Source organism: Ziziphus jujuba, chromosome 6 (assembly GCF_031755915.1).
Source record: "Ziziphus jujuba cultivar Dongzao chromosome 6, ASM3175591v1".
Classification (NCBI taxonomy): Eukaryota; Viridiplantae; Streptophyta; class Magnoliopsida; order Rosales; family Rhamnaceae; genus Ziziphus; species Ziziphus jujuba.
Window position 1 is genome coordinate 5,066,755 of NC_083384.1, and position 72,089 is coordinate 5,138,843.

Genomic DNA, 72,089 nt, shown 5'->3' on the forward strand with positions numbered 1-72,089 from the left:
ATGCTAGAAGAAGCAAGCCGAATCTTCAAAGGAAAGATTATTGAGAATCTTCAAATTAATATTTGGACATTTCAAAAACTGGGTGTGGGCTGCTTCTAATATTGCTAACCATGTTATATTACATTGTGACAATGGCAAAGCAGTCTCTTAGCAGTCTCTGCTCTACATTAACATATATGGTCAGTGTTTGTTGCACTTGATATTTTAAAGTTGACTGATTTTTTATTTGTTTTTGCGGCAGAAGAAACGTAATAATCTAAAGGACTTTTCAAATGTTGCAAGGTCTATGGGTGTTACACACTTCCTCATATTGTCAAAAACTGAATCTGCAGCACACTTGAGGGTTGCAAGAACACCAACAAGGCCCAACATACATGACTACTCTTAGGAAGTCGATGTTGCTAATTCCAAATTGCGACCAAGATGTCCTCAAACGTCTTTTCAAAAATCCACCCTTGGTAACTTTATTCCCATCTCAAGCACACTCTGCAAACATACACAGTTCATATAGTTTGTTAAAACAAAAAGAGTCTAAAACTCTATTTTACAACAGTTATTTTGTAGTTCTTTTTTCCCCTCGCTCTGTTGTGAACATGTTTTGTCCTTCTTCTTCCTTTTTGGTGACCTTTCTCAAGAACGTTTTGATGTTCTTTTGGAAACACCAGGCATGATAATTTGGAAATGAGTTTTCAACCGGATGTGGGTTCTACGCTTTCATGACTGAAGCGTTGGATAACTAAACTGAGGTCCATTATTCTTAGGGCATTTTAATTTTATAGATCATATGGATGCCCCTGTACTTTTAATGGTTGAAAATACCTTATATGTTATGGCTTCCTACATAGTCTACATGTGGTGTTGATTAATATGAGAACTGAAGCCATACTTCTAAAAATGTATTTAGTAAGCTTTAAATATTGTTTATTTTATTAATTCCCATAATTGCAGTTACATCCTTGCGTCATTTTTCATGGTTCAAAATTAGCTTCTTTTTTGTTTTTTTGTTTTTTGATTTTAATTTTCCCATCGGTATCAACTGACATGGGATCATGTATTCAACATTTGAAGGAAACGTATGTCAGAGCTTCCAAGAAATTCATGTTTTTCAAAATAGTTAAAGGGAATGACTTCAGTATGAGACTATAAGTCTTAACATTTAAGACATGCTGGCGTGGATGCAAATGACATCAGGAAAAAAATTGTTTCTGGAGGAAACAATTTTGCAGCTGATCTTGGAAGGTGAAGATGATACAAATTGAACTTCTTAAAATTTCTAAAGTTTTACTAGTAAATATTAATTTTTCAAATATCATATATTTGTGAACCAGCAGCTAGAAAGTCCACCACCGGTGTTGTTGACTCTGTCTGTATCTGTATTTGAGTGATTGGACAAACTTCCAAACAGTTGGACCAAGTGGTGGTGCCGACAATTCAATATGAACCTTCAAGTAGGTTGCTGAGGCAGACACGTTCATGGAAACCACTGAAAGGTGCTTAATAGTGTAATCATATTATAATCTTGACAGCTGTTTGGTCCTGCTCTGGGATCTTTTAACCTTAAAAGATAGCCATTTTTTTTTTTTTTTTTTGGTCTTTTCCTGGCAACCAAAAGACAATCGAGGAAAATGGTTTTGGGGGGTCCACATGGGATTTTAGAGAGGAGGTTTCCTAATTCTTACTTTGCCATACCATCCAACTTTCAAATCCACTTCTAATTACAAAACTTTTGTAATAAATATTTGAGCTAAAAAAAAAAAAAAAAAAAAAAAAAACTTTTGTAATAAATAATGATAATTAGAGTGATGTGACTATACCATATCCTTTGTCTATTACTAATATCCTCACTGTCCATCCCTAATAACGACAAACATATAATCCTTTTCTAATTGTCACGATAATCCTGTTCACATACCACATTACCAAATAATAATAAAAAAAGAGTCAAAAACTCGTTCTTCATTTGCTTTTTCCCACGTATATCTGCTGGCTGATCGAAAGCTTTCAAAAATCTATGAGAAGTTGAAAACAACTAAAAAGGTCACTAAAAACAAAAGTCGCTCTCCTGCATTATAGACTATATGACAACTCAACATGGACCCTACTTACATGTTAAATTCCATGGTGATAAGAAATTAATGGTACAACATAAAACTTTATGGGTTTCTCTGTCATCCTACTCTTTATTTGTCAATCCTGAATATCAAAATAAAGGACCTCTAATCAATTCTACCCCCTACGTTCTAAGAAAGCCATCATGGGATATGAATATGGAAGCCAAATTAACATTTCTCTGCCAAAGCAATAGTAATAAAAAATATTATTTTACACTCTTCCGCGCAATTTTAGATACAAATTACAACTAAGTTTGATTAAAACATATCAGATGCTCAAATAAAAAAGAACAGTAAGTAATTGAATAGTGATGATGAGAAAACCAAATTTGATTTCTTTTTGTTTGACAAAAGAGGAAATTGCAAATCGCCTTACAGGTTGGCAATGGCAAACGCAAATGACTTGTTATCTTAACGACCTTTTGGATTCATGATCTGTGAAAACACAGCACTCGGCGTCAAACCATCGGAGTCTTCGCTTGCTAGGCTCCGACCGCCTATGCTCATGCTCATACCACTGCTTCTCGAGTCTGTCACAGTACCATCAAAACCCGGAGATATGTCAGGGTCCTTCTTCCCTTTACAGGGCATGAATGGTTCCTCCTCAATGTCCATTCCCCCAATGCCCTTGCCACTCTCCTCTGCACTCTCTTGTAGCTGCAAAGCAAACTCAAGGTTCCACAGAACATCTCCCATGGATGGTCTTTCAATGCCCTGATCATTGACACATTTCATTGCTGTCTCAGCAAACTTCTTGAAACATTCTGGTGCAATCTTCCCCTTCAAATAAGGGTCCATGATCTGATCAAGGATGCCTTTCTTGTGGCAATGTGCAGCCCACTCTGCCAAGCTCACCTGCTCCTTTGGAAGTGTTGGGTTCAGGGCAGGGCGAGCACACAATACCTCGAAAAGCACAACCCCAAATGAGTAAACATCGGATTTATCAGTGAGTTGTTGCCGCCTGAAATACTCAGGATCCAGATAACCAAAACTACCTTTCACAACAGTGCTGACATGCGTGTGATCCAATGCAGGACCTGTTTTCGACAAGCCGAAATCTGAAACCTTTGCCACAAATTTCTCATCCAAAAGAATGTTAGTTGTCTTAACATCTCGGTGGATAATAGTGTGCTTGGCACCCGTGTGGAGATAGTGTAAACCACGGGCAGCTCCAATGCATATCTCAAGCCTTTGCTTCCATGGCAATGGGGGCTTTTGAGTCTTGTAAAGATGCTCACGCAATGTCCCATAAGCCATGTAATCATAAACAAGGATCATTTCACAGTTTTCTTCACAATACCCAATTAGAGAAACAAGATGGCGATGACGAAGCTTTGAGAGCATTTCAATCTCAGTCTGGAACTCGTGCACACCTTGCTCAGACAGTGGATTCCCACGCTTAATTGCAACTTTGGTTGTTCCATTATCAATTTCACCCTTGTAAACCTTGCCAAAACCTCCGACCCCAAGGAGCAGGGCTTCATCAAAGTTGTTGGTGGCAGCCTTGATCTCAGCAAAGGAGAAATGGCGACAAAGGTTTGAAGGAAGGGATGATGCGTAACTTCCTGTTGTGTTTGTCTTGGCAGAACCTGCAGAGTGTGAATTTCCATATAGAGAAAGTGGGAGCCATCCGGATGGCCCTTCACTTCCACTAGAGTCCTTCCTTAACCTGCGGCGTCGTGACACAAATATAGCAAGGAAACCAAGAACAAGGGCTAAAACAATTCCACCACTTACACCACCAGCGATAATCGCTTTCTGACTCTTTGGTTTATTATTACCAGATGAAGGTGTTGATGGTTCAATTTCGTCCTGTACAGGAAGAGGGGTAGGATTTAGCCCTCCAAGATTACCAGTTGTATCATTAAGCTTGAATACCTCCACTCCATTTAAAATGGCATCATAGAACTGCGACTTTGAAGCAGTGTTTGGATGCAATGCAAGCCACATATCCTGTTGTGGATCCCCAGTTGGAGCAAAAACCACGTAATCCTTATATACTGGAACCCCGTTATGCCTATTTGCCCATCCTGCGACATCGGCCCCCTCCTGTGCAGTTTGATTATTGAGGAAGATATCAAACACTCTTTGATTGATATCGGTTATGTTAGAAGCAACCTCACAAAAATGGAGCCTAACCAAGTATGAAAAGCCCGAGTCTATCGAAAGAATCCAAGTCAAATTGTAATTCAAATTGATCCGCGCATTCGGCCCCATTGATCTGGCAGTGGAATAAACATCAAGCGGTGCAACATAAGAAGGCATACCATCAGGATAGGTGATTGTCAAGTTTGGATCAGCTGTCTCAGGAACACCAAAAGCTGCTCCATATATATAATTTGTGTCATCATACCACGACCGGAACATCCCCGTATCTTTGTCCGGCGATATATCATTTCCTCCGACATTTAAACGATACACATTCTCAAGAGCAGTAGTGTTATCAATAATAAAAGGTGAATCTTGACCCACAATCTTGGTGGTTCCATCAGTGGTACTATAAATATCAGGCATTGACACAACTTCAATCCCATTAACAAAAGCATAAGAATTGGAAATTTTAGATTCTGGCTTGAAAGAAATATCCAATTTATCACCTTCTACGTAGACTGAATACTCCTTCACAAGGGAAACGTAGTTCAAAGCTTGTGTAGTTTGAAAAGCACTGAAATTCTTGAGAAGTGTGTAGGACTGAGCCGTGACGGTGAAGACTGCGTTGGAGGCGTTCCGGTTGTCGTAGGAAACCGGGTAAAAGTAGAGGCGAACGAATTTCCGGCCCGGGCCCACCGGAATACTGTAAGTGAAGACGGAGCTGAAAACCCTAGCGGTCATATAAGGGACTTCGGAGACTGAAGGGTCTTGCGTGGAAGCTTTCGCCGCCGTGGAGCTCCCAGATTTCTGTAGAAAGCTCGAAGCGATATCGGAGGTCCATTTCTGGCCGGGTGTTTCGCCGTTGGGTCCACCGCAGTTGAGGAAGTACTCGTCGGCCGGAACGTAATTGGCGGCGAAAACTACATGGATTGAGAAGCTCAAGAACGCTAAAATTACAGCACTTATAGTAGCTTTGCACTTGTAAGTGTTCTTCATGGACTTATAAAAAATAAAAAAATGAACAAAAGGAGCTTTTTTCGAGATTTCAGCTGAGAAATTCAGCTCCGGAAATTTTTTCTGATTCTAAGGTGGATCGAGATCTGAATCTCTTTCTCTCTCACACACACTAAAAATCAAGATCGGATAGATTACAAAGAAAGTAAGGATTTTTCCAGGTTCCCAAACAGTAAACTGAATAAATAAACAAATAAATAATGTCAGGGGAAATGGATTATCCAAGAAGGGAATTCAAATCAAAGAAAGCAGCTTGAAGATTGAGAATTGGGGGAAAAAAAAATATTAAGGAAAGCTGGAAACTTGGAAGAAAAACACCGCTGAGAGATTGCTTGCAAAAACACCGGGGAAAATGGAAGAGTAGACTTCAAGCCATGGCAGAAGATGAAGATGAGGTGTACAGAAGTAATCAGTAAACCATGCGTGAAGATCGGAACGGCACCGTATCTGAAACAAAGTTTGAGAATGGGAGAGATCGGCCGGAGAGTGAGAGAGAGAAAAAGTTGAACCGAAAAGCAGAGAGAGAGAGAGAGAGAGAGAGAAACGGAGAAGAAAAAGTGTTTGTGGTTTGTTTGGAGTATTTTCTTCTTACACAAAATGATGTTTTCTGAATAATATTTCTTTCTTTTTTTGGCTAAGACCTTAACCTGTTTTCTTTTTTTTATTAAAAGTGAAACGACGACGATTATTGTCAGTGATGGAGTTAATGTTTTATTTTTGTAGTGGTAGGAAAAACCATGTGCAATGAGTGGCGGTTTCTTACGATAACGATTATGGGCTTGGCGGTTGCAGGGTATTTACATTAGTGCCATTTTGCAGTAGAAGCGAAGGTGATGAAAGATTGGATGACAGATAAGAGAAACGCGTTAAATAAATAAAATTAAAATATAAAAAAATTTAAAAAAATTGAATGAACGCGTAGAGCACCGCCACCATCTTCTGTTTTGGGCAGCACAGCTTAACTGTCGTGGGGTGCCCCACACATTAGTTGTTTAGTTGCTGGACTCACTCACTTTTTCTTTCTTCTCTCTCTCTCTCTCTCTATCTGTCTTGAGGTTGTCTTTTTAATGTAAGAGATTTGAACTTAATATTGACATTTTATTAGTGTAGTTTACTGTTTTTACAGTTGCATGATATAAATTTAAGGACTGTGTTTTTTGGGTGAATAATTTAAGGACTTTAGTTTTTTGCATTTAATGTGAGTAAACTCTTTAGGCTTTATTTATTTATTTATTATTATTATTATTATTGTTATGTTTTCCCTTTTACCTTTTGTTGAATTTGAAATTGGATTTTCGAAAAGTTAAATGGTGGAACCCAAAAAAGAATGAACAAATGGTGTAACACACAAAAGAATGAACAAGAAATTCAATGATTGAAAAAAATAAGGCATGGACTCCACCACGTAGCTTTCTTCCCCTGAGCCAGTAAATTACTAATGAGGCCATTTGTCTATGTTCAAATCACCACTCAGCCATGTAGCTTTAAATTCTTCTACTTTGAAAAAAGTAAATAATTAGGTAACTAACGGATAAGTTATAGCATAATAGCATTCACTAAAAAAACACTAATAAGGTACACCCTGCTTTTAGGCTGGCTGATTGATATTTCACTTTGATTGAAAATTAATTAATATTTTTATAAGCCCCTCCACTGCAATAATATAGAAAAGTAGGAAGCATTATTCCCTATTTGACCACGAACTAAAATATCATTTTATGATTCTAAAACCAAAATTTGTTCTTAAAATAAAAACAATCTCAAAATGTTTTATTGGATCAGCACTAAAAAAACTGTCTATTTTAAGATTATTCATTTACTAAAGAATACAATTTGCTTTTAATTTTTTTTTTTTTAAAGGATAGTTAAACAATACATGAAAGTCAAACCTTATGGTATTTCTTGTTGTTTTATTTTTAGCTAGTGTTTAAATTTATTATTTGATGTCAAATTAACATTTTTTTGGTTTTGATATTTTTTTTTTCTTTGGTAGTGACGAAGGATTCCAGACCAAAAAAATGAGCAAGGATTCATTTGGGCCTTCATTAACCGGTAGGCCCTATATTGTCTCTAACTTCCAAGTCCCCAGCCCAAAATTATTCGTTCTTGTGTAGAAACAAAGATGAAAAAAAACAGCTGAAGAAACAACTTACAATAGAGATTTCTTATGAATCTAAACTTATAAATCAATTACAAAGGAATGGACTTTTGCACACTGCGTTGTTCTTGGCTTTTGGGATAATTAGGTTTTCTTAAAATATTAAATTGGGGTTCAAATTAAATTCAAACCTTACATACAAGACACAAATTTTACCATCAACATGACCTTGAACGAGAATTTTGCTGTATATATTGTGCCTACGCACAAAACCAGCAACATTCTAGAATTTAAAAGAAGTTGCATCAAATTGATTTTATCTGAAAAATCTGACAGGACAAAAAAGACCAATTTCTTTTTTTTCTTTTTGGGACAAGAAATTTTAGTATAATCAGTAAATAAAATCATAAATATATACACTATAGATATATACAGTGCCCTCACAATGAAAACACATGAAGAAAAGTATCACATTATATACACGTGGCATGCTATGAGGAGAAGGATTGTGCTTTCATCACCTCCTCCTCTTCTTCTTCTTCTTCTTCTTCTTCCTGTCTATGCATCTCTCTCTCTCTCTCTCTCTCTCTCTATGTATTCATGCCATTCTCGGTGCCATTGCGCTTGAAAGCCACCACTATTGAACATTATGCAAGTACCATTTACCAGAAACAGGTAGATAAACCATTTCTTTCTTTCTTTCTTTCTATGTTTATATATTGAATTGAACTTGGGGATCTTCATGAACAAGTTCCTTCCGAAAGTTAAAACTGACCAAGACATCTCAACTAACCAAAACCCACATCATATTACCTAATAAAACTCGAGAGATATCGTTTTTTATGCATATATGACAAGTAAATCTATATTTGGTTCTGCTATACTCCTTATCTTGCATTTGAAAACTTTTCCAGAGTAGCAATTATCCTGTTCATTTCCATGTCGCTCTATAACTTATGTAATGTCCCACTTTCCTCATTATAATGTAGGACTATTTGTAGGACCACTTTGACGTACCTTAGGATTTATAGAAGCTGCAACTTTACTCTTACCCTTTCATATTTGTTATCTTCCACAAAATGATCAGATCTCAAGGGAAAAAGAACAAATAATATAATTGGTAGAGCAAATTCAGCGAGCCAGATTCATTGTCTTCCCTTCAAAGCTTGAAACATGATCCCCACTTCAACACTTTTCTTGTCTGCCATTGTTTCCTTGCTACTATTACACTAGCTATAGAAATGTAAAAGATATAAATACCTAAGAAGTGCAATCAATATGCAGATGTATCTGGAAAAATTCAATACCATGGATTCCCACAACGAAAAACTTGGGTTTTGCGATTTTTTTATGATAGCCATTTTCGTGGTTTTTGCTATTCATTCGTGTCCTACTGTATATGGTGAAAGTGGAGCCGAGAAATTTTTAAACGTGGTGGAGCAAGTGGAAGATCATCTACCATATTCTAGCAGTAGTGAAGGGTATATAGACACACACACACACACACACACACACACATATATATATATATATATATATATGTATATTTGAGAATATCATGTATTAACTTGTTTCTAGCAGCTAGATACATGCACACCTAGAATTCGCCCGAATGTGTATTTATTTTAAGTACAGAAAAGTATTTCTACTTGACTATTTTTGGGTATTTTTGTGTGATTAGGACTGATGAGGTGGATTTGGAAGATGATACATGGCAAATGGTGCAGAAGAAAGGGAACCAATTTGTCATTGATGATCAACCTTTCTATATAAATGGTTTCAACACATACTGGTTGATGGTATTTGCTGCTGACCAATCAACAAAAGGGAAGGTCAGTGAGTTGTTTCAACAGGCATCTTCTGCAGGTCTCACAGTTTGTAGGACTTGGGCTTTCAATGATGGTCAATATCGTGCTCTTCAAAAGTCCCCTTCAGTTTATGATGAAGAAGTTTTCAAGGTACTTAAGATTGTTTCAAGCTCGTTAATCATTGAGTTACTTTTCTTGCGGTTTATTGATATTCAACTTTCATCCAACAACGGTGCCTAATGCCATTGTCTCTGTGGTTTTTATGAACCATAATGGAATTGGTTTTCTTGCAGATTTCATCTGCTTTCTCAACTAGATTTGGAAGCTGAAAATTTAATCACTTTGTACTTTAAAATAGCTTCTTCTTAATTACGTATATGTTGAACCAAACATGATACATAAACCTGCGAGTTACGTTGTTGTGCTAAACAAAGTTTGAGACATTTCTACATCGTTGAATGACTAGTATCAAATTGGCTGTAAGAGGAATTCATAGAATGTTAATTAATTCCATAATGAGTACAGGCAATTCATAGAATGCTAATCAGTTTCATAATGAGTTATACAGGCTTTGGATTTCGTAGTAAGTGAAGCACGAAAATACAAGATCAGGCTTATACTTTCATTAATCAACAACTGGGATGCATATGGTGGAAAATCACAATATGTCAAATGGGGAAAAGCAGCCGGCTTGAATTTGACATCCGATGATGACTTCTTTTCTCATCCAACTCTCAAAAGTTACTACAAAGCTCATGTTAAGGCAAGTTCCTATTTTGTTAAGAATCATAGTTAACCTTCTTTTGTTCGTTTAGTATAATATCTTTATGATCCTTGGATATTTTTGAGTTACAGACAGTGCTTAATAGAGTGAATACACTCAATAACATTACGTACAAGAATGACCCTACGATTTTTGCTTGGGAATTGATGAATGAGCCTAGATGCACCTCTGATCCCACTGGTGATATTCTTCAGGTTTGTTTAAGAACGTGTTTATGTGATTGTAATATATTGGATACAAGTTTATAAAATTATGTCATATTCTTAAAAACTCGAGGAATAAATTCTGTTCATATTATGTGATCTAGAACTGGATACAAGAAATGGCAGTCTATGTGAAGAGCATTGATCCAAAACACTTACTGGAGATTGGATTAGAAGGATTCTATGGTCCCTCAACACCTAACAAAGTTCAATTCAATCCAAACACATATGCTCAACAAGTTGGAACAGATTTTATAAGAAACCACCAGGCTCTTGGTGTTGATTTTGCTTCTGTTCACATCTACGCAGACTCTTGGTAGGTTTTTTTGTCAATTGATTATGTAAATTAGTCATATACTCAGTAGTTAGTGCAAGTATTGAGTGCTTCATAATCCGCATTAATATATATTAGATCATATTCATTTAGACAGTAGTAACATAACATAATCTGTAATTGCAAAGGTTCATGTTGCGTACCTTCAGGCTTCAACGTTCATTGTTATATGAATTCTCTGCATACTTGTAGTAAACATGTGTTGGATGACTTCTGACTGAATCATGAACTCATGGATGAAGGATTTCTCAATCAATCTCTGATGTTCATCTCCAATTTACCAAATCATGGGTTGAAGCTCACATAGATGATGCTGAGAAATATCTAGGAATGCCCGTTGTGTTTGCTGAGTTTGGAGTATCAACAAAAGATCCCGGCTACAATTCATCATTCCGGGACACCCTTATCAGCACAGTGTACAAGAGCCTCTTGGAGTCAACAAAGAAGGGAGGGAGTGGGGGTGGGAGCCTTTTGTGGCAGCTATTCCCTGAAGGGACAGATTACATGGATGATGGGTATGCCATTGTGCTCTCTAAATCTCCTTCAACGACTAAGATTGTATCGCTTCAGTCAACAAGACTTGCGCTTTTCAACTCCAGGTGTTCCTGGAAATGCCACTGGGGTTGCAAGAAGAAGAACTCATTGGAGAAAATCAGTAACCATGATGAGTTATAAGGTTTTATATATAAGAGAAGTCAGAAACCAACTTGGTTGAAAAGGAAAGTGAGTGTGGATTCCTATTATCTATCTGGATCCGCAAGCTCATGTTATATTGCCTACAGAACTTTGAAAATAAAGTTGGTGTTTTGAACTTGGAGACAGTTAATGTGAATAATAATAGTATATTTTGCATGCATCTAATGTTATTGATGGATAGAGTTCCTGAGCTCTGATTCGAAGATTGAATGCTTAACAAACATTGAGTCAGATTCATAGAGACGCCAAGAGGACTACAATTAGAAAAAAATAAAAAAATAAAAAACAGCAAAAATTAAACAATAAAAGAGGAAAATAATAAGTGCAAGATGTTGCAACCAGAGGGTGAGAAAGAAGAAGAAACTATCAAATGCGGAAACTCATTAATTTTCAATGAGGCATAATGCTAATCAAAGCAAATTTAAGTTAAAAAAAAAAAAAAATCTATATAAACGAACTTATACAAAAATAGTTCTTTTTTCTTTGATGGAATGCAAACTTCATTTTTCAATAGTATTTCTATTCTATATATATATATCTGAAAACAGAAAAAACATAATGAAATATGGGGAAGTATATTATAGTAACTTGGAAGCTTATACTATGTTTTTTTCAAAAGTAAATTTAAAAGATAATCATTCACAATACCCCCCAAAAAAAAAAAAAAAAAGTTCTCAGCTTTGTAGTTTAATCATTCACTTAGCTCATCTTCAATGTCAGAAACATTCATTCTGGCAGAAGCTTGTTTAGCCCACTTGACAATTTTCTCGGCCTCACGGCTGATCTTCTCTTCTTCCTTCAGTGCTTTTCTAAGAATCTTTTCCTGCTCTTTTCTCGAGAAAGTACCCAAATCCGAGAAAGTCTCATCGCCAATGCTGCAATCAAAGTCGAGGACTGAACCACGATTTTCCTTACTCTTTCTGCTAGAATTCTTCTTCGGAGAACACCAGAAGCAGCCTGCTTTCTTCGGCGGAGATGGCGAAGAACGCATCAAGGAATTAGAAGACCCCAGTGGAGAAGAAAATGACCCTGTTTTCGATTTCCGATTAGAACACTTCTTCTTGTCTGGATTCCGTTTAGAATCCGAAAGAATTGCATTTTCCAGCGACGAGATGGAAGAATCCGTAGAAGAAGAAACTGACTCATGTATTGCTTCCGATTTTGAACCCCTTTTTCCATCCGAATTTTCTTTCAAAACCTCCTTTTGAACCGAGAAATCCTTCGAGTCCGGTGGTAATGAGGAAATCCCAGATTGCGATTTCTTCTTGAAATCACTTTTCTTATCTGGGTTCTGTTTGGTAGGCGAGAAAATCTCAGAATCTTCATCGGAAGCGCCATCAGAGTCTCCTTCTTTACCTTTTACAGAGCTATCCAACGGGGTCTTTCCTCTGAGCTTGGAGTTGGTTTGTGGGAATGTTTTGAGCTTGCGAAAGCGGGATTCTAGGTCACTGGGGAGCAGAGAATCGACGAAGGAAGAGCAGTTGATGGTGGAGACTTGTTCGAGAATGCATAGGTCTTGCGCTTGGGAAATGAGCTCGTCCACTGCCGATTCGTCTGTGTCGGAGAGGAATGAGAAATCCGCCATTTCTGGAATCGGGAGCAGAGCAAATGGTGTTTGGATGGTGGAGACTTCTTCTTCTTCTTCTTGTTTTGTAGGGTTAGAAAGCAGAGGTGCTGTGAAGTGTGGGGCTGTGGACTGGGTATCCCCAACGGCTAACTCATGCCTTTTTCATGTGAAGGGTCAAATTTTTCAGCGCCCGGGACCCACTTTCATACGCAAGTAGGCCAGGCTTGTGATTTTGCTTTTGACGACATGATTGAGTTAATATCCCTAACAACCCCTAAGTTCGCACTCATTTCACTCTAATCCTACTCGGTTTTTTTTTTTTCTTTTTTTTCCCTCTTTTTTAATATGAATTTACACCTTCATAAGAGGAATTAATGTGGACAACATTTAACTCTAATAAATGACCGTGAAGAGTTAAAAATGCAATCAATCTATAATATTAACACTTATTATTATAAAAAAAATAAAAATAAAAAAATAAAATCTATAATAATGAACACTGTTATGGTTTTACCAAATAAATTTACTAGGTATAATGGTTTACAAATTAATATAATCTAAATACATAAATTAGTGAAGTGAATAAAACAATTGACACATTGCTTCTCATGTTATTTAATTTTATTTGATAAACTGTTTGATTACTCTAGCATTATTGCTATAACTAAGCTTAAAACAATTAGATAAACCAAGGAAGACAAGCTTTTAAATGTCGTTCTCTTTAATTGAACCTCTAGTAGGATCCTTAAAAATAAAATAAAAAAATAAAAAATAAAAAAAAGGAGAAGAAGAAGAAGAAGAAGAAGAAAGGGAAATCCGGATTATACCCATTACATTGCATTACGCATCAATAATTCTCGAAGCAACCTAGTAATATTCCTTAAGAGAAGGAGGTTAAAGATTATGGCTTATGAATTATATTACTTCATTTCACATATTAATTATATACAGGTTGGATTTTTTAAGAAATATGAATGCCTTCTTTCACATGAACTATAAATTACAGGAACAAAAAAAGCTCAAATGCAATACTAAATATTACTTCAAGATCATGACAATATTACATATATAGCGATAACAGGGGAAGAGTATTACTTCAAGATCATGACAGTATTAAATATACAATGATAACAGGGGAAGAGACAGATATTTCTGTTCCATGGATAAACACAAACATGTATATATAGAGGAAGGAAAGTAAAGGAGAACAGCAAAGATTGCATTGCTTACCTTGTCACACCATCCACACAAGGGCTAAATCCATCCAAAGTGCACTTTCGGCGACATTCTCTGTTTCCTCTGCCTATTATTTGCGTATTCGCATCTTCCATGACAACCATTTCTTTAGAAGTAGCTGAGGTAAAATCTTAAATGCAATGTCCTCAACATGATCATAATACCATTTCCTCCATCTCCTGGAAAACACAAGAGGCCCATTCACAATTCCAAACCCAACAACGAATCCAACTTCAGCACCTATCAGATCCCATCTTATCTCAGTGCCAGAGTTTGAATGTCTGGCTTCAGGAGGTGTTTTTGGCAGTACATTTGCCACATCATTGCTGCAATTTGGTGTCAATGGAGGCCCACATAGTCCGTCATTTTCCTCAAAACAATCAGCTGAAAACGTCTGAATTTGAGTACCCTTGGGGATTCTTCCAGAAAGTCGATTATGGGAAAGGTCCAGAACTTGAAGGAAATTCAAGTTTGAAAGTGATGCCGGGATTTCCCCATTCAAGTAGTTTCTCGAGAGGTCTAGAGACTCGAGTTGCTTTAATTTGCCAAAAGATGAAGGGATATGACCGCTGAGAGCATTATTGGACAAGTTGAGTACCATGAGAGCTTCGAGTTGTCCCAGTTCTTTTGGGATTTTGCCATTGAAGTTGTTGCTTGAAAAGTCAATGCAGGTGAATCCTTGCGGTATCTTTATTAGCTCCATCTCTAGACGTTTGTTGGTAACAGTCACTGCATCTTTAAAATTGGCACTCGCTGGAGGCATCGCTTCAGTTACGACACTTGGATCTCTGAGTTGGGATTGGCCACCATCTCCAACTGCCATCATTGCATGCCATTTTGATAAGCATTGGAATGGTAGTTCACCACTGAAATTGTTGGAAGCTACATTCACAATTTGAATCGCTGGCCAATCACCAATGCCGTTTGGACATGTAATGCACCCATGTAATTTGTTCGAGCGCAAAATAAGGACACGTAAGGTGGATATGTTTTTCAATAATAATGGAAAGCTGTCCACCATTTGATTGTTCCCAAGGTTTAAAAGTTCCAAAGCACTGCAATTGCCTAGAGATTTGGGAATCCTATCTGTCAGTAAGTTTCCATTAAGATCTAGGGTCTTCAAACTGCAATAAAAAGGAAATGCATCAGGAATTGGGCCTTTCAAGTTGTTCCCTCGAAGGCTCACCAGAATGGTCTGATTCATTGCAATGATACACCTTGGTATTTTGCCGTTCAAAGTGTTGTTGGACAGATCAAGAACTTGTAGATCACTTGCATTGCATATGGATTTAGGAATAACTCCAGTAAGGCTATTGTTTGAGAGGGATAAATAAGAAGTATAACTAAGGTTTAGACCAATGTCAGATGGAATGGAAGATGTAAAATTATTGCTAGACAAATCTATGTGGTCAGCATAGAGTGGTAGAATGGGAATCTTCCCCTGGAACCGGTTAAAACTAAGATCGAGGGAAGAAACATTGTAAAGAGAATATGGTTCTTGCATGCCTACCAGCTGATTACGTGAAAGATTCAGAGCTGTATAAGGACCACCCCCAACTTTCCAAACCCAACTAGGTATCTCCCCATAAATTTGGTTATTTGAAAGGTCCAATCCCGACAGCTGTGGCAGGTTCTTAATTTGATCAGGAAATACTCCGAGTTTGCAAGAAGCAAGGTTTAAATAATTCAATTGGGGAAAATAAGAGAAATTAGAATTATTATCACCACTTGAACCAACGAATAATAATAAATCGTTATAGGAAAGGTCAAGGTAATAAAGATTGGAAAAGTCGTGAATCATATTATCGAGCTCTATGGTACTATTGAATTTGTTGGAAGAGAGTATGAGATACTCGAGGTTTCTGAGTTTGAAGATTGACATGGGAATAGTACCTTGGAGTTTGTTGCTACCCAAATCAATACAACGTAATACTGAGGAAGATGCATTTGGAAATTCAAGAAGCTGACCACTAAATTCATTGTACGAAAGGTCAATGAAATCAACAGATGGAAGGGCAAACAGAGATGAAGGGATGTTTCCATTGAGGGAATTATTCATCAAGTCAACGTAGACAAGGTGCAGAAGGCCTTCCCACTGAGTTGATGGAATTGGACCAATGAAGCGATTACTGGAGAGGTCTATTCCGGTTAAATTCTTGAACATATGAAAAGATGGGATTGGACCAATGAAGTTGTTAGATGATAAATCAAGGTAAACAATTTGGGTAAGCTTTGCTATAGAATCTGGAAATGTTCCGTTGAAGTTGTTAGATGATAAATCAAGGTCAACAAGTTGGGTAAGCTTTGTTATAGAATCTGGAAATGTTCCGTTGAAGTAGTTACGTGATAAACCAAGATGAACAAGTTGAGTGAGGTTTGTGATTGAGTTTGGAAGTGGTCCGCTGAAACCACAACCGGAAACATCTAACGTTGATAACCGCACAAGGTTACCGATAGAAGCAGGTAATCTCCCTCCTGATGAATTTGTGCCGGATATCACCAGACTTTGAAGATGACTATCCATGGGTAACTCTGACAAAGAAACCTGCAGCAAGTCATTGAAGGATAATTCCAGAGTCCTTAATGTTTGTACCTGAAAGATCTCTTTAGGAAACGTTCCAGACAAGTTGCAAGCCCCGAGAGACAAGGAAGTCAAGTTTGAGAAATTCGCGAAGAATTCTGGAACTCGGGAAGACAAATCGTAATTGTCATCCAGTCGAATAATTGATAAAGATTTCAGCTTGGCAAGCGACCGAGGAATAGGCCCAGAAAGATAACAATCTCTCAAGCTCAAAACTCGCAGATGAGGCAGTGAAGAAGATGATAAGCGGGCCATACCCCACTCATTCCCTGGTGCTGATATATTTACACCATCAAGGTATACTTCTTCAAGTTTGGTCATGTTTCCAACCAACATCCCCAAATTTGGGATCTGAAGGGGACTCGGATTGTAAGTCTCATACATTTCACCAAAATCATAATAAACAGAATAACTGCATAAGTCAAGATTGACCAACTTTGAGAGGCGTGATATCTGTTTTGGGATTTGTCCCATGAAGCCCGAATTTGAGAAATTCAGATAACTCAAATTTGTGAGGTTACCTATCCTTGATGGAATGGTAGAGTTTAAGTCGTTAAGAGACAAATCCAAGATCTGGAGATAAGCAAGGTTGAAAAGGGTAGAATTATTGTCAATTCCACCGGAAATGGATTCGTTGCTCAATTTTAGACCAGTGACACGTCCTTCATGATCACAGCTTATACCTGGCCAGTTACAGCAATCAGAGCTTTGATTCCAATGCACCAGAATTTTGGACGTGGTTGTGTTGAAGGTGAGGGTATGCTTGAGTTGAAGCAACAAAGATTGTTGATGGCTTAGACAATTTTGGCCAGTGCCACCCACGACCACAACAACATGATGGCCGAAGAAGAATAAAGATGAGTAGATGGAGAACAAAAATAAAAGCCATGAAACAGGGAGTGGAATTGCCATTCTGTGGCTGCTAAGAGAATAGAGAAACTGAATCCCCCACTCATTTCCATTCAATATATAATATACCTATAGAACCAAACTGTTCGATTGCTAACGTGTTTCGTACGGCATTAACATTTGCGTCAAAAAGACTTCACCAAGTCAACTAACCAATGACTTGCTAGTCTACCAACACCATATTTCTTAATTTTCTCTTCTTACCCTATTGAATTAGATTCTATATTTTATATTTGTTACTTTGTTACACTTTTTTCTTTACTATTTATTTAATTTATTAGATATTGTCATTGGATAGATTATTAAATTCTTTAACATTATTTATTTTCTTACCTATGTAAATTAGATTGCAGTGCTCTAATATATATGAAATTATTCTATGCCATATAAAACAGGGAAGAAAAATCTGTATTTATTTCATATCTCAATCTGATCTTTCATTATTATTACTATTTTTTTTATAAAAAAAAAATTCCCGCGTGCCTACACATGTTGTACATCAATAATTTTTATGCATGTTTCAAATTCTTCTCAATAAGCCAACAACTCAGAGAAAAAAAAAAAAAAGAAAAAAGAAAAAAAGCAAAAAGGCGAATTAAGTTCTAATTAACTTTTTGGTCGTTCCCAAAAAAGACCGTCCTTATTACGTTAGGTTTAAACTTTTCATTTTTCTAAGTTTTTATTCCAATATTAATAGGCATGGATAGGGAAAATCAATATTGCGATCAAGTACTCAACAAGCAACTGTGTACCGCAACTTCATAAGCAATTGACTCCATGCATGATACATAAATATATATAAAATCTTTGTATGGTATATCTTGTCATTCCATTTTAAAGTATACATATAAAAGAGTTGTTTACTCTATTAATCCATGATCTATGTCCATGCTTTGTCTTTAAACTTTTTTTTCCCTAGCACTTTCGTCTTTAAATTTAAAACTTTAATTCACTGTGGTCTTTAACTATTTATAGTTTAATTTTTAGTAGTTTTAAGGCATGCAATGTACTTGATAACTTAATTAACACAATTTATTCTGTTATTCAAAGTTCTTGACCAAATTTGTTTTCAATATTTTACTGATTCTGTTATTCAAAGTTCTTGACCAAATTTATTCCCTACTAAACAAATTTTCCATTTGAAATCAGTTTAATTAGTATTTGATCACTAAATTAACACAAAATCAAGCTAAAGATTATGAAACAGGGACTGGAGATTGTCATTTTGTTGCTACAAAAGAATAGATCCCACTCATTTCTATTCAATGTATACACAAGAACCAAATGTTTGATTGCTTGCACACCACGCTGCATTAACATTTACCTCAAAATGTACTTCACCAAGTCAACTAACAATGACAAGCTATATAGTCTACGAAGACCATGTTTCTTGTCATATTAATCTGATGCGTTTGTCAACTAACCATGACAAACTAACGTCTTCTCAAGATGAAAGCTTGCCAGATAAGGCCAAAGGACAAGATTATTAAAATAAAAAAAATAAAAAAAAAGGAAAAAGAAAAAAAGACTATACGATATCTTTTGATTGTACAATTGACTTTATTTATTTATTATTATTATTATTTTGTTGGGTATGTGTATTACATAAATTTCTAGGCTGCATACATGTTGTGTTGCTAAACATTTCTCCTGGCTTCTTTGCTACAAGAGTATCTCCAAGGAACATATATAATTAATGTGAAATAAAATGGAAAAAAAAAAATCGTCTTCCATAATTCCAATATAAATTAGCGTTACAAACATAGTGTGAGGACTGCATACTCCCGCGCATATGTGAATTGATTATCTATACAGTTTTAGCCTTTCCAAGAAAATAAAATCAACTACTTGTACTAAAAAAAATAATAAGTTACAGAAAAAGAAAGTTTGCGCACATAGAGATATAAAATTGAAATTGTTTGTCTAGGTATTATTAGAGTTTTATATTGACTAAACTGAAGGAAACCTACCAACCGAAGGAATGGTTTTTTTCCCGGAAGGAAATTATAATCTTAATTGTCAGGCCTACCTTACTTGAAGTTTCACCATTTTTCTACATGTAATTAATTACTGATCATTTTGTTGTGCAAAGTCGAATCACCTACTCCAAGTCGACCTTGATGTACGTGCACCATAACTACTTGAAAAGAAAAATAAATAAGGCTTCTCTTTTCGATCGAATTAAAGACTACGATAGGTTATAATGCATCATTTTTCAAGTCTTGCTTTTGTTTCAGTTTACTTGGACTTTTCAGTCTGCACATCGTTAGCAATTTCCTTGAAATAATATGGTAATTAAGTCTCAATTTTCCATAATGCTTCTCTTTTAGATCCAATTAAAGACTAACGTCACTTTTCAAAGTCTTGCTTTTTAAGTTTGCTTGGACTTTTCAGTCTACACATCGTTAGCAATTTCCTTGAAAAAATATCGTAATTAAGTCTCACTTTTCGAGAATGCTTCTCGTTTTGATCGAATTAAAGACTACGGCAGTTTATAATGTGTCATTTTTCAAAGTCTTGCTTTTGTTTAGGTTTACTTAAGACTTTTAAAAGTCTGCACATCGTTAGCAAATTTCCTTGAAATAATATGGTAATTAAGTCTCACTAATTTTTCAACTTAAGAAAAAAAAGTAGATTTTGAATTAAAAAATAGTTAAATTTGACATGTTTTGAAAGAAGAAAAAGATAAGTCAACAAAATAGTCTAACTAGCTGTGACATGCGCGCTCGCGCTCGCGCGCGCGCACACACACACACACACATAACTAGCTGACACACACACACACACACACACACAACTGCTGAAGAAGGGCCTAGAAAAGCAACTGTTAAAGATCATAACAGCCTTTATTTTCCATCGACCTCACCCAACAATAAATTAATTCGATAAAGAAATTCCAAGAAGCATAGAATTTCTCTAATTAAAGAACAGAGATTAATATATATAGAGGGAAAATTCTATACTCTTTGGGAAACATTGGAAAGTGCTTGAATCTTCAGATCTCTCTTATCAAAATAACTTTCTGGTATAATCCCTCAACATATGGTGAAGCTCACATATTTCCATTATTTTGATCCTTTCTCAAGTATTAATTAAAAACTAGAAACAGAAGAGAGAGAATCATTTTCCAAATACTTTTCCTTACTTTTTTTTGGGACGGCGTGCTTTTTCTTCCATAGATTTTCATGAGAAAAATTTCTATGAATCTTTTAAATTGACACTAGGACATTAATTTTACATAGCAGAAAATATGGCATAAGCTATAAATCTTAGCGCAAATTGATATTCTACATCAATATCAAGCTAATATTACACAGTACCAGGCAGGTCAACATTAATTTGTATTCCAGCAGTTAAGCCATGACATAAACAAAAACATATATATATGCAAATCCATGTAATATAAGAAAACACCAACACTGACTTTTCTTACCTTATTACATCACTGTAAATAATGAAATGAGAAGCCATTGAATCTTTGTGGAAATTGATTAGATAAAAATGCAATTGAATCTATAACAAAAGAACTGGTATGATCACAAAATAGCTTACCAACAAATAAATCTATTAAATAACATGGCAGTCGATGTAATATTGGAACAATGGTTTACAAATTAACATAATCTAAATACATAAATTAGTTCTTGTCATATCATTTAATAAATTTATTTGGTAACCTACTTGATGATTCTACCATTACTACTGTAACAAAGCTCCAACAAACAAAGGAGATAAAGTCAGATTTAGGAAAAATAGTTTTTGAACGATATATTCTCCATTGGGTAATTTAGAATGGAGATTCCTTGCATGGCTGCCAAATGTGAAGCCAAAATTAGGCTACTTTAGCTTGTGAAACATCATTAAGAAACAAATCAGAGTAGACTGGAACTTAAATTGTCACAGATGATGATAAGGACATCATTAAACTTCTAAACATCAAGCATTGTGCAGCAGAAGCTGATACTTGTATGTGAAGAAATTGAAAACTTGTTAAACACATTTTCTCTTCCAATTACATCATATTATGAATCATTAATTGTGGAAACAACCAAACAATACTCTATTAAGTGAAAGCAGGTAAAAAATTATGGATTATGAATTAAATTACTTTGTTTGATATATATTTAGAGATAAGTCGACGGTTTAAAAAACTAAATAATGCTTCTCTCACAAAGGAGAATTACAGTAAAAAAAAAGCTCACATGCGGCACTAAATATAACTTCGAGTTCATGCCCATATTACATAGTGAAAACAGGGGAAGTGGTGATCATATTTCTCTTCCACCCTCTATGTTATATATACACACACATTTATAAATTATAGTCTGGAAATCATGTACAAGAAAACATAATAGTTACCTTTACTTACCTTATTACACCACCAAATCAAGGGCCAGCTCATCCATCCAACTTGCTCGTTTGCAACGAACGCTTATTCCTCTACCTCTTATTTTCTTATTATCATCTTTCATGGCAACCATTTCCTCAGACCCATCTGAGATAAGAAACTAAATGCCACTACTAGAATCATATTGATAAATGACGCAATAAATGCGTCGCACAAAATAAACAACGATGTATCGCACGGAATGGCCTAACGTCCTGTCGCTAAATCGATAAGATAATAAGCGATGCAGTATGAGAGTCGCCTATCTTTTAGTTTTTAGCGACGCATATTGACTTTTAGCGATGCATTTTATCAATCCACTTATAGCGACTCTTATTTAGCGACGCTTCACAACAATGTTGCTAAAAATATATTAGCGACTGTTTTATATAGAGTCGTTAAATATATTAGTTACTAATGAGTCGTCTATTTAGCGACGCATTAATAGAGTCGCCTATTTAGCGATGCATTAATAGAGTTGACTGTTTAGCGACGCATTAATATTTTTAGCGACATATTAATAGAGTCGTCTATTTAGCGACGCATCGACACTTTTAGCGATGCATTATTTATTAATGCGTCGCCCTTTTTTTTATTTTTTTTTAATTTTGTGAAAAGTGATTAAAATAGTAAAAATATAAAAATAATTAAAATACAAAAAAACAAAAACTAGCTTCATCCAAAATAATTAGAATACAAAAATTTAAAATAAATATTTTGTCATAACAAATTAATTATCAAATAAATTAAATATCATCTTATTGATATATTTTTACATAATTTGTATGCTATTGTATTTTTCATAACAAATTTAATATTAATTACAATTCCATGAATGCCTACTCATTGAGATGGAAGTTGACGTCCTCTTGTTGACAATATTACACTCTCATACTGCATATGGAAAAATTAAAAAAGTTATTAACACTTATGCAAAATAAATAAAATATTAATCATTATTAAATTTGTAATTTAGTAAATGAAAATGTAAAGAATATTACCATTGTTCTTAAGATTTGACGAGGCACATTTCTCCCCTCACAGTCGTTACAAACAGAGTCACTCTCACATTCATCCTCATTATCATTTTCATCGATAGTTGGCAACTATATAACAAATGGATTGTGAGCCATTGTAGTATCTCCAAGAACATCTTCTTTAACAAAAGTACGATGTTGTGGCGAAGTTAAAACAATAGACCATCTTGAATCAAGTTGATCTTCAATATAAAATACTTGTTGAACTTAGCAAAACAATGTCAAGCAATATCACAAACAAAATTTCTACAAAAGTAAGATTAATAAAACCCAACGAACCTAACCTGTAGTTAAAATTAAAAAAAAAAAAAACCTTACGTCTCCACCAACCACAAAGAAAAAAGAAACTCACCTAAACGATGCAGACAAAGAAAGAAGAAACCTAGAAAATCACAAGGGCGACACAGAGAAATTCAGCTTATCGGCTGATGACATTGTAGGCAAATGAAAAATGAAACCCGAAATATCTCACTCTTCAAGTCTCTCTTAGATTGCTTCCAAATCTAATATCTATTAGGTAGTATACTTGATGTAGTTTTAAAAAAGAAAAAAGGATTCAAAAGAGCGCGTAAAAATTTTAAAACGCCCCAAAAATTTTCAAAAAATGGTAAAAATGTATTTTTTCTCCCAATTGCATTATTTTTTCTTTGATTAATTTTTTATTTTTCATCTACAAATAAAAATTGAAAATATTTCTTAAAAATGCAAAGCAAAATATCGAAGATTGTTGTTTATTTTTCTATTTTTCAAGTACACCTTAATTCTTTATAAAATTTACATGTCTTTCAAAATTTTTGTTTTTTTTTAATTGAGAGAACAGGAGATGCATTCTTTTCAAGAAGGGTCGCCTGTTATTGAATTTTGGGATCAAGTGACGCATTATGGTCGAAAAGCCTCGCCTGTTTCATTTTTTATATTTTCTTTATAATCTTTAAATAATTTTTTAATTGTTCATCTACAAATATATTCATGTAGCAATCCAATGAACATAAATTCCATTGATCTAAAAATAGAAAATAGTTTTGTCAATGTTCTTCTCAGTTATTCACATATATGTGTATAGATGAGACACAAAATATCTCAAGACCAAATTTGAGATAGGGCACCGAATATAGAATTCGAATTCAACAAGCATTTATTGACATGTTAAATGAGCTTAGCTTTCATGTCTTTGTGGTCAATGATAGTTTACTTATTTTTAAAAATTGAAAGTCTATTAAATTGCTTTTTTTTTTTAAATAAAAAAAAGATAATTGAAGGAACAAGCGACACAATTCCATTAAAACGCGTCGCCTATTCCATGTTTTTTTTTTTTAATCTTTAATTAGTTTTGTTGATTGCTCATCTACAAATTAAAAAAAAAAAGAAGCATATTTGCAAAATTAAAAAATTACTAAAAACAACTTTCAAATTGAAAAAAAAGTTAAAAATTGGTTAGGTGAAACGGCGATGCAGTGGTTGACAAATGAGTCATCTTTTCTTCTATTTAGCGACTCTTTCCTAAAAGACTGCGTTGCCTAAAACTATATTAGCTAGTTCTTGTTATATTATTACATCCAAGTGATTTGGCTTGGTGGTGTGGTGATTTCTTGAGAGTGTAGGAGGTCCTGGGTTCAATTTTTGTTATGATCCTATTTTGATTTTATTTTTTTTATGCGTTTCTAAATGTTTAAACAAAAAGATTAAAAAAAAAAAAGGCGACGCATTTATTGAAGAATGCGTCACCCGTTCATCTATTTGGTGATGTATTATTTAAATAATGCATTGCCTAACACTATATTAGCTAGCTTTTGTGGTATTAGTACATATAAGTTGTTTGGTCTGGTAGTGTGGTGATTTCTTGAGAGTGTAGAAGGTTTTGGGTTCAATTTTTATTATGGCCCTATTTTTATTTTAATTTTTTTTATGGATTTCTAACTGTTTAAACAAAAAAATTGAAAAAAGAAAAGAAAAAAAAAGGCGTCGCATTTGTTGAATAATGCATCGCCTGTTCATCTATTTGGTGACGCATCATTAAATAATGCGTCGCCTAACACTATATTAGCTAGTTTTTATTGTATTAGTACACACAAATCATTTGGCCTGGTGGTGTGGTGATTTCTTGAGAGTATAGAAGATCCTGGATTCAATTCTTGTCATGGCCCTATTTTGATTTTATTTTTTTATGGGTTTCTAAATGTTTAAACAAAAAAATTGAAAAAAAAAAAAGGTTAGTTAGTTTTTGTTGTATTAGTACATATAAGTCATTTAGTCTGGTGGTGTGGTGATTTCTTGAGAGTATAGGAGGTCTTGGGTTCAATTCTTGTTATGACCCTATTTTGATTTTTTTTTTTATGGGTTTCTAAATGTTTAAACAAAAAAATTAAAAAAAAAAAGAAAAGAAACGATGACGCATTTGTTGAAGAATGCGTCGTTCATCTATGTGGCGATGCATTCCTTAAATAATCGTCGCCTAACACTATATTAGCTAGTTTTTGTTATATTAGTACATACAAGTCATTTGGCCTGGTGGTGTAGTGATTTCTTGAGAGTATAGGAGGTCCTGGGTTTAATTTTTGTCATGATCCTATTTTGATTTTATTTATTTTTTGGGTTTCTAAATGTTTAAACAAAAAATTAAAAAAAAAACAACAGAAAAGGTGACACTTTTGTTGAAGAATGGTGCGTCACTTGTTAACTATATATAAAAAAAAAAAGGCTCAGTTTTGGTGTGCTAATATATTTACTGGTTATTTATTGTTGAAATAAAATTATATTTATTAAAAGAACTAAAAAAAAAAGATGAGGAGAGAACAGGTGACGCAAATTCTAAATAGTGTGTCGCCTGTTAACTATATAAAAAAAGAACTAAAAAAACTTAAAAAGCGAACGGGCGACGCACTATCTAAATAGTGCATTGCCTGTTAACTATATATATATATAAAAAAAAAAAGAGCTCAGTTTTGGAGCTCTAATATTTTTACTGGTTATTTGTTGTTGAAATAAAATTAGATTGATTAAAATAACTAAAAAAAAAAATGGTGAGGAGAGAACAGGCGACGCACAATCTAAATAGTGCGTCGCCTGTTAACTATATAAAAAAAACAAAAAGAGCTCAGTTTTGGCGCACTAATATTTTTACTGGTTATTTATTATTGAAATAAAATTAGATTGATTAAAAGATCTAAAAAAAAAAAAAGAAAGTGAAGAGAGAACAGGCGACGCACAATTTTATTGGTGCGTCGCCTGTTAACTATATAAAAAAAAAAAAGCTCAATTTTGGTGCACTAATATTTTTATTGGTTATTTATTATTGAAATAAAATTAGATTGATTAGAAGATTAAAAAAAAAAAAAGTGAAGAGAGAACAAGCGACGCACAATCTTATTGGTGCATCGCCTATTACACATATAACAAATAAAAATAAAAAAATAGCTTAGTTATATTGTTCTAATATTTTTATGGGTTATTTGTTGTTGAATTAAAATTAGATTAATTAAAAGAACTAAAAAAAAAAAGGGAGGACAGAACAGGCGACGCACAATCTATATAGTGCGTCGCTTGTTAACTACATATATATATATATATAAAATATTGTTTTTGTCGGTCTAATATTTTTACTGGTTATTTGTTGTTGAAATAAAATTAGATTGTTTAACAAAACTAAAAAAAATAAGAAAGTGAAGGGAAGAGAACAGACGACGCACAATCTAATTAGTGCATCGCTTGTAACATATATAATAAAAAATAAATAAAAAAACAGTTCAGTTATGTTACTCTAATATTTTTACTGCTTATTTGTTGTTGAAATAAAATTAGATTGATCAGAAGAACTAAAAAAAAAAAAAAAAAAGGTAGGAGTGAACAGACAACGCACAATCTAAAATAGTGCGTCGCCTATTAACTATATATTTTAAAAAAATCTCAGTTTTGTTACTCTAATATTTTTACTGGTTATCTGTAATTGAAATAAAAGAATACTATTTAAAAGATTTGTAAAAATAAGCTATACAAGAAAAATTATATAATTGAACAACAACCTTGTATAATTAAATTTTATTATTATGTAAATATAGATTAGTGGTTGGTATTCATTTTTCATGAGTAGCATTTAAACGTACAGTACAATTCAGATAAAATATACATGCAGTATTAATGGCGACTCTGGTCAGCCCCACATTCAGCGACCTTTAACGGATGTGTCGCGTTTTTTTGTTTTTAGCGACCTTTTGAGGTCTACAATTTTTGTATGCGTCATATATTTATTTAATTTTTACTGACGCATTAACCTCCAAGTCGCGTTTTTGTTTTTTCAAACGTGTTTGTTTCATAGCGTCGCTAAGTGAGTATCGTTAGATATCAATTTTTGCATAGTGCGCAATGTCCTCAACACCGTCAACATAGCATTTTGTCCATTTTCTATAAAACACAAGTGTTCCAATAAAAATTCCAAACTTTGTTAATCTTAAAGCCAGAGTGTCATGCAAATGACCAATTTGAACACCAGTTCCAACACCTATGATATCCCATTCCAAACTCTCTTACAAACCCAATTTCAACTCCCATATATACTTTTTTATTTGCTAAGAAGTATTTTCTTGTCTATGGAACAATCTTTTTGTTGAAAAACTCTTAATGTTTCAATGTATATTTGCACATCCTGTTTTTGCTGCAGTGGCTATTAGAATTTACGGATCTAAATATACATAATAAATTTCATAAATCATAAATTACTAACCTCCAAACGCAGCCATTGATAAATTAAATCTTTAATCCTGTAAAACAGAAAACAACGTAAAGTAATGCCTATGGACACACTACTCTCAAATCACTCTTAGATCTTTGAAAACCCTAATCTCAAAATATCGTATGGCATATGTTTATTTGCTTGCCTTAGATTTTTTAAAGTCTCTGCAAGTCAGACTTACCCATTAATTTTTTTTTTAACACGCACAAAATAATAATAATTTAATAATATAATAATAATAGGAAAAATATGGGTAAGTCATTGGGCTTATAAAGAGAGTTGGTCCTCCAATCTAATGGGCCAACTGGAGTCTTATAGAGTGTGTGACCAAGGGCCCTACTACAAAATATTAAAATAAATCAGTCCCATTAATGGCATAAATAAGCCCTGTAAGTGAGTTATTGATTATGCTAAGTCCATAAATATTAATTCATCTAACATTCTTCCACTTGGACTGCATAATCATTATATATATAATCCAAACTCACTTACTATAGAATCTCTCGAACCATAATACCATTTCATCTAAATATATAGAATGCCGATAAGACACAACAATATACTAGACTAGGCAGTAGAGATTCTCTCAGTAAATCTCCCAAAACATTATACCATTTCAACTGAGCACTTTGCATGCTACAAACTTAGTCTAGGTAGTAGAGATTTACCTAACCATGTCCAATCCCTCAATACACATATACCATTTCATTTGATTATATTGTGTATCGACAGGATACAACAATATACCCAAACTAGATAGTAAGGCGTCACCATGGCATTTGTGGATCAACATACACATATGCATAGACTAATAGTCTCAATAGGCCTGTAAATATAAGGAGCAATAATATGTGTAATAAATCATTTCATAAATAAATAATGATCCACATACATCAATGTATCAAAATACTCAATGAAATAAATAATACTCAACATGTATATTACTGCAGAAATTATAACAAACTTCCACTGACCCACAGCAGTCTTAGCTGCCTAACAATCCCAAACGGGACACATGCTCCTCAAATATGCCTATTGATAAGGCCTTGGTCAGTAGATCTGCCACCATGCTGTAAGTAGGCGTATGAACAACAGTAATGAGGCCTTCTTCAACTTTCTCTTTAACCACAAAATACTTTACATCAATGTACCTCACATCAGGGGTATCTTTTAAATTATTAGAAAAAGACACTGCTGCAGTATTATCATAATACATTATAATAGGCCTCTCAATGGAGTCAACCACTCCCAAATTACAAATAAAATTCCGAAGCCAAATCGCATGACGAGTAGCCTTATAACATGCCACATACTCTACCTCCATAGTTTAGGATGCTGTCATAGATTGCTTGGTACTCCACCAAGACATAGCACCTCTTTCCATAATAAATATATATCCAGTGGTAGATTTCTTATCATCCACACAGCCTTTATAATCTGCATCACTATAACCAACTATATTGAGCGAGTTGGTACATCGATATGTTAACATATGATTTTTAGTACTCTGAAGATACCTAAAGACCTTCTTAACTGCTTGGTAATGAATAGGACCAGGATTGCTCATAAATCTACCAAACACACCTACAGCAAAAGCTATATCAAGCTGTGTACAAACTTGAGCATACATCAAACTACCCACTGCTGAAGAATAGAGAACATTTCTCATCGCCATCCTCTCTTTATCATTCTTGGGACACTGATCCTTAGAAAATCTTTCACCCTTTGTGACCGGTACACTTCCAGGAGAACAATTATGCATATCAAATCTCTTAAGGATTCTGTTAATATAGGCTCTCTGAGACAATTGCAACACATAATTAGTCATATCTCGAACAATCTTGATGCCCAAAACAAAAGAAGCTTCACCAAGATCTTTCATGTCAAAATGGTTGTACAACATCTACTTTGTCTCAGCCAATAAGTCAGTGTCATTAGTAGCTAAAAGTACATCATCAACATACAACACTAGAAATATAATACTTCTCCCACTGACTTTCATATATATGCACCTAGCAACAACATTCTCCTTAAAGTCATTTTTTATGACAACCTCATCAAACTTGAGATACCATTGCCTCGTAGCTTGCTTAAGACCATAAATAGACTTCTTAAGCTTACAAACCAAATTACCATTTCTTGTTTACTGGAAGCCAACTGGTTGAATCATATACACATCCTCAAATAAATCACCATTCAGAAAAGCAGTTCTGACATCCATCTGGTGCAACTCCAGGTCATAATGCGCCACAATTGCCGTAATGATCCTAAAAGAATCTTTTATGGATACAGGAGAGAATGTCTCTATATAATCAATTCCGTCCTTCTGGCTAAACCCTTTAGCTATAAGTCTAGCTTTATACCTCTCCACTTGACCATTAGAGTCTCTTTTAGTCTTAAAGATCCATTTGCACCCTATAGGCTTGCTACTCTCTGGTAACTTAACCAAATCCCAAACTCCATTTGATGCCATGGATTTCATTTCATTTTCCATTGTATCTAATTAAAAATTTGAGTGCGAACTATTTATGGCCTCCTCATAAGTGATTGGATTTGAATCATCACTTATGTCAAAATCATGCTCCTGCAAGTAAACCTCATAGTCATCAGGTATAGCTGACCTCCTAGTCCTTTGTGACCTTTTCAAAGGTACATCAGCATCTACAATAGCTAGGATATTCTACTCCTCAATGATGGGTTCATCCTGATCAACTACTAGTTCATCAACTACTGGATTAATAATATCTCTATCAGCAACAACAACACTGAGAATGAATACATTTTCTTCTCTAAATTGAGGCTCCCTTGGACTATTATTATCATCAAACCCAAAATCATCTTCAAAATAAACAGCCCTGTCTGATTCAACAATTTTGGTGGTGTGAGATGGACAAAAGAATCTTGAACCCCTAGATCCTATATAATAGCCAACAAAATATCCATTGATAGTTTTAGGATCCAACTTTTTAATTTGGGGATTATAAATCCTTACCTCATCTTTGCAACCCCATACTCGAAAATGATGCAAATTAGGCTTTCTTCCTGACCACAACTTAAAAGGAGTCTTAGGAACGGATTTACTTGGAACTTGATTCAAAATATAAGCTGCCATCCTTAAAGCCTCTCTCCACAAGTAATCTGGCAAGCTAGAACTTGCCAACATGGATTGCACAATGTCCAACAAAGTGCGATTTCTTCTCTCAGCTATCCCGTTCTGCTGAGATGTACTAGGCATTGTATATTGCACGTCAATGCCACACTCATGTAAATAAATTGCGAATGATCCTGGATTCCGTCCAGTCTCATCACATCCGCCATAAAATTCACCACCTCTATCAGACCTCACAACTTTTATTTTCTTATTCTTTTGAAGCTCCATCTTTACCTTAAACTCCTTAAAAGCAACTAAAGAATTCGACTTCTCACGAATAAGTTCAACATATCCATAACGAGAAAAATCATCAATGAAAGTAATAAAATACCTATAACCACCCAAAGCAGTTGGTGTAAAAGGTCCATAAATATCAGTATGAATTAATTCCAAAACATCTCCACACCTTGCTATCTTATCCTTTCCAACCTTAGAAGTTAATTTTCCTTTCACACATTCAACACAAGTCGACAAGTCCGAAAAATCAAGATTGGAAAATATTCCATCCTTCACTAATCTTTCCATTTTGCGCCTAGAAACATGCCCCAAAAGCTGATGTCATAACATTGAGGAATTATCATTAACTCATGGACGTTTAGAAGCAATAATAGGGGCAACAACAGAATTAACAGAAAAATTGAGACCATTACTAAATAAATCAAGTCTATATAAATTGCCACATAAAGTTCCCAATCCAACAACTTTGCCATCCTTATACATTTCAACCTTGTTATTTCCAAACAAAAAACTAAACCCTTGACTATCCAAAAGTAAGATAGATAATAAGTTCCTCCTAATTGAGGGTACATATGAAACTTCTTGTAATTCTAAAACATATCCAGTAGCAAGCTTCAACTTGATTGTTCCCATGATATCCACTTTCACTCTTGAGCTATCTCCTATATAAACATGCTGCTCAAGATTGGTTGGCCCCTTTTGCCTTATCATCTCCTGCACTGAATTAATAACATGAATTGTTGCTCTAGTATCTAACCACCAAGAATTCATAGGCACATCAATAATATTAGTCTCAATCATTAAAATATTATCTTTCTTCTCTTGCTTTCCCTTTAAATTCCAACACTCTATCTTCTTGTGTCCAACTTTATTGCAATAGCCACACCTTCCACTGGAGTACCCTTTCATTTCTACTATCTGATAAGCATCATCATACTTAGTATTATTCAAAAGGTCCAAATAATGATGCTTCTCATTCATATCAAACTTGATAAATTTCTTTCCTATCTTTTCAAGAAGTTCCTTTGTAATTTTCACCTTTGGAATACTTGCATAAATTGATTCATCCATATAATTCTCCATCATCATCATGCAGCACTTATTAGAATGCCTCCAATCCTCATAAAGTTTCTTATCTGCTACACTACTCTCAACAGTTGGTATCTCTGGTGGATCTATCTCCAAGGCCAAATCCAATCTCATAAAGGTCAAATTCATAATCAAAGTCTTTTTCCACTTATGATAATTTGTCCCATCCAATTTCATCATGGCAATCATAAGCAGAACATTCGGGGTGCTACTAACTATGAAAGTAGTAAACACAACAAAGCATTTAATATATATAAAACAATAACTATTTTCCAACCCCTTATCACATAACATAAAATCAATATCGCTAGGGTCTTTCTAGCACTAAAGATACCCTTTTGCGAGCCAGGGACAATCAACCAAATAACCAAAATCAAATGCATTGAACTGAATTACCGACAGGGTAACTTAGAATCTGCGATTCATGGCATTTAATCAACTTCTACTGCCATTCTAACTGTCATACAAAGTAACTAAAACCACTAACAGGGTAGCCTAGTTATCCGTATAGACCCTGGTTCATAAGTGGGAGATAATAACATATTGGCAATTTCATGAAATAGGTAAATATAAAATATCCCATTCACTATGCCAATATATATTATATTGGTACACATAATGCAAAAAAAGTACGTCTCACGACAGGTGAGTACTTAAAATTCCACACTACTATACCAACTAGGCACAAAGCCTCTTTAGGAAAAGCTAAAACAATCCAATTCACCAAGCATAAATATTTAATTTAATTAAAAAAAATTGGAATAGAATAATTAAACAAATAAATAAATGAACTAATAACCAATAAACAAATAAATAATTAATTAATCAACAAATAAATGAATAAAAGAGAATAAATATAAATAAGAAAAACAGTTTTTTTTAATTAATTAATTAATTTATTTTTTATTTCCGGCTACTAACATCAGCAAACAACACGCCGTGCTGATGTCAGCATAATGATGTCACACAGGCAAAAACCACGTTCATTTCTTTCATCTCCCTCAGCCAACCGCATCACGGGCGACCCGGTTCCAATCCAAACGGGTCACACGACCCGAATCTTTGACCCGCCGATAATTGGCTTCTTCGACGGAATTTTTCTTCAATTTCGATGTCTAAAGAATCCTTTCGGTGTGGACAACAATATTTAGGGGTCAATTTAGCTTAAAGGCCCAGAAAATTTAACACTCAAGCAAGATGTAATTCAGCCTTTAAACAAGAATTTCTAGATCCAATTTCGAAGTTTTCAGTCCAAATTACCTCAAAAAATTAATTCCATTCGATGTAGAGACAAGAGCCCACAATACCCAGGTCAAAAATTCATGCAAAACACAATTTTCTCAATATTTTGCAAAAGCAGTATACGGCCAAAAATTTTACAATTATTTTTTTTAATGAGTATATAACAGTCGTGTTATATTTCACAGATCATAAATATATAATCTCTGATTAATCAAGGAAGAGCAAACAATAATAAAATAAATATTATGTAATCAATATACATAGATCATCAATGGTCGAATATATATATACATGTATATAAAAGAACAGATCAACATTCACAACGGGAACACATTGTAAAAGAATTTAGTATGTATATTAACCATGCTCTGATACCAATTGTTAGAATTTACGGATCTAAATATACATAATAAATTCCATAAATCATAAATTACTAACCTCTAAACACAGCCATTCATAAATTAAATCTTTAAACCTGCAAAACAAAAAACAACGTAAAGTAGTGCCTATGGACACACTACTCTCAAACCACTCTCAGATCTCTGATGATCCTAATCTCAAAATACCGTATGGCATATGTTTGTTTGCTTCCCCTAGACCTTTTATAGTCTCTGCAAGTCAGACTTACCCATTAATTTTTTTTTAACACACATAAAATAATAATTATAAGAAAAATATGGGTTATTGAGTTGGCCCTCCAATCCAATAGGCCAACTCTAGTTTTGTAGAGAGTGTGTGACCAAGGGCCCTACTACAAAATATTAAAATAAGTCAATCCCATTAATGGCATAAATAGACCGTAAGTTATTGATTATGATAAGTTCACAAATATTAATTTACCTAACAGTAGCTTCTTACAAGAAAGCTGCCTATGAATCTTCTTAACGTGGATATACTACTACCTTTCACAAAGGGAGAAATGACACAAATGATAAATCTCACACACAAATTGATATACTGACTCAACATCAAGCCAAAATTCCGTTTGAAATCTGAAAGAATTGCATTTTTCGACGACGAGATGGAAGAATCTGAAGAAGAGGAAACTGACTCATGTTTTGCTTTTGCTTGTGAACCCCTTTTTCCATCCGAATTTTCTTTCAAAACCTCCTTTTCAACCAAGAAATCCTTCGAGTTCGGTGGTAATGAAGAAATCCCGGATTGCGATTTCTTCTTGAAATCACTTTACTTATCTGGGTTCTGTTTGGTAGGCGAGAAAGTCTCAGAATCTTCATGGGAAGTGCCGTCAGAGTTTTATTCTTTCCCTTTAACAGAGCTATCCAACTGGGTCTTTCCTCTGAGCTTGGAGTTAGTTTGTGGGAATGTTTTGAGCTTGCAAAAGCGGGATTCAAGGTCACTAGGGAGCAGAGAATCGACGAAAGAAGAGCAGTTGATGGCGGAGACTTGTTTGAGAATACATAGGTCTTGTGCTTGGGAAATGAGCTCGTCCATTGCCGATTCGTCTGTGTAGGAGAGGAATGAGAAATCCACCATTTCTGGAATTGGGGGCAGAGTAAATGGTGTTTGGATGGTTTCTTTGAGGTTTTCTGCTTCTTGTAGTTTTGTAGGGTTAGAAAGCAGAGGTACTGTGAAGTGTGGGGCTTTGGGGTGGGTGTCTCCAACAGCTAAGTCATGCCTTCTTTATGTAAAAGGTCAAACTTTTCAATGCCCCGGGACCCACTTCCATACAAGTAGGCCCGACTTGTGATTTTGCTTTTTGATGATATGAATGGGTTAATATCCTTATTTCACTCTAATTCTATTAGTTTTTTTTTTCTTTTCTTTTTATTATGAATTTACACCTTCATATGAGGACTTAATGTCGATAACCTTTAATGTGAAGAATTAAAGATGCAATCAATCTATAACATTAACATTTATTACCAAAAAATTAAATAAAATAAATAAAGTCTATAATAATGAACACTATTATGGTTTTACCAAATAAATTCACTAAGTATAATGGTTTACAAATTGATATAATCTGAATACGTAAATTAGTGAATTGAATAAAACAATTGGCACATTGCTTCTTATGTTATTTAATTTTATTTGATAAACTATTCGATTACTTTGGCCTTATTGCTATAATAAAGCTTAAAACAAGTAGATAAACCAAGGAAGACAAGCTTTTAAATGTAAAGTTCTCTTTAAACTGAAACTTTAGAAGGATCCTAAAAAAAAAAAAAAAAAAAAAACTAAAGTAAGGGAAATCTGGATTATACCCTGTTCTGTCTCCCATTACACTGCATTATGCATCAATAATTCTCAAAGCAACCTAACAGTATTCCTTAAGAGAAGGAGGTTAAAGATTATGGCTTATGAATTACATTACTCTAATTCATATATTAATTATATACAGTTTGGATTTTTTCAAAAAACATGAATGCCTTCTTACACATGAACTAAGAATTACAGGAACAAAAAAAGCTCACATGCAATACTAAGTATTACATCAAGATCATGACAATATTACATATGTAGTGATAACAGGGGAAGAGTATTACTTCAAAATTGTGATAGGATTACATATAAATTGATAACAGGGGAAGAGACAGATATTTCCCTTCCATGGATAAACACATACATGTATATATAAAGCAAGGAAAGTAAAGGAGAACAGCAAAGATTGCATTGCTTACCTTGTCACACCACCCACACAAGAGCTAAATCCATCCATATTGCACTTTCTGCGACATTCTCTATTTCCTCTGCCTATTATTTGCACATTCCCATCTTCCATGACAACCATTTCTTTAGAAGTAGCTAAGGTAAAATCTTAAATGCAATGTCCTCAACATGATCGAAATACCATTTCCTCCATCTCATGGGAAACATAAGAGGCCCATTCACAATTCCAAACCCAACAACAAATCCAACTTCAACAGCTATCAAATCCCATCTAATCTCACCGCCAAGGTTTGAATGTCTGACTTCAGGGGGTGTTTTTGGTGGTACATTTGCCACATCATTGCTGCAACTTGGTGTTAATGGAGGCCCACATACTCCGTCATTTTCCTAAAAACAATCAGCTGTAAACATTTGAATTTGAGTACCCTTGGGGATTCTTCCAGAAAGTTGATTATGGGACAGGTCCAGAACTTGAAGGAAATTCAAGTTTGAAAGTGATGCCGGGATTTCCCCATTCAAGTGGTTTCTCGAGAGATCTAGAGACTCTAGTTGCTTTAATGATAGGATCGGGTCCTATTTCCATGCACCTTCTTCTCTTTCCTAGACACGTTCCCACGTTTCCATGCATGACCCATGCAACCTCCATGGGTTTTGACGTGTCGTTAGTAGTTGAAGTGAACGATAACCATAGCAAGTTAGGAGCAGTTGTTGTAGATGGTAGCAAAGCATATATGAGTTTCAGAAATGTAAATATGAGGATCATGAATAGAAACCTGAACTTTTCCTTCTCCACTCTTTCTCTCTCTAGTTTCTCTCTCTAGACTCTCTCTCTATATTTTTCTCTCTGTTCTACTCTGTTTTGCAAGACCAAAAACAGAGGATATTTTCTCAATATCACGAAGGCACTTAACATTTTTGTATCAGAGACTGGTTGATCCATGGACACTCATGGGAATACAAATGCAGAGTTCCGAAATGAGATCCAGGAGACCCTTCAAAGGTATGGAGCAAATTTTGACCAATTGAACGCCACCATGCAAACAGTGTTGATAGAACTGCAGGCTCTACGACTTCAACAGGGACAGAATTTGGTGGAAAAGGAGACAAACCCATTTGCTCTAGGGGAATCCTCACAGAACCAATCTACTACCCAATTTGGGGCTACCTGGTCTTCCGAACAAATGGAAGGCAATCAAACCTCCGTCAAGTTGTACTTTCCAAAGTGTGACGGAGAAGATCCAAACGGATGGATTTTTAGGTGTGACCAATATTTTGAGTTTCAAGGAATAGAGCCACAATAGCGAGTTCAACTGGCTTCCTTCCACTTGGAAGGAATGGCGCTTCAGTGGTTTCGTTGGATAGCAAGTTTAAGGGATCGTTCACTTGGAAGGAGTTTGTACAGGCAATACTTCAACGATTCGGACCCACTGAGTATGAAGATCCATTTGAAGCTCTCATGCAACTGAAATAGACCACATCTATTTCCCAATACCAGTCAGAGTTTGAACGGTTGTCTCAATGCATTGATGGACTGCCTGAAACTTATCTTGTTGGTTGCTTTGTTGTCAGATTAAGGGACAAGGTCCGCTTAGAAGTAAAAATCCAGCAACCGCATTCACTGTCGGAAGCCATTGGGGTTGCACGATTAATCGAGGAGCGTAATTTGTTGCAAAAAAAAGAGTCTAGGAAATTCACGATAGAGTTTCACCCGCCTAGTGATAGAGACAACCGCGGGAGTTATTGGGCCACCCCCCACCACAGTGAAACCAAATACCCAACTTCAAGTTCCTTTTAAAAAAATTATGGGACAAAAGGCACGGGAACGTCGTGCGAAGGGCTTTTGCTATTACTGTGATGAGAAATTTTTACCCGAACACCGTTGCATCCAACCTCAACTTTTTATGATCGATGACCCAGAAATTGTTTTGGAGGAAGAAGGGGAAATTGTACGGCAAGATCAAGAGACCATGCCTCTGCCAGAAATTTCTTTAAATGCTATCACAGGTGTTGGCCAACCTCAAACCATTCGAGTACCCACAAAATTACAAAATCTTGGCATCTCTGTGTTGATAGATGGAGGCAGTACCCATAATTTTATTGATCCAAGCATTGTTAAACGGTTGAGACTACCAGTGGAAAAGGGCTAAGACTTGCATGTCATGGTTGCACACAGTGAGAAAGTGAAGTGTTCAGGAAGGTGTAAAGATCTTAAACTTAATATACAAGGTTACCCAGTACAGGCAGACTTCTATGTCCTACCAGTCGCAGCTTGCCATGCTATGCCTTAAGTACAATGGCTAGTTACTCTGGGACCAGTGGAAATGGATTACAGAGCACTTACTATTAAATTTATAAAAGATGGAACGGTCTATCAGTTCCAAGGCAACAAACCTGAAGGACTTAAAGAATTGAGTGCAAAGGGGTTACACCTTTTAGATGGTGTTGGATTTCATTTGCAAATTCTGCCTGTGAGAGAAGGAATTCATGATCCTCAACACCCGAAGGATCTACAGTCCTTATTGGAAGAATTCTCACAGGTGTTTTCAACACCCTATGGACTACCACCACAGCATAGTCATGACCATGGAATTCTATTGCTTCTAAATAAACCATCCATCAATGTAAGGCTATACCGTTACCCGTACTACCACAAATCAGAGATTGAACTCCAAGTTGAAGAATTTCTTGACTTCGGAATCATTAGGCCTAGTTGTAGTCCATATTCATCGCCGGTACTACTTGTGAAGAAGGCGGACAAAATTTGGAGATTCTATGTTGATTATCGGGCTCTCAATGACATTACTATCAAAGATAAGTACCCAATACCAGTGATATATGAGTTGTTGGATGAACTTCATGGTGCACGATATTTCTCAAAATTGGACTTGCGATAAGGATATCATCAAATACGGGTGCGAGAGAAGGGTGTCCACAAGACTGCTTTAGGACTCAGGAAGGCCACTATGAATTCGTGGTGATGTTGTTTGGGTTAACAAACGCCCCTGCCACATTCCAAAGTTTGATTAATGATATATTCCTTCCCTACTTACGTCATTTTATTTTGGTATTTTTTGATGACATCTTGGTATATAGCAGAATTTGGAAGGAGCATCTTGAGCACTTACGATGTGTACTGGGAATTTTATCTAACAACCAACTATATGCCAAGGCATCCAAATATTAATTTGGAGTTTCACGGGTGGAATATTTGGGACATATAATTACTCAAGAAGGAGTTAGTGTGGACCCATCAAACACAAAAGTCATCATGAAATGGCCGACTCCCACCACTGCTAGAGAAGTCCAAGGATTCTTGGGGTTGGCTGGTTATTATCGAAAGTTTATAAAGGATTTTGGAGGTATAGCCGCACCATTAACAAAATTCCTTACAAAAAAAGGATTCCATTGGACGGATGAAGCAGCAAAATCATTTGAGAAATTGAAAAAAGCTCTTACCACTCCATTGGTGTTACAGCTTCCGGATTTCTCTCAATCTTTTGTGGTAGAGAATGATGCATTTGGAGTGGGACTTGGAGCAATATTGACACAAAATAATCGGCCAATAGCCTTTTTTAGTGAAGCACTTAAAGGATCTGCCTTGTCTCTATCCACATATGAGAAAGAAATGTTAGCAATCATGAAAGCAATCCGAAAGTGGCAGCCATATCTGTTAGGTAAGCCCTTTTATGGTACAGACAGATCAACGAAGTCTAAAGTATTTGATGGAACAACGTATCACTATTCCAGCACAAACATGATGGTTACCTAAAATCATGGGTTACGACTATTCTATGCAATACAAACAAGGGCAAGAAAATCAAGGGGCCGATGCATTGTCACGTATAGGAGAAATTTACTGTCAAGCCATTTCCTTTCCGAATCCTGATTGGTGGAAAGACCTTTAGAAAGAAGTCCAGCAAGACCCGTATTCAAGGAGCTTCATAATTCTACTCCAACTCAACCTTATTTATTTCGAGTTGGAGTTTGGGTCCATAAAGATAGGGTCTGTTTGAGTCCAACTTTGCATTTAATACCAAAAATCTTCACGGAGGCCCATTCTACTTCTATAGGTGGCCATTTTGAGTATCACAAAACTCTCAGCAGAGTCAAAAATGACTTTATTTGGCCAAAGATGCGAGCCATGATCAAAGAACACATTAAGGAATGTCCAATTTGTCAACAATGTAAAGCCGAATGTGTAAAAGTTGCTGGTCTTTTGCAACCACTTCCCATTCAAACCAAGATTTGGACCGAAGTCTCGATGGATTTTATTGAAGGGCTGCCTTTATCTCGAGCCTATTCTATGGTAATGGTGGTGGTTGATCGCTTAACAAAGTATGCTCATTTTGTTCCCTTGAAACACCCCTACACATCCATGACGGTAGTAAAAGCGTTTATTGAAAATATTGTGAAACTGCACGGTATTCCTTCCTCTATTGTTAAGGACAGAGATAGGGTCTTCACGAGTCTCTTTTAGAAGACATTGTTCCAGTTGTAGGGGATAACTCTTCGAATGAGTTCTAGTTACCATCCCCAGACAGACGGGCAGATCGAAGTTGTGAATCGCACTTTAGAGCAATATCTTCATTGCTTTGCTGGAGAACAGCCCACGAAGTGGAATGATTGGCTTCCATGGGCTGAATACAGTTATAATACCTCTACCCATACGGCAGCTAAGATTTCTCCTTTTGAAGCAGTATATGGTGTTCCACCCCCAACACTACTCTCTTTTGTGCCAGGCACCACTAAAGTTCATGCTTTGGATGAAATACTTTGAGACAGAGAGCAAATTTTGAAAGAGTTGCACCAGAACTTAATAATTGCTCAAGATCGAATGAAAACAAAAGCATATGAAAATCATAGGGAGGTAATTTTTGACATTGGCGATTATGCCTATTTGAAATTACAATCGTATCGTTAGAGATTAGTTGCATTTCGTCAATCTCTCAAACTGTCACCAAAATTTTTTAGGCCTTACTGGATATTAGAACGCATTGGACCAGTGACATACCATTTAGAGCTACCCCCAGGAGCTATTATTCATGATGTTTTTCACGTTAGCTTGCTAAAAAAAAATGGGACAATTGCCAAATTCATCTCCTTTACTGCCATCGACAACTGATGAAGCAACAATTTTACCTCAACCTCAAGTTATATTGGACAACCGAGTTACTCAACAGGGAAAATATCGTCCAAAACAGAGATTTTGGTTCAGTGGCAGGGTACTACAGCTGCGGATGGTACTTGGGAAAATGTCTGGAGGTTTGCAAAACTTTATCCGAATTTTATCCTTGCGGACAAGGATACGCTCAGGGGGAGGGAATGATAGGATTGGGTCCTATTTCCATGCACCTTCTTCTCTTTCTCAGACACGTTCCCACATTTCCATGCATGACCCATGCAACCTCCATGGGTTTTGACGTGTTGTTAGCAGTTGAAGTGAACGATAACTGCAGCAAGTTAGGAGTAGTTGTTGTAGATGTTAGCAAAGCATATATGAGTTTTAGAAATGTAAATATGGGGATTATGAATAGAAATTTAAACTTTTCCTTCTCCGCTCTTTCTCTCTCTAGTTTTTTCCTCTAGATTCTCTCTCTATATTTTTCTCTATGTTCTGCTCTGTTTTGCAAGACCAAAAACAGAGGATATTTTCTCAATATCATGAAGGCACTTAACATTTAAGTTGCCAAAAGATGAAAGGATATGACCACTGAGAGCATTATTGGACGAATCAAGTACCATGAGAGCTTTAAGTTGACCCAGTTTTTTTGGGATGTTACCATGGAAGTTGTTGCTTGGAAAGTCAATAGAGGTGAATCCCATGGGTATCTTTATGAGCTCCATCTTTAGACCTTTGTTGGTAATCGTTACTGCATTTTTAAAATTAGCAGAACACGGAGGCATTGCTTTAGTTACAACACTTGGATCTCTGAGTTGTTATTGGCCACCATCTCCAACAGCGATCATTGCATGCCATTTTGATAAGCATTGGAATGGTAGTTCACCACTAAAATTGTTGGAAGCTACATTCACAATTTGAGTCACTGGCCAATCACCAATGTTGTTTGGACATGTAATGATCCCATATAATTTTTTCGATCGCAAAATAAGGACACATAAGGTAGATATATTTTTCAATAATAATGGAAAGCTATCCACCATTTAATTGTTCCTAAGGTTTAAAAGTTCCAAAGCAGTGCAGTTGCCTAGAGATTTTAGAATCCTATCTGTCAATAAGTTTCCACTAACATCTAGAGTCCTTTAATAAGCAATTATGTAATACCCCGTCCCAAAGTTATCTCCATGGAAGACAGTAGTACACTTTGGTCAACGAGGTAAATTGAGTCCTCGTTATATTGGGCCTTACAAGATTACGGAGAGGATTGGCCCTGTGGCATATAGATTAGCATTACCGGAAAAGCTAGCTCGAGTGCACAACATATTTCATATTTCGATGCTACGGAAATATATTGCAAACCCATCACATGTACTCGAGACTCCTAACATTGAGTTGAAGGAAGACTCGCGAGGAGCGAGTGCTGCGTAATAAGACCATTCCTTTAGTCAAAGCCTTATGGCGGAGTCACTTGGTCAAGGAAGCGACATGGGAGCCCGAGGCGCAGATGCGCGACCAGTACCCTTATCTGTTCCAATGGTGTGCGAAATTTCGAGGATAAAAGTTTTGTAGGGGGGAAAAATTGTAACATCCCATCCCAAAGTACGTTGGAATTTTTGCACGTTGACCGAGATTGACCGTTGACGGAGAGGGTCAAAATTTTGACTTTTTGTTTTGGGTGGAATTTTACATTGACTGAGGCACCATTGCAAAGTAAATATCATCCCGAGTTCGTATACTAGTAGCACGTCGAAATTGGAGCTACCGTTTGAAAGTTATGAGCAAAACAAGTTGAGGTCCAAATTGTCCAAGGAGTGCCCAAGTTGACTTTTTGTTTGTACAAAGTTGAGCTTTGACTCATGCATGGTTGTGAAGTACTCATTAATACGAGTTTATAGACTAGTGGCACGTCCGATTTGGACATATGGTTTGAAAGTTACGGACCTGTGAAGTTTTTCCGAGACAACGTTTACCATTCATGGATCTGTATGTGTGTGAAGAGTGATTCCATGTGTCACAAAAAGTGGATCCACTCGTGAGTGCACAGTGGCACCCATAGACATTTTGATTGGTTGAGAAGGGGAGGGAGGAAAGAGAAGGAAAAGGAGGAGAGAGAAAAAGAGAGAAAAAAGGGAAGGACTAGCCAACCGCTGTTCACCCATTTTCGGCCACCAGAACAGTACATGCGCCTAAACACCATGACCCACCCATCAAAACCGGCCGGCCAGATCGCCGGTGACGTGCTCGGATCGGGGTGTTTTCTGGTGAGCGGCTTGTTTCCTTCTCCGGTCGATTTCTCCCAAACCATACCTCTGTTTGCCTCACCGCTGATCCGTTGAGTCACCCATTCCCCGATCTCCAGTGGTCACCGGATGCGCCACCAGGAGTGACGGGTTCCGGTGACCATGGAGGCTCGCCGGGAAATCGATTTTTCGACGAGTCCACAGTTGCACCGCCCATCTTTTCCCACTAGTTTCAACCATCTGAACCCAGATATGAGGTCGGTTTCCTCCAACTCGCAGTGGTTTGTGAGATCCGAGGATCCAAAATCCGACATCTTTCCGATGAGATTTCGGCCACCTCAGGTCCGACCTCCGGAAAGTAAGACCAGATTCGTAATCCTCGTTTCACAAGCTTCGATTCGGTATATTACTCGTAAATTTTGGTTGTCATTTGTGTTCGTTCCCTGGGTACCCATTTGGGAGTTGCCCGATTAAAATATTAAAATAATTAGTTTTGTGTATTGTGGGTATTTTAGGTGCACGTGTGGGTAGTGAAGTTGATCCTGCAGAGGATCTTGATTGATACACGTGCTTAAGGTGAGTGACCCACCTTCAAAATTATTTTGGGTTGGTATATTGTATATATTTTGTGTTTATTATAAATTTGGAAATTTTATTTCATGTGTTAATTGTTTAGTAAATTTCTAATTGAAATTTTATGCCAAAATTGAAGGAAATTAAATTATTTGTGTGGTATAAATATTTTGGGTTTTAAGAATTTTCTTGAATTTGAGGTTTAATTTAATAATTATTGAATTTTGTTGTTGGAATATTTTATAATTAAATATTTGAAAAAAATGTTTTATGTATTTGATATTAAGAGAATTTCCATCTAAATTATATTGCCAATGTATGTTGTTTTAATATATGTTTGGGTGCCAAAAATATATTTGGGAATTAAAAGAAATTGTGATTTTGATTTCCTTTCATAATTGTTATGTTTATCATGTGATTTAATTATATTTTGAAATTTGAGGAATTGAAGGAATATTTATTTTAAATTATTGTTGATTTCATTGATGGATTTGAAATTGATGGAATTATATCGATGGATTTATGCTAGTGATATTAAAGAAAAATGTGGGAATGTGAATTTTAAAAATGGTATAATTCTCACGGTGAATTTTGGAAAAATTGGATATTTTAATAATAAACTTAGTTATTTGTTTTAGACGCACTCATACAGTACTGGTGTTCTGTACTGTGTATGTGAATGAGCGCACAAGTTATAATGTGTTAGGACCCGTCCAAAATTCCTCACCGGAACCCTAGACAAGCCCTGATCCCAGGGAAACCCTACCGGACCCTCCAACGGAAAATCCAGCAGAACCTCTCCTAAGGGTTGGACTTGCCACAAACTTCCTGCATTGAAAACACACTTCTATATTCATTCCCTTATTCCTCCCACAATACTACAAATTGATTCCACAATTTTACAGCACTTCACAGGAATAACAGCAACCCAGTACATAAATAATACATAAATGTCCAGAACAGTATACAGAGCTTCATGAAGTACTATTTAATAGAAAATACAACAAGGATGAAAGAAATATTACAATTGAAATAAACGAATACAAAGGTACTTCTCAAACTACGATAGCGGTGGAGATTTGGTTCGCACCGGAAGAACGTCTACCACCCCTTGCACCTAAGGGAACGGAATTTAAAAATGTGAGATGCTAATCATCTCAGTGAGCGACCCTAACTACAGAACACTTTTAATATTAATAATATAACAATTAAGGGAATCTAATTAATACCGCCAATTACATAGATAAATAAATAATAACAATTGAAAGTAATAATTTCTCTCAAAACTCTCACTATTCACTCCGTTGGAAATGTTCCTTTTTTAAAACATTTTCACAAAACCCGATATTCGTATTTCCCGAAAACCAAGGGATCAAACAAATTAATAAACAATAAATAAATACCCCAAACATAAATAAAATGTAATAAATTATAATAAATAATTTTTGAACACTTTGGGATTTGAAATTTCTATCCAAAATTTTATACTGGATGCACCACACAATATACCAGTGACGCCCTTCGATACCCAGCGTCCCGAGCACCGACTGGCAGGAAGATTAAAGAGAGAAACTTGCAAACGACACTTCGGCATCCCGATAGTACCGCTGCTGAAACCGTCATCCCGACCAAGGAGGGGGGCGGCTGTGGCCAATATCAAACTTGCCTGCCCACGGTCCAATGACAACTCACGGGAGACATAATAACTTGCGCGCTAACCACATATACACCAGAACACCAATACTGTATGAGTGCATCTAAAATAATTATTAAGTTAATTATAACCGTATCGATTTTCCAAAAATTACCGTGGGAAATATACAAATTTTCACATTTACCATCCCACATATTTTCCTTTAACAAATCCGGTACAAAACCATTGATATAATTTTTCTCGTAACACGAGGTCCAACAAATAATATTCTACGGGCATAATTATAAAATTAAATCACAATAAAATCATAATTAAATTGCACCACATGAGCATAATTCAAATATCAATTAAACACCAATTAAATATAATTAATTGCCCCAAAATATTTTTAAAGGTGGGTCACTCACCTTGAGCGCATATATCAGCTAAGATCCTCCACAGGATCAACTCCACTACCCACACGCGCAACTAAAACATCCACAGTACACCAACCAAATATATTAATATTTTAATCGGGTAACTCCCAAATGGGTACCCGGGGAGCGAACACAAACGACAACTAAAAATTATGAGTAATATACCGAATCGAAGCTTGAGTGATGAGGATCACGGATTCGGTTTTACTTCCCAGAGATCGGACCCGAGGTGGCTGGAATCTCGCCGAAAAGCTTTCGGGATTCAACTCCCCGATTCTCCCAAACCGTCGCGAATTGGGGGAAAAGGACACCGGATTTGGATTCAGGAGGTTGGAATTAATGGACAGGGACCGGCGGTGCAACTGGGTACTCGTCGGAACAGTGACTTCCGGCGAGCCGCCGCAGTCACCGGCAACCGTCGCCGGCGGTGGCGCATCCGGTGGTCGATGGCTGAAATTTTTGGGGGTTTTATAAATCGAGGGGAGAGGATTCCAACGGGACCAGGCGATGAGGTAAAACGGAGGCCGGACGGCTAAGAGATCGGGGTTTGAAGGTTTTCGGCGCCTTGCCGGAAAATGCTTCGATCTCGACATGTCGGAGGTCCGATGGCCGTGAAATTTGATGGGTAGGCCAGAATTCCCAAGGGTGAGAGACCGATCAGGTGCGTGTGGCTTGAAAGTGGTCGGAAACTGGGCAAACGACAGTGGCCAGCGGTGGAGGGGAAAAATCGCCGCTGAGCTTCGCCGGCTCGGTCCGGGCGCGTCCGGCAACCGGCGGTCGTGAGATTTCTGAGTGTGGCCAGAAATGGAGAGGTGCTCCCGTCTAGCCGGCACGTGTAGCAAGGATCGGCCAAAAAATTTGTCGAGTCCGACGGCCGGTCGTTTCTCTCTCTCCTCTCTCTCTTTCTCTCTCCTCCCCAACGTTTTTGCCAAATAAAAGCCACCATGGGTGACACTGTTCATCCATGTGGACCAATCAAGTGATGACACGTGGCGTTACTGTGCACTTAAGCCAGATATAATAAAATATTACTGTATCCGGCGAACTTCACACGTCCATAACTTTTTAACCAGATGTCCAATTTAAGCTTGCCGCTAGTCTATGAGCTCCTTTCGACGAGTACTTTACAACCATACAAAAGTCAAAACAAAATTACACAACAATAAAAAGTCAACTCCCGGCACCTTTTGGACAGTTTGCACCTCGACTTGTTTTGCCCATAACTTTCAAACCGTAGCTCCGTTTTCGACGTGCTACTAGTCTATGAACTCGGGGCATCATGCACTTTGCCACGGTACCATGGTCAACCAGAAATTTCAACTCGAACAAAAAGTCAACTTTTGATCCACTTAGTCAACGGTCAACCTCGGTCAACGTGCATGAATTCCGATGTGGTTTGGGTCGGGGTGTTATATAATGTTTCCCGTGAGTTGCCATCGGACCGAGGGTAGGCAAGTTTGATATTGGCCATAAGCCGCCCCCCTCCATGGCCAGGTTAACGGTTTAAGCAGCTGCGTTGGCGGGACGCCGAAGTGACCGTATGTAAGTTTCTCTCTTTAACCTACCGTCGGATGGTGCTCGAGATGCTGGATATCGTAGGACATTACTGGTATATAGTGGTGCGTCAAAATTTTATAGATATACAGTTCAAATCTTAAAGTTTTAAAGTTGTATTTGAATTAAACGTATTTAATTTGTTTTGCCACCTATTTCCAAGTAGTAATTTCTTAAATGTATTTATTCAAATTTTATGTCACTTATTTTAAAATAAAATTTTTAAAATGCATCTTGCCATATTTTTATTATATAGATTGATTGAACATTTCAAAATGAATTTTATAATATATTTTTACCATTTATTTTACATGATTGTTTCTAATTATTTAAATTATATTTTTGACACTGTTTATTTTAGTTTATTAAATCAAATTTTATGAACTATATATTAAATTTCACTTTTATATTATATTTCTTTAATGCAAGTATCCTAAATTTATTTTATTATACTTTATTATATTTTATTCGTATTTGGATTATTTAATTATATATTAAATTAATTATTTCTTGATTTTTGGGACATAAAATATTGGGTTTTCCGAAAATGTTTTAAAAGGGAAACTTTTTCAATGAAGTGAATGGTGAGGGTTTTGAGAGAAAATATTATTTTCAATTAATTATTAATTATTTACTTATTTATTCTTAATTATTCAAGTGTACTATGACTATCGTTGCCATTATAATTGTATATTAAATAGGGTCACTCACTAAGATGATTAGCATCTTATATTTTTAAATCTGTTCCCCTAGGTATAAAGATTGGTAGATGTTCATCCGGAGCGAGCTTGATCTTCGTTGCTGTCGTATTTCGAGGAGTTCTATTTTTTTTTTATTTCTATTATAATTTTCTTTCCATCTTTTGTTGTATAACTTTTATACTTAATTGTACTCTATGATGCTCTGTATACAATATTGGACACATTTGATCAAATACTGCATTAGTTTCTTGTTTGATTTATGGAAGTGCTGTTTATTGTGGAATTAAATTGTAGTAAAGTGGAGGAATAAGGTGGTATATATATATATATATATAGAAGTGTATTTTAAGTGCAGGAAGTTTGTGGTAAGTCCAACCCTTAGGGAAGGTTATGCCGGATTTTCCATTAGAAGGTCCGATAGGGTTTTCCCTGAAATCATGACTTGTCTAGAGTTCCGGTGAGGGATCTTGAATGGGTGTCATGACCCCGTCCAAAATTCCTCACCGGAATCCTAGACAAACCCTGATCCCAGGGAAACCCTACCTAATCCTCCAATGGAAAATCTGGCAGAATCTCCCCTAAGAGTTGGACTTACCACAATTTTCCTGCACTGAAAATACACTTCTATATACACCACCTTATTCCTCCCACATTACTACAATTTAAGTTCCACAACTGGCAACACTTCGATAACAAATTATATAAAAGGCATATAATGGAATTAATTCAGTAAATAACTAATTAAGATATACCATCATAGATTCCCATACATGTAATTAATGTAACTTGCCTGAGGGCTATCTCACTTACCCAAAGGTTACCACTTGTCCGAGGACTATTATACTTGCCCGGTGGCTATCTTTCTTGCCCGTAGGCTGTGATACTTATTCGAAGGTATCATATGGTAGCAATAATAATAGAAACAATAACAAAATTAAAATTAAACATCTCATAATATTGTTAATAAAAACAAAAATAAAATAAAAATAATAATCAATACTAACAACTATAATTATAATAATGATAATAATAGGAATTTGAGTTACAATAAAATAATCATTATAAATATTAATAACAACCCCGATAACAATGACAATAATGATTAAATAAATAATCAAATACAATTAATAGTAATAAGAATATAATAACATCTATTAAGAATATTGGTAAGAAATTAAATCGGTACGTGTATGGGTGCATCTAAAATAAATAACCATATTTATTATTAAAATATGCAATTTTTTCCAAAATTCACCGTGGGAATTATACTATTTTTCAAATTCAGCATCCCACATCTTTCTTTAATAATGCCAGCATAAATCCACCGATAATAGTATACGATTAATTTTTTCCCAAATCATAAAATCAATCAAATAATATTCAAAGGGCATAATTATATAATTTTGAAACCACCAAACTTAAACCAATATTTTCCTTGAAATATTTAAAACCAAATCATGCCCAAAAATAATATTAAAATCCAAATACACTTAATTAAATGAAAACACATTGATCATACGTAATGAATACAATTAAATTACAATAATAAAAATCAAGAATTCCTTAATAAACCAAATTTCCATTTAGCATCAATAAACATAATAAAAGTTAAACCATAATTTCATAAAATTAATCTCTTCCACAGTAATTCAATTTAACACAATTTGGCATTTTCAATATAAATAATAACTTAGTTAAATATCCAACACATAAAATTCATTCTTCAAATATTTAATTAACACAAAATATACTTAATTTAACAACCCAAAATATAAATATGAGGCAATATATATACTAAATCAACATAACTTAGCATCATAAATTTAAATAGCAGTTTCTTAAATATTAAGCACATATGATCTAATAAATTCTATATAACGAATATATTTAAATCACATTAAAATAACACATTAAAATCAAATAACAATATCTCTTTAAATTTAAAACATATATGATATACTTCAAAATTTTGAATGATATAAAATACATACGTATAAATGTCTTGATGCACACAAGTACATAGATATATATATATATTCACACACACACACACACATATATCCACATATATATAATTATGTATTTTTGTCAGGACCCGTCCAAGATTCCTCCTCGGAACCCTAGACAAGCCCTGATCCCAGGGAAATACCACCGAACCTTCCAACGGAAAATCCGGCAGCACCTCCCCTAAGGGTTGGACTTACCACAAATTTCCTGCACTGAAAACACACTTCTATAATCGTCCCCTTATTCCTCCCACATTACTACAATTTGTATCCACAAATTTACAGCACTTCAAAGAATAACAGCAACCCAGTGCATAAATAATAACTACATGTCCAATATAGTATACAGAGCATTATACAAATAAATGTGGAATTTATACGATGACAGATAAAGAAGTAATACAAGATGGAGAGGAAAAAGGGAAGAAATACTTCTTGGACCTTCGGCAAAGAACTGAGACGTCGGGCTCGCCCCGGACGATCAACGTCTCCTAACCTGGACCTAGGGGAACAGAATTTAAAAACGTGAGATGCTAATCATCTCAGTGAGTGACCCTATCTACTGTACAATTATAATACCACGATAATTAGGTAGATAAATAATAATTAATTGGAAATAATAATTTCTCTCAAAACCTTTACGATTCTCTCGGTTGGAAAAGTTTCCCTTTCAAAACCTTTTCACAAAACCCGCTATTCATAATCCCCGAAAACCAAGAAATCAATTCATTCAAATGAATATCAAATAAAATATAATAAGTCAAGCATCCAAAATTTATAATTTAAAGGAAATTAATTTATTGAATAATTAAGTAAAGGGAAAATTAAATCAATTTAAAATCCCCACTCAAATAAATAATAAACACAGTATTAATTATATTCTTAATTCCAATACAATTTTAAAATATTTATTTTAAAATTCCAGTTCTGAAAATCACTTGATGCACCCACTATATACCAGTGGCGCCAACAGTACCCAGCGTCCCAAGGTACCGCCAGACAGGAGATTATAGAGAGAAACCGGCATACGGTCGCGTGGCGTCCCACCGCACCGCTGCAAACAGGTGTCCCGGCCATGGAGGGGCGGCCTACCCTCATCCGATGGCAACCACAGGACAATCCCATAAAATCACTTGCGCGCTACTCACACCCACCCGCGCGCTAATCACATCCGTGTGCACACTAACCATATCACATATAAACAGAACACCAGTACATGTATGGTGCATCTAAAAATTATAAAATTCACATATTTATTTTATAGCTCAAAATCTCAAATTTTTCATAACATACTGGGTTTATTCCATCCAATTAAACTCGTAAATTTCCCACAATTCCTTTATAATCATCGTCATAAATTCATCGCATAAATTTCATAATTTTCAAATCCACCAGCTCTCAAATCCCCCAATTTAAATATTCAATTTTCCCAATAACATAAATATTTTTGAAATATAATAAATTAAATCACATAATATTCCAGGGGCATACTTATAAAAAATTGAAGTCACCAACATAAACAAATATTTTCCTTGAAATATTTGAAAATCAAATCATGCCCAAAATAATATTAAAACCACAAGAATTTCATATATAATTAAATTCCACAATTCTCAATACCATAAAATAATTTTCACATGGCATAAATTTATATAATGCATATTTTCTTTAATCAAAATAAATCCACCAATAATTTTCACAATAAATCAATTAAATATTTGACACATAGAATATAAATTTCAAATATTCACAAATTTAATTCTCGAAATTAATTTGAAGGTGGGTCACTCACCTAGAGCACGCAATTAACCTAAGATCCTCCATGGGATCAATTCCACGACTCACCCGTGCTCCTAGAACACAATTCACACATCGTCAAATAAATTAATATTTTATTTGGGTAAATAATACCCGGTACCCGGGGGTCAAACACAAACGTTAACCAAAATTGTCGAATAATATACCGAATCAAAGCTTGTGGGACGAGGATCGCATTACTGGTCTCCATCGACCCCAATTCCGCCGGTGGTGGTCGGAATTTGGCCGGAAAGCTTCGGACGGTCTTGATCACATCGTATCTCATAAACCGCTTCGAATTTTGGAAATTGGAGGCCATATTTGAACTCAGAGGATCCAAAATAGGGGGAGAGGGGTGGCAATTTGGACTGGGCTGACCGGAAAACACAAAAAAAGAGGAGAGAGAAAATTTCCTGCCGGCGGCTTCTCCGGCCCGATTTGGGCGCGTCCGGCGGCCGGTGACTGTGAAATTTTACGGCCGAGCGCGCCTCCTCCCTCCGCTCATCACTGGCCAGCGCGTGTAGCAAGGTGGTGGCCGAAAACGAAGAAACGGCGACGGCACGAGAGGAAGAAGGAAAGGAAGGGAAGAAGAAGGAGGAAGAAGAAGGAGAAAGAAGAAGAAGAAGAACGGGCCCGTGGCCCTTCTTTCCCACGTGGGGAAAAGAAAAAAAAGAAAAAAGAAAATAAAATTAAATAATTAAATAATATTAAAAATAATATTATTATATAAAATAACAATAAAATAATATGATATTAAACATGGTTGACATGTGGCATCTCAACATGGTGACACATGGTCACATTTATTAAGTCACACGTGGCACATCGTTACACGTTTAAAAATAATATTAAAATAATATAGTATTTGAAAAACTCTACAGGTCCATAACTTTCAAACCACATGTCCAAATCGGACGTGCCGCTAGTCTACGAATTGGTATCGACGAGTACTTCACAACCATGCATGAGTCAAAGCTCAACTTTGCATGAATAAAAAGTCAACTCGGGCACCCTTGGACAATTTGGACCCCAACTTGTTTTGCTCATATCTTTCAAACCGTAGCTCCGTTTTCAACGTGCTACCAGTCTACGAACTCGTGCCAACGTGTACTTTGTAACGGTACCTCAGTCAACCTAGAATTCCATCCGAGTCAAAAAGTCAACTTTTGACCCTTTTGGTCAACGGTCAAAGTCAACGGTTAACGGTCACCCTCGGTCAAAGTTGGAAAAGTTCCATTGTACTTTGGGACGGGATGTTACAATTTTCCTATAACATCACACATCTCGATATATATATATATATATATATGTATATGCCCATTAACAATACATATAAATATATATATATATACATACATATATGCATCATATGTTTACCGTACATGTGTATATATATATATATCAATCTATACACATGCTAACTATAATTTTTGTATAATAATTCCAATCAACATAACAATCCTTTTACACCTTTTGCTTAATATTATCAACATTGTCCACTCTAATTTGATAGAATACCGGATGAACCCGTATGGCCTAAACTGCAAATTTGGGATTTTTCAATATCTTGACAATTAATTCAAATTAACCATTCATTTAGCCTCTAACAATCATTAAGAAGCCAAATGTAATGGTAATTGGCTAAGGACTTGTCCAATCTCTATCCAATTTCAACATAAACACAACCTAACTCCATCAATGGCAACTTCCTAATTACTCAATTATAATTTACATTCTAGCTACCAATTTGAAGCTTATGATGAGAGCATCAAGAAGGTACCTTCAATTGGTCCAACCGCCATTAGAGGTCGCCGGAATCCTGCCCTGAAGATGCTGCCAAAATGGGCTCTTGTCATATCTCACGAATGAGCAAGATTTGAGCCAATTCGAGCTTGGAAACGAACTCAGGGGGCCCAAATCCATGGGAAAGGACTAGTCACGCCGCTGGTAGTCACCGGAAAACTTGTCAACAGAAAGGACGCCGGCCACCGATGTTGGGCGCCGATCCCAGCGCGTCCGTCGACCAACCGGCCTGAGAATCGACAACTGAGCTTGCCTGGCCGTGGGCCGTCCCGTCGCCTGGCGCGTGTGGCCGTCCGATGGCCGGAAAAAAAAAAACGCAAACTGAGAGAGAGAGACCGTCCGGGGAAGAAGAAGAAGAAGAAGAAAAAAAAAAGAAATCCCGTGCCCGTCCCCTCCTTTTTTTCCCACGTGGGGAGAAGAAAAGAAAAAGAAAATAATAAACAATTATATAAAATAATATTAAAATAATATTATTGTATAGAATAATAATAAAATAATATGGTATTTAATCATGGTTGACATGTGGCATCTCACCATTGTGACACGTGGCACCTTTTATTAAGTAACACGTGGAATACTGTTCACATATTTAAAAATAATATTAAAATAATACTGTATTTGAAAATTTTGCAGGTTCATAACTTTTTAACCAGATGTCCAATTTAAGCGTGCCACTAGTCTATGAACTCGTATCAACGAGTACTTTACAACCATGCATGAGTCAAAGCTCAACTTTGCATGACCAAAAAATCAACTCCAGTATGCCTTGTACAGTTTGAACCTCAACTTGTTTTGCTCATAATTTTCAAACTGTAGCTCCGTTTTCAACGTGCTACTAGTCTATGAACTCATGACAACGTATACTTTTTAACGGTACCTTGGTCAATGTGAAATTTCATCAGGAGCAAAAAGTCAACATTTGACTCCTTTTCGATCAACGACGGTCAACCTTGGTCAAATTTGAGAAATTTCTAGTGTACTTTAGGACGGGGTGTTACACTATTAATCCATGATCTATATCCATACTTGTACTTTTTCTTCAAACTTTTTTTTTTTTAATAGCACTTACATCTTTAAATTTAAGACTTTGATGCACTGTGGTTTTTAAACTATTTATAGTTTAATTTTTAGTAGTCTTAAGACATGCAATATACTTGATGTAACATGCAAAAGTAATTTAGAGTTAACTAATTTTATAATTTGTTCTTTTTTTTACTGTGTACATGTACAACATGCCTTAAAACTGCTAACAATTAGTCTAAAAATAGTTAAGGACTAAAATATATCAAAGACTAAAGTTTAGGGATCAAAATGCAAAAAAAAAAGTTCAAAAGCATTATGGACATAGATCATGATAATAACCCTATATAATAGTTATAAATAAAAACTGAATTATCCTTCTAACAAATAAATGAATGGTCAAGTTTTTTATCCAATAACAATTAATCATCTCAAACAATAATGAATTTGAACATAAGGCATATCTGTCATTGAGATTTTTATTCCAAACGTTTAAACTTATATAAAATGGGTCCAAAAATGTGTATCAAACTTATCTTTTAATAGATTTTGACCTTATTCTATTGAGAACAATATCCAATAATGGCATCCGGAAACAAAGAAAAGAAAATTCCCCAACAACCCATACTTTTTACACTCCCCACAACAATTTTGCAAACTTATCCTAATATACTTTATTTATTTTTGGTTGGTTATCCTGATTTAGTCAATATATAAGTGGGTGTTTATTAATTAGGTTATTTCTTTCTTTTTTTTTTTTTTTTCCCTACTCTAATGTCACCTGTGCATCAATATAAAAAATCGCCCCTAATTTATTTGTCTATTTCTTTCATGTTTACCCCATAAAAAATTTGCTGTAGTCGAAGCTGCCAATTCCCCTTGTAATTAATCGGAACCAATAGGTTAATTAGATAGCTTTTTCCTTCCTACTGGTTATGGACTGGTCCAGATGAGTTTTCCCAATTTGTTTTCAATATTTTACTTATTCTGTTATTCAAAGTTCTTGACCAAATTTATTCCCTGCTAAACAAATTTTCCATTTGAACTTGGTTTAGTATTTGGTAACCAAGTTAACACAAAATCAAGCCAAAGATTATGAAACAGGGACTGGAAATTGTCATATTATGGCTACAAAAGAATAGATGGATACTGGATCCCCCACGTATTTCCATTTAACGTATACACAAGAACCAAAGGTTTGATTGCTTGCACACTACGCCGACCATGACAACCTATACAGTCTACGAAGACCATGTTTCTTGTCATATTCATCTGATGTGTTTGTCAACTAACCATGACAAACTAAAGTCTTCTTAAGATGAAAGCTTGCCAGATAAGGCCAAAGGAGAAGATTAAAAAAAATAATAATAAAAAAAAATGGAGAGACAATACGATATGTTTTAATTGTACAAATGACTTTATTTATTTATTTATTTATTATTGTTATTATTATTATTTTGTTGGGTATGTGTATTACATAAATTTCTATGCTGCAACATGTTGTGTAGCTAAACATTTCTCACGGCTTTGCTACAAGAGTATCTCCAAGGAACATATATGATTAATGTGAAATAAAATAGAAAAATATTGTCTTCCATAATTCCAATATAAATTAACCTTACAAACATAGTGTGAGGACTGCATACTCCCGCGAATATGTGAATTGATTATCCGTACAGTTTTAGCCTTTCCAAGAAAATAAAAGCAACTACTTGTATTAAAAAAAAAAAAAAACAATAAGTTACAGAAAAAGAAAGTTTGCGCACATAGACATATAAAATTGAAATTGTTTATCTAGGTATTATTAGAGTTCTGTATTGACTAAACTAAAGGCCACCTACCAATCGGAGGAATGGCTTTTTTCCTGGAAGGAAATTATGACATTACTTGAAGTCTCACCATTTTTCTACATGTAATTAATTACTGCTCATTTTGTTGTTCAAAGTTGAGTCACCTACTCCAAGTCGACCTTGATGTACGTGCACAATAACCACTTGAAAACAAAAATCACTAATGCTTCTCTTTTCGATTGAACAGTTTAAAATGGGTAATTTTTCAAAATCTTACTTTTGTTCCGGTTTACTTGGACTTTTCAGTCTGCACATCGTTGGCAGCTTCCTTGAAATAATATGGCAATTAAGTCTCCCTTTTTCCATAATGCTTCTCTTTTAGATCAAATTAAAGACTAACGTCAATTTTCAAAGTCTTGCTTAAGTTTACCTGGACTTTTCAGTCTACACATCGTTAGCAATTTCCTTGAAACATGTGGTAATTAATTAAGTCTTACTTTTCGAGAATGTTTGTCTTTTTGATCGAATTAAAGACTACGGCAGTTTATAATGTGTCATTTTTCAAAGTCTTGCTTTTTTTTTACTTGGACATTTAAGTTTGCACATCGTTAGCAATTTCCTTGAAATAATATGATAATTTAGTCTCACTTTTCGAGAATGCTTCTCTTTCTGATCGAATTAAAGACTATGGCAGTTTATAATGTGTCATGAAGTCTTGCTTAAGTTTACCGGCACTTTTCAGTCTACAAATCGTTATCAATTTCCTTGAAACATGTGGTAATTAAGTCTCACTTTTCGAGAATGTTTCTCTTTTTGGTCGAATTAAAGACTATAGCAGTTTATAATGTGTCATGAAGTCTTGCTTACCTGCACTTTTCAGCCTACACATCATTAGTAATTTCCTTGAAATATGTGGTAATTAAGTCTCACTTTTCGAGAATGTTTCTCTTTTTGATCGAATTATAGACTACGGCAGTTTATAATGTGTCATGAAGTCTTGCTTAAGTTTACCTGCACTTTTCAGTCTACACATCATTAGCAATTTCCTTGAAACATGTGGTAATTAAGTCTCACTTTTTAAGAATGTTTCTCTTTTTGATCGAATTAAAGACTGCGGCAGTTTACAATGTGTCATGAAGTCTTGCTTAAGTTTACCTATACTTTTCTACACATCGTTAGCAATTTCCTTGAAACATGTGGTAATTAAGTCTCACTTTTCGAGAATGTTTCTCTTTTTGGCCAAATTAAAGACTACGGCAGTTTATAATGTGTCATTTTTCAAAGTCTTGCTTTTGTTTTTACTTGGACTTTTAATTCTGCACATCGTTAGCAATTTCCTTGAAATAATATGGTAATTAAGTCTCACTAATTTTTCAACTTTAAAAAAAAAAAGATTTTGAGTATAAAAATAGTTTAGTTTGACATGTTTGAATGAAGAAGAAAAAGATAAATCAACCAAATAGAATCTAACAAGCTGTGACACACATGACACATATTTCCATTATTTTGAACCTTTCTCAGGTATGAATTAGAACCTAGAAACAGGAGAGAGAGAGAATCATTTTCCAAATACTTTTCTTTACCTTTTATTTATTTTTATTTTTTTTTCGGGGATAGGGCTTGCTTTTGCGTCCATAGATTTTCATGAGAAAAATTGCTATGAATCTTTTAAATGGACATGACTAGGACCTTAATTTTGCATAGCAGAAAATATGGCATATAAGCTACAGAAAATATGGCATATAAGCTATAAATCTTACACACAAATTGATATTTTACCTCAAAATCAAGAGAATGTTACAGAGTAATCGCAGGTCAACATTAATTTGTATTCCAGCAGTTAAGCCATGACATAAAAAAAAACATAATAAATGCAAATCCATGTAATATAAGAAAACACCACCACGGATTTTTCTTACCTTATTACACCACTGTAAATAAAGAAACGAGAAGCCATTGAATCTTTTTGGAAATTGATTCGATAAAAATGCAATTGAATCTGTGATCACCAAATAGCTTACCAACAAATACATAATGTTAGAATAATTTTTTACAAATTAACATAATCTAAAATGCAAAAATTAGTTCTTCCAATATATACATTCATAATTTAGTACTTATCATATCAATTAATAAATTTATTTGGTGACCTACTTGATGACTTTACCATTACTACCGTAACAAAGCTCAAAAAAACCAAGGAGATAAAGTAGGATTTAGGAAGAATAGTTTTTGAATGTAATAGTCCCGATTGGGTAATTTAGAATACATAATTCTTGCATGGCTGCCAAATGTGAAGCCAAAATTAGACTATGTTTAGCTTGTAAAACATCATTAAGAAACAAATCAAAGTAGACTGGAACCGAAATTGTCACAGATGATGATAAGGACATCATTAAACTTCTAAACATCAAGCATTATGCAGCAGAAGTTGATACTTGTATGTCAAGGAAGTCAAAGCTCGTTAAACACTGTTTTCTCTTCCAATTACATCATATAATGAATCATTAATTGTGGAACAACCAAGCAATACTCTGTAAGTGAAAGTAGGTAAAAAATTAGGGATTATGAATTAAACTACTTTGTTTGATAAATATTTATAGATAACTTGATGATGTTATAAAATAAATAATGCTTCTTTCACAAGGAAGAAGAATTACAGAAACAAAAAAGCTCACATGCTGCACTAAATATAACTTCAAGTTCATGCCAATATTACAATGCAAACAAGGGAAGTGGGTTTCTCTTCCACCCTCTATACTATCATGTATAGGAAAATATAACAGTCATCTGCCTCTTATTTTCTTATTATCATCTTCCATAGCAACCATTTCCTCAGAACCATCTAAGGTAAGATCCTAAAAGCAATGTCCTCAACACCATTGAAATAACATTTTCTCTATTTTCTAGAAAACACAAGTGATCCAACAAAAATTCCAATCCCTGTTACAAATCCAATTTTAGCACCTATGACATAGCATTTAATCTAAGAGCTAGAGTGTGATGCAAATAATTAATTTGAACACTAGTTTCGACACCTATGATATCCCATTCCAAACTCTATCACAAACCCAATTTCAACTCCAGTAAATACTTTTTTTATTTGCTGAGAAGTATTTTTTTTTCCCCTTTTTCTTGTTTATGGAACAATCTTTTTGTTGACAAACTCTTAATCCTTCAATTAATATTTTTGGCATGTCCTGCTTTTGCCGTAGTAGCTTCTTATGAGAAAGCTGCCTATGAATCTTCTTAACATGGTTACCCCTAGTACCTTTCACAAAAGGAGAAATGACACAAACGATAAATCTCACACACAAATTGATATACTAAGTCAACATCAAACCCAAATTGCAGAATAACACACACAATTGTTGTTAGGACCCATCCAATATCCCTCACCGAAACCCTAAACAAGTCCTGATCCCAGGAAAATCCTACCGGACCTTCCAATGAAAAATCCAGCAGAACCTCCCCTAAGGGTTGGACTTACCACAAATTCCCTGCACTGATAACACACTTCTATATATATATATATATATATATATATACTGTAATAGCTCAGACCACTCGCATGCGATATTGTCCTCTTTGGGCATGGGGAATCCTCTTACAACCCAGCCTTCAAGGTTTTAAAAGGCCTCACAAGGGAAAGGTATCCACACGCTTATAAGCCATGCTTCGTTTCCCTTTCCAACCGATATGTGATCTCACAATCCTCCCCCCTTGGGGCCCAGCGTCCTTGCTGACACACCGATCCGGATACTGGCTCTAATACCATCTGTAACAGCCCAGACCACCCGCATGCGATATTGTCCTCTTTGGGCCTGGGGAATCCTCTTACAACCCAGCCCTCAAGGTTTTAAAAGACCTCGCAAGGAAAAAATATTCACACGCTTATAAGCCATGCTTCGTTTCCCTTTCCAACTGATGTGGGATCTCACATATACCGCCTTACTCCTCCACTTTACTACAATTTAATTCTACAATAATCAGCACTTTCATAAATTAAACAGGAAACTAATGCAGTATTTAATAAAATATATCTAATACAGTATACAGAGCATTATAAGGTACAATTAAGTATGGAAGTTATACAACAAAGAATAAAAGAAATATTACAATAGAAATAAATGAAAAGAAAGAGAACTCCTCGAAATACGACAGCAACGAAGATTAAGCTCGCTCCGGACGAACGTCTACCAATCCTTATACCTAGGGGAACATATTTAAAAATACGAGATGCTAATCATCTCAGTGAATGATCCTATCTAATATATAATTATAATAGTAATAATAATCATAGTATACTTGATTATTTAAGAATAAATAAGTAAATAAATAATAATTAATTGAAAATAATATTTTCTCTCAAAGTCCTTACCATTCACTCCATTGGAAAAGTTTCCCTTTTAAAATATTTTCGTAAAACCCAATATTTTACGCCCCAAAAATCAAGGAATAAGTAATTTAATAAATAATTAAATAATCCAAATACGAATAAAATACAATTAAATAATTTAAAATACTTGCATTAGAGAAATATAACATAAAAGTGAAATTCAATATATAATTCATAAAATTTGATTTAATAAATCAAAATAAACAGTGTCAAAAACATAATTAAAATAATTACAAACAATCATGTATAGTAATGGTAAAAATATTGTAAAATTCATTTTGAAATATTCAATCAATTTATATAATAAAAATATGACAAGATGCATTTTAAAAACATTATTTTAAAATAAGTGTCATAAAATATGAATGAATACATTTTAGAAAAATACTAATTGAAAATAGGTGATAAAACAAATTAAATACATTTAATTTAAATACGATTTTAAAACTTTAGGATTTGAAATTTATATAAGAAAAATAATACTTGATGCACCACACTATATACCAGTGATGCCCTACGATACCCAGCATCCCGAGCACCATCCGGTGGAATGTTAAAATGAGAAACTTGCATACAGTCACTTCGGCGTCTCGACAGCGCCGCTGCTTAAACCGTCATCCCGGACATGGAGGGGGCCAGCTTATGGCCAATATCAAACTTGCCTACCCTCGATCCGATGGCAACTCACGGGAGACATTACAACTTAGCGCTTATTCACATACACAGCACAGAACATCAATACTGTATGAGTGCGTGTCAGGACCCGTCCAGAATTCCTTCCCCGGAACCCTAGACAAGCCTTGATCCCAAAGAAATATCACTGAACCTTTCAACGGAAAATCCCGCAGCACCTTCCCTAAGGGTAGGACTAACCAAAAATTACCTAGACTGAAAACACACTTCTATAAACATCCCCTTATTCTTCCCACAATACTACAAATTGATTCCACAAATTTACAGCATTTCAAATAACAACAGCAGCAACCCAATGCATAAATAATAACTACACGTCCAATACAGTATACAGAGCGTTATACAGATAAATTTGGAATTTATACCACGACAGATAAGAAGTAATACAGGATGGAGAGGAAAAAGGGAAGAAATACTTCTTGGACTTTCGGCAACGAACTGAGACGTTGGGCTCACCCCGAACAATCAACGTCTCCCAACCTGGACCTAGGGGAACGGAATTTAAAAACGTGAGATGCGAATCATCTCAGTGAGTGACCCTATCTACTGTACACCTTTAATATTAATAATATACCAAATAAAGGAATTTAATTAACCAATACTGAACAATTAAATAAATAAACAATTGAGGTAACAATTTCTCTCAAAACCCTCACTATTCACTCCGTTGGAAATATTCCCTTTTAAAACATTTTCACAAAACCCAATATTCGTACTTCCCGAAAACCAAGGGACCAAATAATTTAATAAACAACAAATAAATAAATAAATACCCCAAATATAAATAAACTGCAATAAATTATAATAAATAATTTTGTACTCTTTGGGGTTTGAAATTTCTATCCGAAAAATTTGTACTTGATGCACCACACCATATACCAGTGATGCCCTCCGATACCCAGCGTCCTGAGCACCGACTGGCGGGGAGATTAAAAAGAGAAACTTGCAAACGGCACTTCGGCGTCCTGACAGTACCGCTGCTGAAACCATCATCCCGGCCAAGGAGGGGGGCGGCTGTGGCCAATAACAAACTTGCCTGCCCACGGTCCAATGGCAACTCACGGGTGAAATAATAATACTTGCGCGCTGAACCACATATACATATACCAGAACACCAATACTGTGTGAATGCGTCTAAAATAATTATTAAACCAACCGTACCATTTTCCAAAATTACCGTGGGAAATATACCAAATTTTTCACACTTACTATCCCACATATTTTTATTTAACAAACCGGTACGAAAACATCGATAACAAATAAAACCATGCCTTTTCTCGTAATACGAGATTCAACAATTGAAATACCGCGGGCATAATTTATAAAATTAAACCACCAACTTAAACAAATATTTTCATAAAATATTTAACCCAATTATGCCCGAAAAATAACACTTAAAACCACGTACGATTATTACTGAAATATACTTTGCTCATGCACAATAAATAAATTAAACCACAATAAAATAATACTCGGGAAATTCTTAGTAACCCAAAATTCCGTTTAGTATCAATGGGTAAAAATATATATAAAATAATATTTTTTCCCGACTATATTAAAATTCCACCACATGAGCATAATTTCAGATACCAATTTAACAGCAATTAAATATAATTAATTATCCCAAAATATTTATTAAAGGTGGGTCACTCACCTTAAGTGAGTAAATCAGCTAAGATCCTCTGCAGGATCAACTCCACTACTCGTACGTGCACCTAAAACATCCACAGTACACCAACCAAATATATTAATATTTTATTCGGGTAAATAATACACGGTATCCGGGGGGTCAAACACAAACGTTAACCAACATGGTCGAATAATATACCGAATCGAAGCTTGAGTGATGAGGATCACGGATTCGGTCTTACTTTCCGGTGATCGGACCCGAGGTGGCCGGAATCTCGCCTGAAAGCTTTCAGGTTTTGACTCCGTAATTCTCCCAAATCGTCATGAATTAGTGGAAAAGGATGCCGGATTCGGGTTTAGGAGGTCGAACACAGTCGGGAGGGATCGGCGGTGCAACTGGGTACTCGCCGGAACAGTAACTTCCGGCGAGCCGCCACAGTCACCGGCAACCGTCGCCCGCGGCGGCGCGTGCGGTGGCCGTTGGCTGAGATTTTTTTCAGATTTGTAGATCGAGGGGAGAGGAATCCAACGGGACCGGCGGTGAGGCAAACGAAGGCCGGACGGCTGAAAAATCGGGGTTTGAAGAATTTCGGCCCCTCGCCGAAAAAAGCTCTGATCCAGGCGCGTCGGAGGTCCGGTGGCCTTGAAACTTGGTGGGTAGGCCGGACTTGAGGAGGTGGTGAGGGGTGGCTGGCGCGTGTGGCCTGAAAATGGCCGGAAAGGGGTAAATTAGCGGTGGCCGGCGGTGGAGGGAAAAATCGCCGCCGATCTTCGCCGCCTCAATCCGGGCGCGTCCGACGGCCAACGGCCGTGAAATTTTAGGGTTTTGCCTGAAATGGGGAGGTGTAACACCCCGTCCCGAACCATGTCGGAATTTTTGCACGTTGACCGAGGTTGACCGTTGACCGAAGGGGTCAAAAGTTGACTTTTTGACCCGGTTGGAATTCTAGGTTGACTAAGGTACCGTTACGGAGTACACGTTGGCACGAGTTCGTAGACTGGTAGCACGTTGAAAACGGAGCTACGGTTTGAAAGTTTTGAGCAAAACAAGTTGAGGTCCAAACTATCCAACGGATGCCGGAGTTGACTTTTTATTCATGCAAGGTTGAGCTTTGACTCATGCATGGTTGTGAAGTGCTCGTCGATACGAGTCCGTAGACTAGAGGCACGTCCGATTTGGACATGTGGTTTGAAAGTTATGGACCGGTAAAGTTTTTCAAATACTGTATTATTTTAATATTATTTTTACACGCATAACGATGTGCCATGTGTGACTCAATGAAGGTGACCATGTGTCACCATGGTGAAATGTCACATGTCAACCATGTGTTTTATCCTATTATTTTATTATTATTTTAAATAATAATATTAGTATTTAATTAATTTTATATATTTTATTTTATTTCTTTTCTTTTTCTTTTTCCTTTTCTTTTTCTTTTTCTTTTCCCCACGTGGGAAAACACCTGTTTTTTTTTTTCTTTTTTTGTTCTTTTCCTTTTCTTTTCTTTTTTTCCCTTCTTCTTCCCCGAGCACCAAAACACACACAGTGTTTTTTTTTCTTCTCCCACCGGCCGTCCCTCTCTCTCTCCCGTGTTTTCTTTTTTCCGGCCACCCATACTGTACACACGCCGGCCAGTGACGTGCGGAAGGAGGAGGCGAGCTCGGCCGCCAATTTTCACGGCCAGCCGCCGCCGGACGCGCGCCGATCGGGCCGGAGAAGCCTCCGGCCGCCGGAATTTCTCTCTCCTCTTTTCTTTTGTTTTCCGGCTAGCCCAGTCCGAATTGAGCCTCCTCTCCCCCTATTTTGGGTCCTCTGAATCCAAAAATGACCTCCAATCTCAAAAATTCGAAGCGGTTTGAAAGATCCCTCAAGATCAAAACCGACCGAAACTTCCCGACCAAATTCCGGCCACCTCCGGCGGAATTGGGGTTGATGGAGACCAGATTTGTGATCCTCGTCCCACGAGCTTCGATTCGGTATATCATTCGACCATTTTGGTTACCGTTTGTGTTTGACCCCCCGGGTACCGGGTATTATTTACCCGAATAAAATATTAATTTATTTGACTATCTGTGAATTTTGTTCTAGGAGCACCGGTGAGTCGTGAAATTGATCCTGTGGTGGATCGTAGGTTAATTGCGTGCTCCAGGTGAGTGACCCACCTTTAAAAATATTTTTGGGGTAATTAATTGTATTTATATGGTATTAATTTGATATCTGTAATTTGTGCTCATGTGGTGTATTTTAAATATAATCGGAAAAAATATTTTTTTTTTTATATAATTATCCATTGGTGCTAAATGAAATGTTGGGGTCATTAGAAAATTTCCGATTATTATTTTATTGTGATTAAATGATATTTATTACACATGAGTAAGTATTTTCAGTAATTCGTTGTGTTTGGATTTTATATAAATTTCGGGCATAATTGGGTTAAATATTTTATGAAAATATTTGTTTAAGTTGGTGGTTTAATTTTATAAATTATGCCCGCGGTATTTCAATTGTTGAATCTCGTATTACGAGAAAAGGTATGGTTTTATCTGTTATCGATGTTTTCGTACCGGGTTGTTGAATAAAAATATGTGGGATGGTGTTTTGTGAAAATTTGGTATACTTCCCACGGTAATTTGTAAAACGGTACGTTTGGTTGTTAATGTTTATTTTTAAACGCACTCATACAGTATTGGTGTTCTGGTGTATGGTGTATGGACACGTGGTAGTGCGCGGTTATTATCTGGTTTAGCGCACGGTTATTACTTCACCCGTGAGTTGCCATTGGACCGTGGGCAGGCAAGGTTATTGTTGTGCACAGCCGCCCTCCTCCTTGGCCGGGTTGATGGTTTTAGCAGTCGGTACTGTCGGGACGCCGAAGTGACCGTTGCAGGTTTCTCTCTTTAACCTCCTGCCAGTCGGTGCTCAGGACGCTGGGTATCGGAGGGCATCACCGGTATATGGTGTGGTGCGTCGGTGTAAATTGCAAATAATGTTTTAAACCCCAAAGGTGTTCTAAAATTATTTATTATAATTTATTGCAGTTTATTTATATTTGGGGTATTTATTTATTTATTTATTTATTTATTTGTTGTTTATTAAATTATTTGGTCCCTTGGTTTTCGGGGAGTACGTACATCGGGTTTTGTGAAAATGTTTTTAAAAGGAGAACATTTCAAACGGAGCAAATAGTGAGAGTTTTGAGAGAAATTATTACTTCAAATATTTATTTATTTATTTATTTAATTGTCCGGTATTAATTTATTAAATCCCTTTATTTGGTATATTATTTATATTAAAGGTGTATAGTAGTTAGGGTCACTCACTGAGATGATTAGCATCTCACACTCTTAAATTTCGTTCCCCTAGGTCCAGGTTGGAGACGTTGATTGTCTGGGGCGAGCCCAACGTCTCAGTTCATTGCCGAAGGTTCAAGCAGTTTTCCTTCCCTTTTTCCTCTTGAACTTGTATTGTTTCTTTATCTGTCATTTTATAAATTCTACATTTGTTGTATAATGCTCTGTATACTGTATTGGACGTGTGGTTGTTATTTATGCACTGGGTTGCTGCTGTTGTTTTATTTTGAAGTGCTGCAATTTGTGGAATCAGTTGTAGTTTGTGGGAGGAATAAGGGGATGTTTTTAGAAGTGTGTTTTCAGTGCAGGTAGTTTGTGGTAAGTAAATCCCTTAGGGGAGGCTCTGTCGGATTTTCCGTTGGAGGGTTCGGTAGGATTTCCCTGGGATCAGGGATGTCTAGGATTCCGGGGAAGGAATTCTGGACGGGTCCTGACAGGAGGGGCGTCCGTCTGGCCGGCGCGTGTAACGTGAATCAGCCGGAAAATTTAAAAATTCCGGCGGCCGGTCGGTCTCTCTCTCTCTCTCTCTCCTCTCTCTCCTTCTCTCTCTTCCCCGAGATTTTTGTCAAATAAAAGCCACCTTGTGACACTGTTCATTCCACGTGGACCAATCAGGTGATGACACATGGCGTCACTGTGCACTTAAGCCAGATATAATAAAATATTACGGTATCCGGCGAATTTCAAACGTCTATAACTTTTTAACCAAATGTCCGATTTAAGCGTGCCGCTAGTCTATGAACTTGTATCGACGAGTACTTTACAACCATACAAGAGTCAAAAAAAAAAAATTACACCACAAGAAAAAGTCAACTCCCGGCACCTTTTGGACTGTTTGCACCTCAACTTGTTTTGCCCATAACTTTCAAACCGTAGCTCCGTTTTCAACGTGCTACTAGTCTATGAACTCGTGCCAACGTGTACTTTGTAATGGTACCTCAGTCAACCTAGAATTCTAATCAGATCAAAAAGTCAACTTTTGACCCCTTCGGTCAATGGTCAACAGTCAACATCGGTCAACGTGCAAAAATTCCAACATGGCTCGAGACGGGGTGTTACAGTGCGTCTAAAACAAATAACCATATTATTTAAAAAAATAATAATTTTTCCAGAACTCACCATGGGAATCATACAATTTTTCAAATTCACAATCCCACATTTTTCTTTAATATCTCCAGCGTAAATCCATCAATAATAATATACAAATAACTTTTCCCAAATCATAAAATCAATCAAATAATATTTCAAGGGCATAATTATATAATTTGAAACCACCAAACTTAAACCAATATTTTTCTTGAAATATTTAAAATCAAATCATGCCCAAAAATAATATTAAAATCCAAATACAATTAATTAAATGAAAACACCTTGCTCATGCGTAATAAATTCAATTAAATCACAATAATAATCAAGAATTCCTTAATAAACCAAACTTTCATTTAGCATCAATAAGCATATATATATATATATATAAAATACAATTTTACCACAATTATAATTAAATTCCAGCACATGAGCATATTTTCTAAATATTAACTTAACATAAAATAAATATAATTAATCACCCCAAAATAGTTTTAAAGGTGGGTCACTCACCTCAAGCACGTATATCAATCAAGATCCTCTGCAGGATCAACTCCACTACCCACATGTGCACCTAAAATACCCACAATACACAAAACTAATTATTTTAATATTTTAATTGGGTAACTCCCAAATGGGTACTCGAGGAGCGAACACAAACGACAATCAAAATTTATGAGTAATATATCGAATCGAAGCTTGTGGAACGAGGATTACGAATCTGGTCTCACTTTCTGGAGATCGGACCCGAGGTGGCCGGAATCTCGTCGGAAAGGTGTCGGGTTTTGGATCCTTAGATCTCACAAACCGCAGTGAGTTGGAGGAAACCGACCTCAGATCTGGGTTTAGAGGGTCGCAACTAGTGGAAAAGGATGGGCGGTGAAACTAGGAACTCGCCGGAAAGTCAATTTCTCGACGAGCCATCATGGTCACCAGAACCCATCATCGCCGGTGGCACGTCCGGTGGCCACTGGTCGTGATTTTTGGTGGGAAGGTAGATCGGGGAATGGGTGACTCAACGGGACCAGCAGTGAGGCAAACGGAGGTCTGGTTTGGGAGAAATCGACTGGAGAAGGAAATAGGCCGCTCGTTGGAAAACATCCCGATCCGGGCGCGTCACCGGCGATCTGGCCGTGATTTTTTTCTGGCTGGCCTACCGGTTTTTATGGGTGGGTCATGGTGGTTAGGCGCGTGTACTGTTCTGGTGGCCAGAAATGGGTGAACGGCGGTTGGCCAGTCCTTCCCCTTTTTCTTTCTCTTTCTCTATCCTCTTTCTCTCTCCTCCTTCTCTTTCTCTTTCCCCCCTCCCCTTCTCAACCAGTCAAAATGCCCGTGGGTGGCACTTTGCACTCACGGGTGGGTCCACTTTTTGTGACATGTGGCATCGCTGGTCACACACATACAGATCCATAAATAGTAAATACTGTCTCGGAAAAACTTCATAGGTCCATAACTTTCAAACCACATGTCCAAATCGGACGTGCCGTTAGTCTATGAACTCGTATCGATGAGTACTTCACAACCATATATGATTCAAAGCTCAACTTTACACGAACAAAAAGTCAACTCCGGCACCCCTTGGACAGTTTGCACCTCAACTTGTTATGCTCATAACTTTCAATTAGTAGCTCCGATTTCTATGTGCTAATAGTCTACGAACTCGGGACGATACGTACTTTGAAATGGTGCCTTGATAAACATAAAATTCCATCCAAAACAAAAAATCAAAATTTTGACAGTCTTGGTCAACGGTCAACCTCTGTCAACATGCCAAAATTCCAATGTACTTTGGGACGGAGTATTATACTTGTTAATAAGGCAGTGACATTAAATTGAAACATATATAAATGCAAAAGTATGCAACATAAGAAAACACCATCACTGGGATTGCTTACCTTATTATACCATCCATACAAATTGCTTTGCTACCAACACCCAATCCTCTGTTCTCTTTATTTTCGAACTCATATTTTCCATAACAATCATTTTTTCAGAACTAGCTGAGGTTAAATATTATATGCAATTGTTAAGTAAATTAATAATTGTGAACTTAACATAATCAATTATTCACTTACAGGGTCTATTTATGCCATTAATGGAACTTGCTTATTTTATTATTTTGTAGTAGTGCCCTTGATCACACACTCTATAAGATTCTAGTTAGCCCATTGGACTGGATGACCAACTCTCTTTATAAAATCATTGACTTACCCATATTTTTTCTATTATTATTATATTATTAAATTATTATTATTTTGGCGTGTGTCAAAATTAATGGGTAAGTCTGATTTGTAGAGACTATATAAGGTGTAGGGCAAACAAATAAAGATATGCCATATGGTATTTTAAAATTAGGGTTTTATGAGATCTGAAAGTGGTTTAAGAGTAGTGTGTCTATAGGCACTACTTTATATTGTTTTCTATTTTGCAGGATAAAAGATTTAATTTATCAATGGCTGCGTTTGGAGGTTAGTAATTTATGATTAATAGAATTTATTATGTATATTTAGATTCACAAATTCTAATAGCAATGTCCTCATCAAAATAAAAATGGCAATGCTTCCTGCTTCTAGAAAACACAAGTGATCCAATCACACTTCTAAATGCACCAGTGAATCCAATTTCAGCACCTATGAGATCCCATTTATTCCTATGGCCAGAGTTTGAATGTCTGGCTTCATGAGGTGTTTTTGGTGGCTTACAGGTCACATCATTTGTGCAGTTTAGCGTCAAAGGAAGGCCACATAAGCCTTCACTACCTTGAAATCAATCTTCGTAGAATGTTTGCATTTGATTACCTTTAGGAATCCTCCAACAAGTTGGTTCTATGATAAGTTCAGGACTAAAAGAAAAGTCAAGTTTGAGGTGATGCTGGGATTTCCCCATTCAGATGAGACTTTGAGACGTCTACAGACTCTAGTTGCTGCTTGTTGCCAAAAGATAATTGGGATTTAACCATTGGAGAGCATTGCTTAACAAGTTGTGTGCTATGAGATAATTAAGTTGTCCCAGTTCTTTTAGTATTTCACCTTGGAAATTCTTGCTTACAAATACAATGGACATGAATTGCCTGGGTAGCTTTTAAGGGCTCAATTGCTAGATCTTTGTTGGTAACTGTCACTTCTTGTTCATAATTTTGATTAATTTAGCTTAGAGTTGCTTCACTAAACTTAGCAATTTTGTTAAGGAGTGATGATTGAACATTGTCTTTTATACCCATCATTGCATGCATTTTGTTAAAGCATTTTCTTGGTAATTCACACAAAAATTGTTGGAAGCAACATTCACAATTTGAATATTTGGCCAATCATCTATGTTGTCTCAACAAGTAATATTTGTGTGATTGCAAAATAAGGACACACGAAGTGGTATATTTTTCAAAAACAACGAAAAGGAGTCAACCATTTTATTGTTCCCCCGGTTTAAAACCTCTTCAGCTTTGCAGTTGGAGAGAGATTTTGGAACCGTACTTGTCAGTAAATTCCAATTAAGATCAAGTGTCTAAAACACAAGTGATAGGAAAAGCATCAGGCAATGGCACTCTCAAGTTGTTACTTTGAAGTTTGAGCCCAAGAATATGACTGAGTGCAGGCATAGATATTGGTATTCTGCCATTAAAACTGTTGTTCGACAAATAGATAAGTTTTGTTTCAGTAGCTCTGCATATTGATTCAGGTATAACTACTTTCAGGCCATTTTTAGAAAGAAAACACAAAGAAAGAAGAAGGAAGAAAGAAAGAAAGAAAAAAAAAATTATCTCGGATTCTATCTTTTGGCAGACATGGTGACATTGAATTGGTAGCTTAGGAATGTGGAAGATGAGATATATTGTTGGAAGGAGGTTGAGAAGGTTCTAGAAATGGCAGAGATGAAAAGCGAAATGGCACTACTCTGAGAACAGCATGAAAGAAAGTGTGAAGAAGACGATAGAAAATAATAACAATACTGGAGGCCAAACAGATCCACGATTGACAAAAATCAAGGAAAAGATCATAGACGAGGTTGGGATTGGGTTGAAATAATACACACGGTTACATGATAATGTTTTATTACTTTTCAATTTTTAGCTTCTGAAAGGTTTTGACATGTGCAAGAATTCCCTGTCTTTTATAACACACGGCTATATATACAGTAATTCACCTAAAAAAAAAATACATATATACAAGTGGGTATACATGTGCACAACTATAAAATTGGCCATAAAATAGCCCAAATATATAATTTTGGACCTGCAGCAAAAGCATAAAGTGCATGTGTGTATATGTATACATACACATCATTTTTCAAATTCTTGCTTGTTTACTTGGTCTTGGAGCAGTAAAATTC

General features: G+C 35.8%; 4 protein-coding genes and 1 pseudogene across 5 annotated transcripts; 1 reads left to right on the forward strand and 4 right to left on the reverse strand.

The window, feature by feature from the left end:
* Positions 1-2,285: 2,285 nt before the first annotated feature.
* Positions 2,286-5,900, reverse strand: LOC107431490 (receptor-like protein kinase FERONIA). The gene has a single exon (XM_016042424.4). The coding sequence runs from the start codon at positions 5,196-5,198 to the stop codon at positions 2,523-2,525; it is 2,676 nt and encodes an 891-aa protein (XP_015897910.3). The 5' UTR covers positions 5,199-5,900; the 3' UTR covers positions 2,286-2,522.
* A 1,635-nt stretch (positions 5,901-7,535) lies between these two features.
* On the forward strand, positions 7,536-11,299 carry LOC107431482 (mannan endo-1,4-beta-mannosidase 6). 2 transcript variants are annotated; one of them, XM_060818496.1, is made up of 6 exons: positions 7,536-7,989; positions 8,996-9,272; positions 9,691-9,889; positions 9,982-10,100; positions 10,214-10,425; positions 10,686-11,299. In XM_060818496.1, the coding sequence occupies exons 1-6, from the start codon at positions 7,964-7,966 to the stop codon at positions 11,116-11,118; spliced, it is 1,266 nt and encodes a 421-aa protein (XP_060674479.1). In that variant the 5' UTR covers positions 7,536-7,963; the 3' UTR covers positions 11,119-11,299. The 2 variants fall into 2 exon arrangements, with proteins under 2 accessions (XP_060674479.1, XP_060674478.1); XM_060818495.1 differs by lacking the exon at positions 7,536-7,989 and adding an exon at positions 8,129-8,795.
* A 339-nt stretch (positions 11,300-11,638) lies between these two features.
* On the reverse strand, positions 11,639-13,166 carry LOC107431485 (uncharacterized). Its single transcript, XM_016042404.4, has one exon. The coding sequence runs from the start codon at positions 12,722-12,724 to the stop codon at positions 11,831-11,833; it is 894 nt and encodes a 297-aa protein (XP_015897890.3). The 5' UTR covers positions 12,725-13,166; the 3' UTR covers positions 11,639-11,830.
* Positions 13,167-14,012: 846 nt separating this feature from the next.
* On the reverse strand, positions 14,013-17,435 carry LOC132804254 (receptor-like protein 39). Its single transcript, XM_060818319.1, has one exon. It carries the CDS (start codon positions 17,433-17,435, stop codon positions 14,013-14,015), a length of 3,423 nt encoding a protein of 1,140 aa, XP_060674302.1.
* A 16,327-nt stretch (positions 17,436-33,762) lies between these two features.
* On the reverse strand, positions 33,763-34,795 carry LOC132804255 (uncharacterized; annotated as a pseudogene).
* Between the last annotated feature and the right edge of the window lie 37,294 nt (positions 34,796-72,089).

Bases quoted from the DNA above. Each gene is read 5' to 3' on its own strand.
- LOC107431490 (XM_016042424.4), bottom strand. From the start codon at position 5,198: ATGAAGAACACTTACAAGTGCAAAGCTACTATAAGTGCTGTAATTTTA.
- LOC107431482 (XM_060818495.1), top strand. From the start codon at position 8,593: ATGCAGATGTATCTGGAAAAATTCAATACCATGGATTCCCACAACGAA. The intron at 9,273-9,690 runs GTACTTAAGATT...TGAGTTATACAG, and splicing joins ATGATGAAGAAGTTTTCAAG to GCTTTGGATTTCGTAGTAAG. The intron at 10,101-10,213 runs GTTTGTTTAAGA...TATGTGATCTAG, and splicing joins CCACTGGTGATATTCTTCAG to AACTGGATACAAGAAATGGC.
- LOC132804254 (XM_060818319.1), bottom strand. From the start codon at position 17,435: ATGGCAATTCCACTCCCTGTTTCATGGCTTTTATTTTTGTTCTCCATC.
- LOC107431485 (XM_016042404.4), bottom strand. From the start codon at position 12,724: ATGGCGGATTTCTCATTCCTCTCCGACACAGACGAATCGGCAGTGGAC.